The 72,089-nt window shown below is 39.7% G+C and overlaps 2 protein-coding genes and 1 long non-coding RNA gene across 5 annotated transcripts; 2 read left to right on the top strand and 1 right to left on the bottom strand.

The window, feature by feature from the left end:
- Positions 1-24,386: 24,386 nt before the first annotated feature.
- On the top strand, positions 24,387-29,003 carry LOC127350443 (claudin-18-like). 3 transcript variants are annotated; one of them, XM_051377097.1, is made up of 5 exons: positions 24,387-24,705; positions 26,938-27,102; positions 27,669-27,804; positions 27,886-27,999; positions 28,617-29,003. In XM_051377097.1, exons 1-5 carry the CDS (start codon positions 24,486-24,488, stop codon positions 28,753-28,755), a joined length of 774 nt encoding a protein of 257 aa, XP_051233057.1. In that variant the 5' UTR covers positions 24,387-24,485; the 3' UTR covers positions 28,756-29,003. The 3 variants fall into 3 exon arrangements, with proteins under 3 accessions (XP_051233057.1, XP_051233059.1, XP_051233058.1); XM_051377098.1 differs by lacking the exon at positions 24,387-24,705 and adding an exon at positions 25,231-25,509; XM_051377099.1 differs by lacking the exon at positions 28,617-29,003 and having other exon boundaries at positions 27,886-28,018.
- A 3,240-nt stretch (positions 29,004-32,243) lies between these two features.
- LOC127350450 (uncharacterized) lies at positions 32,244-36,228 on the bottom strand. Its single transcript, XR_007880569.1, has 3 exons — positions 36,159-36,228; positions 33,115-33,187; positions 32,244-32,926 (listed from the first exon to the last, which is right to left on the bottom strand). It is a non-coding gene; the product is annotated as an uncharacterized LOC127350450 (long non-coding RNA).
- A 56-nt stretch (positions 36,229-36,284) lies between these two features.
- On the top strand, positions 36,285-46,565 carry hs2st1b (heparan sulfate 2-O-sulfotransferase 1b). Its single transcript, XM_051377096.1, has 7 exons — positions 36,285-36,878; positions 39,499-39,737; positions 42,671-42,756; positions 43,139-43,277; positions 43,387-43,484; positions 45,044-45,201; positions 45,334-46,565. The coding sequence occupies exons 1-7, from the start codon at positions 36,755-36,757 to the stop codon at positions 45,558-45,560; spliced, it is 1,071 nt and encodes a 356-aa protein (XP_051233056.1). The 5' UTR covers positions 36,285-36,754; the 3' UTR covers positions 45,561-46,565.
- Positions 46,566-72,089: the final 25,524 nt, after the last annotated feature.

Consider the following 72,089-nt stretch of genomic DNA (forward strand, 5'->3'; position numbering starts at 1 on the left):
GAAGTAATCAGAAGCACTCTTGAGATGCACCACAGATACGCTTTCTCCACAGGGTCTGCTACACTGCCATATAACAATTAGACTGCCGGATGATTTTATTAATAGTATCATTCCCATTAAAATGTATCCTGTCAAGGAAAAGAATAATTCATGTTGACCTGAATTTGCCTGCTTTCTTCTTATCAAATTCAAAATCATGAAATAAAACATCTACAATACACGTGCACTACACTAAAAAACAATGTAGAAAAACCAGTTTACTTCAACTTAGCAAATTTCACCATCTTTTATCTTGAGGTCTCATGCAGTTGTGGTTTATGTGGGGATATTGGGGCCCAAGGTTAAACACATTACGTCTGTGCTCAGCAGCCAGTTTTCTCAGCTTTACACAATTAAAGAGAATTAAAGTCTGTTTTTTCCCCAAACATAATTACAGGCTATGAAATGAGTCATAGCGGAGTGTTAGAGTCTCAACAATGGTGGAGGAAAAACTTGTTCATCCGATTGTGACTGCCAGAACATTGCCCCGTGGAGACAGCAGGGAAACAAACACACACATGCAGAAAAAATACCAAATTCATATCCTCATTCTTTTATTCTTTTATTTGAATACAGATGTATTCACTCCTGTGTCAGTCACTCTTTAAAAAATGTTCGTCTTTACCTTTTTTTTACAGTAAAGCTGTATTTACTGTTTAGGGGTTGCTGAATGCCAAAGATTTCGTCTTATTGTGACAAAGTGGCAGACTACCTCCCCTCCACCCCCACCTCATAACTCCTTCTTTTCTCTGGTAAAAAGAAACACAAGGACACAAAGTGTGTGTGTGAGTGGGGGTGTGGAGGGGGGCAGCGAGAGGTTGCTCGCCCCGTGGGAGGATTTGCCTATGAAAATATTTTGCAATCAGGAATGAATCAAATAGATAATAAGTTTTTAAGAATCTGTGAACCCTATGGAGCGTGTTCCCTTCCCTTTAATCTGATGCAACTATCGGTTGTCTTGTCTTTATCAGCTTACAGTATGGGATGCCACACAGCAGCAGCAGCAAGAGCACATGTCGGAGGGGGAAAATGCTTGGCTGCAGTGCCCTCTTGTGGCAGCTGGTGGAACTTGTGTTCTGGAAACTTTGGAGAAGTCCTCAAAGAGAGCAGCTCCAAGGAGTGTCTGAAGTTGAGCTCAGCAGGAAGACTAATAAAAGAAATGTCATTATCTCTACTTTTGTGCTCCGCTAAGACACAGAAACGTATATTTTTGTACATCTCTTTTGGAGTATATTAACAGAGCTTCACCGTGATGCTAACATAGGAAGAAGCAGCAGAACTACCAAGAGGGGAGTGTTCTGGTCAAGTTTAAAGTGTTGAAGTCACTCTCTCAGAGCCAAAGCCTTGTTTGGATTCCTTTGTCCACCGCCTGCCCAAATGAGCCTCTCTCCCTGCCATGGGGATGAGAAGACAGGAGATAGGATTATGCGATGACTTGTGTTCGCCGATGATGAACAAGCCCTCGTTAGCGAGCACTTTAATGTGCGGACAGATAGCGCGCTCATTAGCTCTAGTAATGACCACTTCACAGTGTATTGCTGCTCTAATTGCATGTTTTGTTCTCTCCGAGGCTCCGGCACCGCAGAGTGGAAGACATCTCTCTCCTTCCCTTCCAAGAACTGGGGCGCTATCACTCTCTAACTTACTGTCTTTTCTCTTCCTCTGCCTCAGCCATCTATCACAGTTTGGGGACGCAGCATATTTGTGGTCACCGTTCTGTCTGAATGAGGCATGGCAGATTAGGAGCTCCGAAAAGCATGTCGACTAAATGGAACAGATGAGACTGGATGAAAACCCTGGTATTGTCCCTGTAGCTAGGGCAACAGAGGTTCCAACTCAATTGTACTTCTGGCGATTAATTCAGTTATGCGGCAGTAATCATTTTGGAAGATATTGAACGATACCATGGAGCACTAGAAATATGAAAAACTTAAGATCTCACCTTTTGATGCAGAAAAAAATATGAGTAGCTTCCAGCATCAAAAGCCCTAATCACATCATATTTTCTGAACATAAAAGGCACTCTCCTTTCCCCATTTTATTTCCTCTGCTGTAGTGATATGTCATGTCAATCGTTATATTATGCACAAGTGCTGTCTTTTTTATTGTGAATTCCAGATCCGGTGGGACATTTGATATGGAGGCTCAGAGGATTCTGATGCCCTTCTATTTTCCTTGATTTGGTTAGCAGTGGGGACATTTTTGCCTCCATATTCTTTCATGTCCCTCCCTTCTCTGAAAGTAAGTTGTTTATTCTCCATGATGACTATCTCCGGCTCAAAAAATATCTTCTGAAAAGACTTCTGAGCAAATCTGTCCAAGCTTGGTCCCTTTCTAAATCTAAAGCTTGGGTAGAAGCCTACAATGGCTTAGAGTCCTTGGAGGAGGCAGCTTTCTTTTACTCTCTTTCTCCATTCCCAGTCATCTTTGTGATACTTGTGAACACACAGCTTTATGACAAGGAGCTAACTTAAATCAATTTAAAACAGCTTTTGAAATGCCTTTCGATATGCCATTGTGTTTACTTGAAAAAGAATGAAAAGAAAATCTGAATTGTAACATCTGTCATATTGGGTGCCCCCCTCCCATGCAGCTTTCGTCACACACACAATGAGGTATTGATCGATTCAAGTCCATTTAGGTTTTGAAATAAATATAAAAAAAATGTATAATCTATCCGGGCTAGAAAGCAGGGAGAAAGAATCGGAGGGCCTGCAGGCAAACAAACGCATTAAAGACATCCAGAGCACAGAGGCAGCCAAGCTATGCTAAGCCAGCAGGATGATTCATTTAAGCACATCTCTCGTCTCTGTAAGCGCCACAGTCATTGTTGCTCAGCTGTGTACACTGCAGTGAACAGCAGCTTTAAGTGGGAGAGAACTGCGGTGGTCATTCTTTGGAACAACAGTAAAAACTATCAAAGTTTGCTGAATAAAGAGCTGCTCGCTCAGTTCATCTGGTTACTGTATTTCAGACCTAGGCTTGAGTGCTTTTGCTCCCTGAGAGGATCAAGTGCCTCTTGAAATCATAGGAAGTACTGACCATGAAAAAGACCTTAGCCTCATGTTCCACATTATATCTCATAGACCATCAGCCTGGCGCACAATGCAACTCGAGACCCTTCAAGTGACATCTTAGTACGAACAGAGTAGGAGAATTGCGCTGAAATACCTCTTTGCAGAAGCCAACCTGAGCTACAAGCAAATCCTTTTAATCCAGTACAGTATACTTAAGGACTGACCATTGGTAAACCCTAGAGAAGAGAGAAGTATTAATAAGCTGTCACAAGGCTTACTCATTCTGTGATTTCCACAGACACTTAACTGCCATGGTGAGAGGCAGGGGAGGGCTCGGGGATGAGTGCTCACCCCTGATCTTTACCCCTCTTAAAGCAGTAGGGAAAATGGAGGCAGGCAGGGGATTATGGAGTGCAGTAATTGTGGAGAGGTGTTGGAGTCAGGATGCAGCGTTTCTGCTGGATTAAGACAAGAAGACAGGCTAATCTTGGATTGGGAGAGGAGACACAAGGGTCGGAGTTGTTCTGGAGCCCTGAGGCCGTTTGGAAAGCTTAAGTGGCAAAAAAAAAAAAAAGGGGGGGGACTGCTTATCCATACCTCTCTTGTGCTGCAAGACGGCCCTCTTCAGAATCATCTTTTAGCATATGAAATGCTTCCATATGTTGTCATTTAGTATGATAGAAGCAGTCTTGCACTGAAGTCTAATTTCCTTGCCTGTAACGTTGCTAATGCATAGGAAAGAGATTTTGGAGAACGGTCACTTTCTTTTTCCGCGTTTTATGCTACTGCTGACATTCAGCAGCCCTTGATGCTTATTAGCAATAATAATAATGATGGAAAATGCTGGCAAATTGCATTTTTTCCTACTTTATTTCCCCCCTTTGCCTTCCTCTGGATGCCTTTGTGCCGGCACAGTCCCCGGTGCTTCCTCACTCCAGTTTGTTGTTGTGCTCCCATTGTCTCCCTGAGGGGAGGTGACCCCGTGTCTGTTGGTTGTATCAGCAGCCCTGCATTGTACTCAGGGGGGGATTTAGACTCTCAAAGCATCTTCCCGCTGCAGCTTTCCCAGCAAACACCCAAAGTGGTATCTCGCCTTTTCTCTCGCTCAGACATTAATCTTGCTCTACCCTTCTACATCAAAAATGCTTGTATTGTCAGGGAGCGCTAATGTTTGCCTCCTATTCACTATATATACACATATATGTATTTTTGTGTCTGAGGGAATCAGTCGAATGCATTGTTCCCAAATCATTGTAATATCTATTTAGAGTGGCAACAGCACTGGCTGCCGATGCTCAGTATTCATGGAGCATAAACCAGCCTTAAGACTTAGAAAAGCTGAAAGGGCTTATCCCTATATTCTTAAACTCCCCTCTTTTATGTTGGTCTTAGGCATTAAGGATAGGATTGTGAATAGCAATTGTTCAACTGCTGCACTGAGAGTGAGTGTGTATACGTGGGTGGGGGTGTTTTATTCCCTGGCAAAATCCGTTCCTTTTCTCCCATTTTTTTCAACTGTAAATATTAACTGTGTTCTTAACTCTTAACGGTGTATGGGACAGAGTAATGTGCTTTTAAGGATATATTATGTGAAAGATTTTCCACTGCATACACTGCTGCTTGAAATAAGAAAAGGCTATTTTATGGAGCCTGAAAACAAATTTGCTACGGCAGAAGAAAAAGAAGAAGAGGAAAAAAATAGATAAAACTTTGCAGTATCAAGTCGTCAGCAAACAATGAAGGAGAGATCTCAAGGGGGCTGGGCGAATCTTTAAAAAATGATTGCATCCCGCTTTTATTTCTTTCTTTCTCTTTTTTTGTTCTGTCGCTATGTTTCAAATCCATGCTTGGTCTTTCTTCAGAAAGTGTGTAGTGCTAATGCATTTCAAAAGCCCTTTTTTCAGAGCACAATAGAATATCGCCATAGAAGTTTAGTGGTTCCGCTAAAGAAAGTGGCTCAGTCATTGAGAGCTGTACTCCATTGTGCCGGAGCCTAAGACATTCTTGCTGAAAAGTCGCCATCATTTTTCAGTTTTCATAGCTGCCACTGGAGTTAAAAGGTTGTCGAAAAAGCTTACATATTTCCATGTTGCCTTATAACCTGTTATAATAATTACAGTTGTGAATCTAATTGTGTGCAGCATTAGTGTGCAGCAGAATAAGATCTGGTGTATAGAGAAGAAGCAAAGAAGCACAGATTTCAAGTTAGGTTCTGCACAAGGCTGAATCAGTGTCCTGGAGGCTGAACGACACATAACTTGACTTAATTTACCTTAGCATAGCCTGTGTCAACATATATTTCATTTAGGTGTAAGAGAAGGATCGGGGAACCATTACTTGCATTGTAAAGTGCAGTCGACTGTGTATAATCAAAATAGAGAGTGGCACTTAGGGGATTGTGACAGCTGCAGCCACTCCTGTTGATATCAAATAAGACCTTCTGAAACCTTAAGGATGAGTTAGCGTGAAACAAATTGCTCCTAATTGTCAGGAGGATAAATTGTGACTGTGAGCGTTTGTAATTCTGTCAGCTACCATTCACCCCCTCATCTCCATTCATCTGAGCCCAAGTGCTTTAATTGAGAGGGTCTGGACTGGCTGAGTGAATTGGTAATAGAAATAAGGACCCAGTGTGGATATTTTAATCAGCATTGACTTCTGTACCGGGGCAGAAATGAGCCAGCACACCATGGACCGGCGGGCCATCCATCTCCCGAGCCTCAGGTAGAGATGGAGGAGTGGCTTCTCCATTGGATGTGACAGTCACTCAGGGGTGCTAATGGCTCAGCACTCACTACTGATGGTTATTGGGATTTATGCTCCCCATCAAAAACAATAAAGTTCCCTCTCGGATTCAGCACAGGCAGCACTCAGACAGATCCTCACAGAGAGACACAAGAGGCTACTGTTGTGCTAATGCTAGGCAGTGTGTTTTATTTGTATGTAATTGTTTATTTGTATGGGGACAAATATGTAGCATAAACGACTGCCACACAGCACAGAATTTATAGCCTAAGCTCATCTGCAATGCCCGTCCCGATGGGCCTTTAAAATGCATAAAACTCAACAAATACACACGAGACAGTACAAAACACAGAACTCAACAATAAGTATGTACATTAAAAACACAGAACTCAACAATAAGTATGCACATTAAAAACACAGAACTCAACAATAAGTATGTACATTAAAAACACAGAACTCAACAATAAGTATGTACATTAAAAACACAGAACTCAACAATAAGTATGTACATTAAAAACACAGAACTCAACAATAAGTATGTACATTAAAAACACAGAACTCAACAATAAGTATGTACATTAAAAACACAGAACTCAACTACAAATACAGGACACAAACTAATACATTACAATACACTGCATTATGCTCGCACATTAACTCAAGGACTGTACTTAAACACACTTTGGAGACATTTTGAGTATTTCCATTTTCTGCAGTTGTATACTTAGCATACTCCTGTACATTTCATTGGGGAATATTATACTTTTTACTCAACTACATGTATTTAACAGCTATAGTTAGCATTACTTTAAGATTTTACACACACAACCACTTCTGCTGGCAGAAAGTCCGTACCTTTGTATATTGTCTGAGGGGCATACAATTATAGTTGAAATAATTGCCTAAAAATGTGTTTATTTTGATGCTCCGATACATGCCCCCTTCCCAGCAAGTTAAGTGTTTGGACCTTTGTATTTCAGCAGTGTTAAAGGCCAGCATAACTGCATCTCTATGTAAACAGCTAGCCTAACACTAACAGCACTGAAAATGTCCTGGTTAGAAAGGGATTTAGGGTTAGGATTATGTTGTGTTAAGGGGTTAGGGTTTGGCTGAATGCATTGATATAGATTAAGCTACCCAACTGATTATAAAGTAAACTAGTTATATGAACTCATCAGAAAGAATATTCTGATAATATAATATATGATAAAATAATTCTAAGGAACCATTCTGCTGTCTGGTGTTACTTTTGATACTTTAAGGACTTTACTGATACAACCTTTGTATTTTTACTTAAAGTCATTTTTATTTAAAGTAATACAATTAAATGAGAAGATTGATAGCACCCTAATCTGTATGCAAAATATGAAGTTACGGCCAGGAAGCAGTCAGCTTAGCTCAACAAAAATAGTGGAAATGGGGAAATTATTTATTAAATAAACAAGATGTAATGTGTTTATTAGCAAGCTTTCTTTTATGTTTATACAGACACAGGCTATCTGTGTCCTCCTCCCAGTCTTTAGGCTAAGCCTTTAGGCCTTACATTTGATGGACAGACATGAGCGGTATCAGTTTTCTCATCAACAAAGTGAATTTCTAAAAACGTATATTTCAATTATAAAACTATTGTTTGGTTGTGAAAGCAGGACTATCATAAAACTGTGGATTAATATATATAGGATCTGCTAGCTCACTTTTGGTTTAGTGGTGCTGACGACTTGATGTGTAATGATAATCATTCACTCATGTCTACAATATTATTACACATGACAGCTGAAGGGTTTGTCCATATGAAAACACACACTCTGCGTAGTTCATAAATAGGCCGACAGGACTATTTATAAAATTGGACAACGGGGAACAGATCAGAATGGATGTCTATTTATTTAGCTCGGGGATATTTGGTGTGGCCCGCACATGCTAACTTCTACATATTCTAATTTGTCCTTGTCATGTTTATCATTAATCTTTGGCCCTGGTTTGCTTGAGACATGGTGATTTGTTGAGATGTCCCCTGGGAGAACTAAAAACATTCTCCAATATGATAATGGCATTATGCCCGCCTCAGTGAAAATGTGTCATATAAATTAAACATTATCAGTGACTACATGCATCATATGTTGATATGACAGTCCTCATTCTACAGCAAAACACTTGGATCTGTCACTTATAATGCATTTTCACAATCCCTGGGCTCCAGTTAGGTCACCTATCAAAGCTCAAGTGTGGTCTTTGATTATAAATCATATATGCAGTTCATATTTATTCATTTTAGAATGTATAGGACTCTGTATAGCCAAATGACAAAAAACATGAAATAATACACTTCAAGAACGTCATTGACATAGTTGGTTTTTATCGAGCAGAATACAGGATTCCTTTTGCGGTGCAAGTGATGGACAATCATAATTTTTGTATTATGTGGTGGACATATTGACAACAACGATGCATTAAGTTTTGGAGGTTGTTGGTAACTTAAACATGATCCTGTTTGAGGTGATATTAGCTTCCTTTTCATTCATCATTCATTTGACAGATGCATAAACTGTTTTAGGATGTCGCTTGACAAAACTCATCAATCAAATGATACAGTACAGCACACTTGATATTATTGAGCATTATTCACCATTGTCCCTCAGTGACTACACTTTCTGAACATTGTAGGCTCATCTATCAATAACACGCATTGTTAACTATTGATTATTTTAACCAGGCGGACTCACAAGATTAAGAAGGAATGATTAATCATGAGAGTTTTTCTGGTTGCTGTTGTTTCATCAGTCTGGTGCAGATGGTCTGTGATCAATGCTACTTTTGCATAAAAAAAGCCAAGAGGCTGATGACTGGGTGAATCAGTGGACTTATAGGCCTCATTTTGGTGCAGTCGGGAAGAAAAGGAAAGTAGAGACATGCTGCTGGCAGAGATGAATTAGAGCTGTGGAAAAGCACTCTGAGACTAGCAGGTGACATTTTTTGCTCTGCCTCTCTGTTCCCTCTCTCTTCCATTTTCTCTCCACCAAAAAAGGGAACAGAGGGTAAAAAGGGTTGCATTGTGCAAAATGGGACAAAGTATAAAATATATTCAAAGAAAGTATGAAATTCCCCAACTTCAGAAAGCCATTTAGATCATCCATCCGAGTGACGTAAGGGAAAATAATATACTTGACCCTTTTGTCTGTGCACTTTGAGAAGTTTGTTATAATGGCAAGCCCTGTAATAATTCACTGTACCTCATGTATATTAAGTAGAAATTCACTGGCTTTTATGATAAATTGCCAGGGTAACGCCAGGACACCTCTTTTGCATTTCAATGCGAGAGAGTGTCAGATTCTTATTTCATTACCAGGCGACACATTAGCTGATGGATTTTAATTTTCTTTTTTTCTTTTTTTTCCTTCTGCAAGCAAGAATCCACAGAGACCGGGTCGAAACAGAAAGGGTTTGAATATGAGGATAGGTGAGAAATGAAATAAATAAATACAAATCAGTGTCAAAAAGTGTGCTTTATTGCAATTTTGAGGCCATCACTGAAAAAAAAAAATAATAAGAGGAAAGTCAGTTTATGTTCCTTTGCACACCTTTGCGGATTGCCTGTCCACAGCTTGAAACGATGTATCCCCAATATCACCAGTGGAGCTCTCTTGCTGAGTGGACAGAAAATCAAGGTTTAATTCATATTGTGATAAAAATCTGGATGTGGTTGAATCTAAGACATGCTGAGCAGGGGCAATGTGGAGCAGACGTGAGAGCGTAGCCTTTTCAGAGCGTCACACCGCAGGGTGCTGAGCTGCTCCTCAGCCCTCTCTGCCTTCACTGTAAAGCTAAAAACCTCTGCTGAGGGATTCTTTCTGCTCGGCTACAAGGGAGAGGAGCACAAAACACAGGTGCCGAAAGCAATTATCAAATTACCTAAGCCTTTCTTGCTCCTGTTTAATCTGTTTGTAGCAAATCCAGCTAATAATACATTAGGGTATTAAATGTGGCCCTCTATAGAGGTAATAATTACAGTAGCTTGAGTTTTCAATGAAAGGAAAAGAATGAACAAAACTAGGTCAGTGTGAAAACTCTGCTAAAACATAACTTCTCTTTCAGGTCTTGGCCTTTCTGGTGTTGGTGGAATTTTGCTGGCAGAGGAAGGTAAATGAGAACTGCTTACAACTCTATCAACATAAATGTACCCTTAAGCAAGGCACATGACCTTCAATAAGTCTCTTTGCACTACAGTAAATAGTAGTATTCTAGCCTTATAAAGTCGCTCCGAGCTATTACATATATATTATGGTACCTGATTATACCTGTCAGCACATGACTAGCTACAGTATGCATACTGTATGTATATTTATGTTTATCATATATCATCTAAAGGGGTTTTTCCTACAAAGTAAAGGAAGGAAAGTCAAAAAAATGATTTTGGGTTTCACTACAAGGTCCACTTAGTAGCTGTTACTTGCTCATATAATATGATCTTCAAAAGCAGATGAAGCTTTTTCATGGAATTTACTGTTAATGTTTAAAAGTCAGTATTTCTGTTTGTTTGTTTTTCCTGACTTATTTCCCATGTTGCCTTTTAAAGCTGAGGTTCAAATTAAAAGAAAGACAATTAATTAGCAAGGACCACGGCACAACAGTATTTAACTGAAAGGTTTACATTCGGGAGGTTTTGATGTTAAGAATACATGAATTCATGTGGAGGGGAGAAGGTGGAAGAAGTTGTCATCTAATAGGTTGGTCTGGGAGGACGTGTTGAAGGCCAGGCCGGTGGAGACTCAGTATGGGTTTCCAGCTGCTTACAGGCTGTAGACACTACCTACAATGACATGTGGAAGAGGTAGAGATTGAATAGGAAGGGATGAGGGGAAGAAGGGAGAGAGGATGAAGCGATTGGATGAAGAGGAGGTAAAGGGAAGGTGGCTGGAGAAAACTGAGACCAACAGGGCCGGAAGGGGTTGACCAGGTATGAGTAGCTAACATAAGTTAACTAATAAGCTTCATTCATTTGTTTAAAGACAAATGTATAGATAGGAAGAAAGGAAAATAGAAAGTAAGAAATAAATAAATGAAGAATTGGAAAACACGTTCAGATTTTATAATTATATTATAAATTTCACCCCAATATCAAAAAAGGGGAAACAGCTGAAGAAATGGGCATTACTTTGTTTTATGTATGCACACATATGCATGTGTTTCAGAATGAGCAATATTCATTTGGAGTATGTTATTTTTGTGGAATGTAAATAAAAATCTTTACAAAATATTTCCAGTACATTGTAATATTATATAATAATAATACTTGCTCTTTAATCTCATGCACACATTAGCAAGCTAATGCTACTTTTTCATTAAGCTCAATTAGCAACAACTACAGGCTGTTTTGCAAAACCTTGAATTCAGTCCAGCTAGCTTGCTTCATAAATGTTATATATATAATATATATAGTGTACAAATTGTGCAACGGACAAGTAACTTCTTGAATGGTTTAATTATGACGGTTTCAGTTTAGTTAGTGGTTAGTAGTCTGAATGCATATTTTTAGGCTACTTACGCATTAAGTTGGTCTGCTGTCGTCTGCCACGCATTCTCTCTTGTTTCCTCTTTTACATTATATATGCTTTATGCATAAGCTTCCATTAAGTAAAGCATGTTTAATGTATCTTCTCCATTTCAGCTTCAGTAAATCTGTGACTGACCTCATGGTCTGTTGAAGAAAGTCAATTTACTTAACCCTGGCTTCACCTAGCTGCACCTCCTTGGCCTATGTGAAACATATAAAGCGAGGATGCTCTGACTATAGGTCAGGCTTTGCTTTTTCAGTTATCCTCGATCTCTTAATTCTGCTTTTGTGAAATAGCCCCCTGGTAGTTCAGGACATAAATGATCACTAATCTCTGTAATCTATGTAAGAACTAGTCTGTGTGGTGCAACTTCTTTTAATTTAGTGATGTGTGAATTTCCATTTAACTTAAAACTAGGCAAAGTTTGAACTTAAAACCAGCTGGTGGCTCCTGGTGCTCCATGGCCACAGTCATTTTTAACCAAATATGTCCTGTAGGACAGCTGGCCATCATCAGCTCCATGTATTTAGCTCTTGGTGTTTAGCCCAAACCAGTTCTGTATGTTCAATATTTCCATAACCGCACTCAGAGGAGCAGCATTGCAGCCTTTCTGCCTCCCACATCTGACTATATTCGCACTCAATGACAACAAGAACCTCCCTCCTTTCATACCCAGTCCTCGGTCTGTGGAGCGTGTTCCTACCATCCATTGTCACCGCATTAACCGTAGGCTAGCATAAAAGTAATTGGAAACTGATGCAAGCCAAAGCTTCAATTAATGCACCACCAAAGTCCCCGTTCTGTGTAATCGGCAATAATGGTTTCATGTTTGGGAGGGCGTTTGGTCACTCGCATTCAGCACTCACCTCCTGACAGAGACTGTTAAACCCTGCTCAAAATCCCCACTCCACAGTAATCTTCATTTCAGTCATTTTCCTTCTTTTTCCATCTCTGATGACAGCTCCAGTGTCTTCGCATTGCTTGCAGTCAGATCGTGCGCCCGAGTGAACAGGAGGTGTAATTGACTACTGACAACTCCGCGACAGGATTCTTAATTATTACTCTAGGGTATGGTGGCTGGCTGGCCTGGGTTCAGCTCTCTTACTGAGTATGCTAACAGAGTCATTTTCCTCTTCTCTGTGAATATTGAAATGCAGTTTTGTTCGCTGCATTTCCGCGTCAGACCCCGAGACTTTGAATTTAGGGGATGATTGCAAGTGAAATGCATGTGCTGTTAGTTTAATGCTGCACAGTGCACTGCAGGCTACAGAAGTGGGTCTCTGGCACTACAACCATATCAGTACCAACCCTGTCGGTGCTCCTGCAACCCAGTGCATTACAAGATATTACTGTTATCCTTTGTGAGAACGCTTAATCTGATATACGTGTTTGATTAGTGACTTTTACTTTAAAATATATCATTTTTAGGCCCCAAACATGAGACAAAATGGTGCCTTTTGTTTCCTTTCCCTTTGTGTGTCAATACTTCATCTGCCCTTACAGTGATAAGACATTACACTGACACTTCTGCTGCTACTAGTACTACACAAGAACATAATTCCTCTGGTCCTTGCCTGTTTGTGCCTGCACTGGGCCTGCTCAGTGTGATAGAGCAGAGTAAAGCGGGTGAGCATCGCTTTGTGCTGCAGTCTGTATCTTTTGTGCGGGTGGATATGGAAGAGGGCGTGAAACAATTGGACAAAATGGCCCTAATGTGCTTAAAGAATCTTCTGTCTTTAATCAAAGCTCACACACATGCACCACAAAGGCAGACAGAGCAAACCCAATTCTCCGCTGCTTCTGCAGAGTGACTGTTCCTCTCCTGGCTTCAGTGATTCTCCTCTTTGTGCTGGAAATCAGGATCAGGTTGGCTTTGTGGGTTTTTTTCTCAACTGTCATTCTTATAGATTCATTGCCTCATCTCTTAAAGAAGGGACAACAGGGATTTGGCTTTAAGAACAGACAGCAAAGTGTAACTTTGTATATGTGCTGTCATGATTACATTCCATTGTTTGATTCCTTGATCCACTCAGAAGTCATAATTTGCCGGCCACCTATTTCACATATTCATCATGTCCCAAACAGAAGGGAAAGAAGTCATAATTGAAACTAAATTGACCATTAGAACTAGAATTAAAAACCCTCCTTTAAAGAGTAATTGTCCAGTCATTAATTAGCAATCGTAACTCAGCACGGAAGGCGTGTCAAGCTTAGGATTTCTCTAACATGTTCCTTTATTGATCCCTTGTGGTAGAAATTCAAGACAACAACTCAACTCTATGTGTCAAAGCAGAAGTAGGAAGCAGAAAGGCTGAAGTATGAGTGGTACTCTGCAGTATAAGCATATAACACAAGAGCAAAGGTGCCAAGGAGGATTTCTTGCCTAGGTTACAATAGTTTGCACAGTTTACAGTAAACAAAAGCCTCGTTCGTGACAACGTCTAGTATTTCCCACTATGTGGAAGCTATTCCTGGATGTTATCAGAGTTAAGGCTAATGTAAGTGGGTCGGTCCTTCTCCTCATTGGATTTGGGGAGTTTACGCTCAGCCAACTTTACCCAAGATAGCTTAGCTGTTTGCCAGTCATCGTGCATTTTGTCTTGTGACGTTAAAAGTGAAAGCTGTCCAGCAAATAATAAATGGCCAGTGTTATAAACAGTGACATGTAAAAGTACTCTTGCATATTTGTCACTTAACTTCTGCTGCTTGACTTCAGGCAGTGAGGGGCATTATGAAATGAATATCAGCCAATGAAGAGGTGAGATTTTGCATCAATACTGGTCCACAGACGGGTGAGACAACTACATAATTCTGCATTTTGAGTGAAGTATTCCATTATTATTATGCCATCCACTAATGGAAATTGGACAACTATGTCATACCTTCGCCATAATAGGAAAAAAATTCACTACTGAATGATTTGCATCAGAGGGGATTACCCAATGCCAACGGAAAATAAAGTACTCCGTATACCTTAATATACCCTGCACTAAACTGGTAACTTATTAGTAAGTTATTTAATCGACTTTTCCATGGATCATTAACTGGTGAGGAAGGGTGCTGTGTTTTTACCTGAGACTTTAACTTTAGCCCCTTAATCTTTTAGCACATGTCTGTAGCCATCAAGTGTATAATTAAGACCCATGTTGCAAATTACTTGTTTTAAAATGAGTCACTTGGGAATATTGAAAAGTCAGTCGAAGACACCCAGAAACCAATCCAAATCCTGGAGCTAGCCTCATTAGCTAGCCAGCTAGAGATGCAAAAATTTGCCAGCTAGAGATGAGAATCTGCTTTTCCCAACCTCCGTCTGTAATCATTGTTTACAAATGACTAATTAGAGGTAAATCATTATCATTATAAAGTGCATGCTGTGCAGGAACAGAAGCCTTGACAGTTTTAGCAACGGTAACTAAGGGGGGGTGTGTGGGAGTTAGCGAACGGTAAATTGTGACTTTTAAACGTATTCAGGCTTTGTTTATGATCATCGGGCACAGTTCATGTGGTTACAGTGATTACCAGATGGCCCACTGACATCAACTTTCTTTATTCCTGGTACTGCCTATCCGACACAGTTAAGAGATCAAGAGAGCGATCAGAAATGGCAGCTCATCTCATCTGTAATTTGATGATGAAATAGATGGGAATGAAAGGGAAAAAAAGGAGCATACCTGGGAGCGTAAAAAGCATGATGGTTGCTTCATGACCGCTCCTCTTGCCCTTAGTGTAACATTCAGGGGAAGAGTGTCCCTTTGTTATCACCCCCCTCTCCCTGGCAATTATCACAAACTCCACTTCCCCTGCCCTCCGGAGCCCAGAGAACTGAGCGGCCGGAGTGGGAGAATAGCTACATTTATAATTTTTTTCTTCTCTTTCCATAGATTAATTTTCTAGGAAGCCCTGTCACTGCTGTACAGGAAAGCGGAGAGAGAGGAATAGAGTGTAAAAAGGGGGGGAGACAGGGGGGTGGAGAGATTGGGGCTACAGTGCACAAGCCTTCTCGCTTTTTCGTTTTTTTTTTTTTTTTTTTTTTTTTTTCCTTGACAGATCATTTTCCATGCAGTGGTATCAGGGGGTCTGGCCGATAATTGGCATGCAGATTGCAGCTGATGGCGTCCCGCAACAGAAGAAAAGAACTGGCTAGTTAGAATAATGAGCCAGCCTGCCTGATGGATGGGCGAGGGAGGAGGTCATACAAAATGTTTCAGACACAATTCCTAACCCCCCCACCTCCCCTGCTCCCCCTCTCCCTCCCAACCACACTGCTACCTGCACCTCCCATTTTTATTTTTCTATTTTTCACAAAGCCCTGATATTTCATTATTTCCTCCTCTCTCTACCCTTCTAGGGCAATGAAAGCCTACCATCTTCCCCTTTCTTCCCCTCTCCTTTTATTCCCCCCCCACTTCCTCGCCCAGCTGTGGACACTTCCTTTGCGCTGTGCGGAATTGCCTGCGTAGCGCACGGTGACAGTACAGTTTTGGGTACGCGGAGCCTCTAAAATGTCACAACTCATTAGGAGCCCGGCACCCTTAAGAGACTCTAGTGTTTTAATTACAGTAAAGGAGTTAATTACTGGCCTCTCAATGGATTTCTATTTCTCACCCTCTGCTAGCTAGGAGAGTCCAAGTTTCAAATACAGGGAGCAGGCCTAAATATAAGCTCACAAATGTAAGGAATGTACTTTTTTGTTGAAAACTTTTAATAGGATTTGCAGGTGGGATGGGTATGAATCTATACTGCTTTTACTTGATGGTTCTTCTTATTAATGAATACCAGGTTGAAGTAAACTTTCATGCACTGGAAACCTCTCATCAATAAATATATAATATAAATATGATCTCCTATATGTAGATAAACACCACTTATTAAGATTTGAGCCTGACTTTCAATATAGCTCCTTTCTGCTGGTATTAGATGCTTCCCTTTAGAAAGCATGTGTTACCTCTTCGCCACCCTCAGGGTTGCATTTATTGTGAATTCCTCTAATCCTCGCAGCCTTACAGATAATTAACCCAGACTGTCATTTTACCCTGCACGTCACCGCGCTTCTGATCTACCTTCCAGGTCAGGTAGCTAGGTAAACAGAGGAATTACAATAGCCTGTAAGTGTTATTAAGTACCTCGTCGTGCACGAGAGGATCAAGCACTTTTGCTTGTTTCGTTTGTTTTACTGGCACATTCTGCTTTGTTTGACTGATCTTTGCCTCCGCCTTGGTGCCCTACCCAAGAGTGCACTGTGGTGTTTTAGGAAAGTATAAAGTCAAAATCAGGGTACAAATATGAGCAAAAGACCTGCTAGCTGCACACTAAAGCAATATATATGAAAGTGCATGTCAGGCAACTTAAGCTGGAGCTTAATAATGAGTGTTTGTACTGAATGCTGCACTTGGCTTTTATGCTAGTTTTTATATTGCTTTACCATTTGAGAGGTAATTATTGTACTTTTTACATTTTATGTATGTATGTAAAAGGTTTTCTTATAATAACTATTGCAATAAGTGTTCGACATATACCCATTATTTCCATGACTTAATTACTGCACACTAAAAGGAGCAAATAACAGATCTGATATCAGACCACAAATAGGAAAATATGATTTTTGTTAATGTAGCTTTAGGACAATAAGGCAGTCTGCTCCCTGCAGTGTATACAGATGTACTTGCTTTACAGCTTCCCTGTGTGCTGCATCCCTCTATGGTAGCTCTGCCACCCTCCTGACAGTTTGGCTGACCACAAGCATACCACCTGGAATTGGAGTGAGTTTTGGGGTTTCCAGGTTGCAATGAAAAGTTAGAGTTTTGAATGAATATAGTTAAACAAACAAACACACCAGACACCAAAATGTGTCCCAGTTCTATACTACTATATAACTGTATACAGTATATGTACTATATAATATATGTACTATATAGAAATTGTCATAGTACATTGTTGGTACAGTACAGTTGTAAAACTATTAGTACTTATATAGTAGTTACTATCCTAAAAGGAATGGATGTCAGTTCAATTCAATTCAATTTCATTCAATACAACTTTATTTATCCCTGTGAGGGCAACTATGCAGACGCAATATAAATAAAAAACACAAAACTATAAACAGCCCAAACACTGTTGGTGGTATTGGTCATAAATAAATCCCAAAGAGAAAATCTAATATTTTTCTAAAGATTTGATCCTTAATTATTTTGTTTTACATTATATTTATGCAGCTGTTTTACTATCTGCATATTAGCCACCGTAAATGTCTCCTCCATTTCCTTCATGCATTGCATTGTGGGACAATAGTGTCCATCAACAGCACACTCAAAAATCAAATGTTCTATATAAAAATAGACATTTGAGTGTACGTAATTTAGTCACTTTTGCAGTGTGAGTGTATTACTTACACAAAACTGGCTGATAATTAGAATTGGTATATAGCATGGAATTGGGCCACAGCTTCAAATTGGTCCTTTCATATAGATTTTTAACAGTTTTTCAGGCTGGCAAATTCTGTCAGTTTCTTGGGATAAATATGAGCACACCATTGTATCATCTTACAAATCTACAAAAAAAAATACAGTTATGAATCTACAAAAACAGTTCTGAAATGCTTTCACATGACAAGTTAATTCTCTCATCAGCACCCCTGCCACATTGAACATGAGTAGCTCTGTTACTGTTGACTGAAGAAAAAGTTTGATGCTGGAAAGAGCGAAAGAAAATGTGGTCAATGTTTGATCAAGTTCTGTGTCTGCAGCAGCTCTCCCAGCTGCTCTGCAAGCTTAATCTCACTTGCACCCTCATCAACACAACACAGAAGGGAACAAATTTACTGTTTCATCCTCATTCTTCCATGCACGCTAAGGAGCTGTATACAGTACACACCAGATCAAAGCCTTAATTGAAAAATAATTATAGGTACTTAATCATAGAAAGCACTGGGCTAATTGAAGTGAAAACAAGGAGGCAAACGCAGACCCTCAGAATCGTGGCAGAAAGAGGATATTGTAAAAGCTTCTTCTTCAATCCCCATTGTCTTCCAGATTAAATAGGAGAGGGCTATTAGCAGAGTTAATTGGCTCTCTAATTTAGATCTCGCCCCACTGAAAGCATAACGGATGCGAGCCTGTCGACCAATGATGTGTGCACTCTGTCACACTGTCCTGCTGGACTGTGATTGGTTAATTGCTCAGGGATTTTTGAAGTTTTCTCTCATTCTTCAAATGTAACAGATTTGTGTGTGTGTGTGTGTGTGTTTGTGCATTCGCCTCCCTGGCTGCCCAGGTAGTGTTCATTGTTTGGAGATTTTAAGTGGGTGAGAGTGGGAACTCATTCACCACTCTAGATCACTCACTCTGCCTTCTGGCTGTTTTCTCTTTAACCAAATGCTTTTAACAGTGTTAATTCATACGGATGGCTGTCACATGCACCCTTATGCACAGAAGGAAATATGTACTGAAATCCTGATTGTCCTCCTCCTGACCTGCTCATATTTTGTAGAAGTTCCTGATGCCCTCACAGAAAAAGCACATTCACTGCAGGCCTCGTTACGTGAAATGCCTTCTTATCACACTCCCAGCAAGTTTGCTCCCTGCTGCGACGGCCGCCTGTGTTCTCTGCACTCACTCTGCCCTCTAGTGTCCGTCCGGCAGCAGTGCACTGATTACTGAATAAAAATCCATTTAGACACCCAAAAGGTGGAAGAAAGTAAATGGGCCATTTTTCTACCATTTTCCAAGACAGCCTTTCATCATTTCAGCACATCTCTTTCTAGTGTTTTCTTATTGTAGCCTGAGCGGTAATGGAGCTCTTGACTGGAGTTCAAGATAGAAGTTGGTGTGGAAATTTTCTTTCAAGATCTGTCACCCAAACTTTTTTTTTTTTTTTACCAAAGTCAGAGAAAATGACAGCACATTATGTTTCTCTGCTACATGATATACTGTTTGTAGGACTGCATCACTACCACGTTTTAACCCCTTAACATGTTTTAACCACTTTTTGTTTCAACTGAAGTGAAGCTGCTCTTTTTTATTATTAACCGTGCTATGGCTTGGTCGTTTGATCTGTCAGTTGGTTGGTTCAACACTTTGGTCCAGATCAATATATCTCAACAACTACACCTACCTATCTGAGCTTCTACACCCCTATATACCCGTCCGCCCCCTCAGGTCAGATGATCAGCTGCTCCTGAGTGTGCCTGAAACTAAGCGGAAGCTCAGAGGGGACCGTGCCTTTGCTGTGTCTGCTCCTAAATTATGGAATGATCTGCCTCTGCACATTAAACAGGCCTCTTCTCTGTCTGTTTTTAAAACCAGTCTTAAAACCCATCTCTTCCCTGTGGCCTTTGACACCTAGTAAGATGTCAACTTTATTTACTTGATTTATTTTTTTGTATTTGTTATTTTTATTTTTTGATTGCTTGTTATTGCATGGTTATTATTTTTATTTATGTCTTTTCATTTTATTGTTGTATTATATGTTATTTTGCGCCTCATGTGAGCTGTTATGTCTTTTATTTATGATGTCTTATTTATTCTCCTGTACAGCACTTTGGTCAACTTTGGTTGTTTTAAAGTGCTTAACAAATAAAGTTGGATTGGATTGGAACAATACTGGATGGATTGCCATGAAATTTTGCACAGACATACAGGGTTCCCATGCATCCTGATGACTTGATTCCCTGACTTCTCATCTAGCCCCACAAAGCCAATATGGCTATAGACTCTTAGTCTTGTTATAATAAAAATGGATGAAATATATTCTACAAGAGGGGTTGCTTGTAAGGACAAACACAGATAATTATTCCCTCATAGTGAAGCATTTAGCAGCTAAAAAGCTAGATATTTCTGGGAGACCCCTGACAGATTGCAACCAGCAGGTGAGAGCTGGATACAGACAGCCGAAGGCATCAGTAGTAGCTTTGCAAGCTTGTCAACTTGTACTGTACGCAATAAGTGAAAAAGCACATAACATATGATAACATATAATTTATTTTCTTTCTTTAAAAACAAAAGAATAGTATGGTAGAAACAGACTAAAGTGAACTGAAGAGTTCATTTCCAGTTTCTGTATTACAGTTCTATTATCACACAATTTCCCCTGAACTTAGTGTGTGTCTGTCACAGGAGAAAACTTCCACCAGCTCTCATCACAGTGTGTGCTGAAGGAATCAGTGGTCACGGCTCAGTGCCACTGAATAGACAGCAAACGTCATTTTCAACATACGGTTGATGCGTCCATTGCGAGCTAGCTTACAACTAATGCATAGCTGGTGCATTGGCTGTTTCGGATGAATAACTCAAACCATCCTGCAGTCATTGGCTGCTTTTGACTCGTCCGTAGCAGAAAACAATGGCGGCTTGCCTGGTCATACACTTTTATGTATTACATAAAAACAGTAGACTAAAATCTGTCAAATGTGTTGTATGAAAAGATTTTATCTGAGAAATAGTCTGTGAGTCACAAGGTAGCCACGCCCTACAGCACACCCAGCTTTGTTGTGTATTTTACTCTAAATGGGAACATCATTTACACAATGGACATCATGTTGTATGAAAGAGAGCAATGGAAGTTTATGGTCTCCATTGCTTGAAACTAACAATGGAGACCATAAACTCAAAAATGTCAGAAATTGGATCATTTCTCCATAAGACTCAATACTATTAGACTTTTTTTGCAGCCCATGGAGCTCACACACCTGGGTGAAGAAGTTCTGTCCACTATATATACTGTATATATGTAATCTCCTAAAATTCAGCCTTTTTTGGTATCTTTAAAAACTAACAAAAATGTGTTGATTTGAACATTATTTGGCTGCAGAGCTTGACTTTGTACTGACTGGCCGACCGGTAGTCTGCTACCTGTCTAGAGGTACAACACCACTCAGGACTGATTTACTGCTTCTCTGTGTTTAAGAAAGCGTTCTTGTTCACGGCAAAACAAACATCTTTACAATGAACATATCTTATGATCGTAGCTACTTGGCGTATGTATGTGTGAAGTAGCTTCTCTTTTTATGTATATTTGTAAAGCCAGCTCATGATAAGTAAACAGTGGCTCCTACAGATGCTGGAAAAGTTGTTTGCATAAGGTTCAGCCTGCTGGGAGACAAATGGCTTTGCACAGCAGACAGCAAAAAATCATTAATGCATCATGCAGCATGCTAATGTTATTTCTATAGACAGTGATCAAATCTGGTTGTCTGTGTGAGTGTGTGGGAGAGAGAGAGTATATACTTCACTGGGTGGATCATTTGAAGTACTTTCACAATACTTTCATCAGTGATTTACTGTGCAAAGAGTGACCTGAGAGGCCAAGTCTGCCTTTGAACATATTTATTCAACCTTATTCACCACATCTCTTCAGCTCATGTCGATTTTCCTCACAGCAGCAGCAATATTAGTTATTTATTTAGTAAATGCAATGAGGGTAAATACTGAGCTTCTGGTAACATTTTGTGAAATAAATATAAATGAGTCATGTCATAGCATGTTTAAAAGTGAATAATTTGTGTCTGGCAGTGCTTATTTTACCAACAGCAGTCAGAAACATTGTTTAACTTCATTAGGAGGGAATAAAAAAAATAGGTTTATCATACTTAACTATCAAAAGTGTTATTGTTCATGAAGTGGAGAAAATATCTAAACCTATAACACAACTTTTACACACACCCTGAGACACTGAATAACACTGAATCTTGAGTTTAGCAAATGGACAGTCCTGTGTGTTCATTAGACACTCAGCAGCAGGTTGTGTTTTACTCAGCACAAGGCCCCAACCCAGTTTCGATTCAGTCCCGGTGTTGTGCATGTTCTCCTCGACATATCAGCCACAGGCAAATTGGTTTCAGTTCACTACAATCATATCAGTATTTACTTTTGCCCGACTGGCTGCTGGTGGCACAACGATACAGAGCACCCACCCCGACAACTGTGTCATCTAGTATCGCTTAACACAGCCTGGCTGACACATACTGCAGAGCAATATTCAAAGTGCAAATGTTTCAGAAACAAAACAGTTTAGTCTAAGTTACACATTTGTACATGATAACACCAAAATAACTAATAAGAAAACTTTGAAACTTTAAGAAACTTCAGGACTGGCTCTGTTTAATGTAGTGGTTGTCAAACTGTGGGGCGGGCCCCCTTGGAGGGAATACAGCCACTGCGGGGGGGAATGGATGACGAGAGGAAATAATATGGACTGAAACTACGTCGAATGAATGTGATTTATGTCGGGAAAATAAACAAACAAGAGTTTGCTGATGCTATCGTGCTGACCTTTATTTCACTAAAATTCAACTTGGATCCTTTTTTATTAGTTGCTTCCCCTGTCATTGTTAATGATTGATACAAGTTGTGGGGTGTAGACTTTTTTTTGGCTTTTGAAGGGGGGCATGCCAGAAAAAGTTTTAGAACCACTGGATTAATGAATCAGGATGTTGCATTTTAATGGCATGAATGGAAGCTCATATTAAAACCTTTTTTCAGAGTGCTTCTGTACATCTTGTTATCCTGGATAAAAACAGTGCAATGTTGAGTTACCTTGGAATTTTGCTAAGTAGTCAGACTGTAAAGGAAAAAAAACAGCTTTAAATTGGGGAAATATTTCCATGCCTGAGTATCCTGGCTGGTATTGACACATGGCTGCCCATCCCATCATGTTCAGGTTTCCCCCATCATTAGGATGTGACTCAACCAAGATGCTGTAAACAGGATACAGTATGCTTGATATGCATGGTTTTGTCAGCCATAAAGAAATAAGACTGTATGTCTAATGTCAGGAGATAAAGAAACATGAATAACTGTTAAATTTAAGATATTCAGCCAAGAACAGCTTTTTTAAAGCCCCTATGGTAGGCTATTTCTCGAAAACATTACATATTCATGACTAATAAGCAACACTTAAAGATAAATAGAAATGTATTAAAGGTATAGTTTTACATTTTGGGAAACATGCTTTTCCACTTCCTGGTGGAGAGTCAGATGAGAATATAAAGGTCTGCAGCCAGCAGCCGGTTAGCTCGGCCTGGTTCTTTACAAAGGTAACAAAATATGTATTCCAGCACCTGTAAAGTTCACACCTCATTTGTTTAATCTACACAAAAACCGAAGTATGAAAACAACAATTCACCTACAGTGTGCCATTTCTTGGCTTTGAGCAGTTGTCAGACTCAACAAAATAACCAAGCCAGGCTCCGGGAGGTTACTGGTCCCAGACAAGGAGCGGCTGGGCACATAACCCATAAAACTCCTTTCTACCTGTTTTTGTGTTTTTCCTCAACCCAAACGAGCTTTAAGAGGCTGGTAGGAGGATTTGTTACCTTCATACAGAACCATGCTAGCTATTTTCCTTGTTTCCAGTCTTTATGCTAAGCTAATTGGCTGCTGGCTGTAGACTTATATTTGACAGATATAAGAGTGATTACTCTAACTCTCTGCCAGAGAGCAAACATTCCCGGTGTGGTTTGATCAGATTTACCTGACTATGGCAAGGCAACCTAAACACATGACCTACAAGTGTCATCACAATTTGATTAAAATATTCCTTAATCCTGATTGGTGCACAGATGTATGTGACACATCATTTTTCCAGCTAATTAAAAACAATGATGAGAACGCAGAGAATAAAACAAATACACAATTCTTTCATGTGAAATAACCAAAACTGAACTTAAAATTGTGCGTTCATGAGGACCCCCATCGCTCACAGTCACAAGCTGATGAGGAAATAGGTTATCAGGGCCTTTAAGCTGGATGGCTTGAATTCAAAACAGCTCCAACCAGTAACAGTCTGAATTTAACGTTTAGTTTAAGTTCTGCCAACACATCAGCAGCAGCTGTACAGCTGGAGTAGCAGTCATTATAACTGTCCAGAGGTTTTGGACAAACACTATTTCTATAAAAAAAATCATTACAGTGACTCTGTATAATTAGTAGTTAGAGAACTAGTAAGCAACATTAACCCTATTTAACTGATACTAATATGCTCCACCCAACTTCTGTACATAACTGGCTGTGTGCAAACAAGCAGGGTCACTGGTGAAGTCCTTCTCGACTTCACGCCTGCTGATATCATATTCAAACACACAGCCCAGTGCTGAAAAGAGGCCGTTTTTGAATTCAGAGCGTTTGAGAAAGACAGCACCATGGCAGCTACTCTTTGTCAGGTGATGGGCTTCCTGCTGAGTTTGTTAGGGGTGGCGGGAATAATTGCTGCGACCGGGATGGACCAGTGGGCAACGGAAGACCTCTTTGACAACCCTGTGACGGCGGTGTTCTCGTATTCGGGCCTGTGGAGGTCATGTGTCCGCCAGAGCTCTGGCTTCACAGAGTGCCGACCCTATTTCACCATTCTGGGACTGCCAGGTATGATTTTATTCATTACTAGCAACACAGAAGCAACAGCAACGAAAATACCACAGAGAACCACAAAAAATAAAAAAATAAATAAATAAAAAATATTTATCATTTTGTTGGTTGAATGCAGGAAATCACCAAACATTACTATATTGCCACTTCTACAGAATCTAAAGCAAACAGGCCATTATGGCTGCATTTTTATGTTCTATTATACAGTTACTTAATTGGAATATTGGTTCATTATTGGGGGGGAAATAAAATAAGCAGTTATATCATCAAGTTGTCACTGGTAAAAACATTAATGGACTGAGAGGAATGATATATATCAAACCATTTCAGTTCTGCGTTTCCTTAGAATGATGGGAAAATAATGATGGAAGGTCAGACCACACCCTTCCTTACGAAGGGGTGGAAATTCACATTGCAAACGTTTCCCGAAACTGGGACAAAGACTCATGAACATTTTAGGTAAACATCTGATAAGACCTGTTCCTTGTTGAAACATACATAATGATAAGCAGGAGCTCAGACACTGCCATTTTACCTCCATCCCACTGGTTGGTTAACTTTGTTTGAGCGGGACATCTAAAATGGCTGCCTCAATGATTCAGTTAATAGGATTTATGTTGTCTGCATTGGGGGAATTCTTAATAACAGCTGCAACGGCAATGGACATGTGGAGCTTGCAGGACCGATCTTTTACAGTTGTAACAAATTTTTACACATATTCTGGGTTATGGAACTCGTGTGTAGGGACATCGTATGGCACAACACAGTGCAGGCCTTATTTTACCATACTGGGGCTGCCAGGTAAGAGAATTACACTTAGAGAGAAAGAGACATTTATCGAATATTTCTCCACATGTTGGATTAAGGAGAACATTTTCCAAAGGACCTTGGAAGGTACTTTAGAATATTTGGGAGGTTTTAGGGCAGATTTTCTCCATCCTCCCTCCCTGCATAAAAATGCAGTCGACTGCAGAAAAGATGGTGTCTCTCCGGAATCAAATGGAAATTTGATGAGACATCCAAAGCTTAGCTGAGCAAGCACAAGCTTTACCAGAGTGTCACACAATGTAAAGTACATTTCCACACTCTGTACTTAACAGCTGAATGTAGTGTAGAGCATATTGTATATAAGGTCTTAAAGGCTTAAGTCTAGAATAATACAGGTACAATATCTCAGGCCATTGAGAGATGGCATTTAGGTCAATAGGCTTTATTAAATGGTGCCTTGTTTTATATCACTGCTGCTGGAAAAAACATAACTGCAATTTTGTTTGTCTGACTTTACTTTTTTTTAATTTAATTGCAAACGAATGCCATGAGCGTTGAGCTCTCTGAGCCTCTTTTAAAGCATATTCTCACCCTTTATCACTCCCAGAAAGTAATTTATTTGTGCCCTAGCATTGTTGTTCTTATACAGTATGTGTGTATTTGTACTGTTTTGTCTTTCTGATTTATTGTTTTATTGTCCTGTATGACTCGTTGAACTGCTTTTGTATGGAAATAAGATGAAGAACTTAGTAATATGTGATATATCAGAGATGATATATCAGCAACAAGGGAGGATATTTCTTGTGTAAGTCAGAAAATATCATCAGTGGAATATAGAAATAATAACTGTCCTGCCATAGCTGATGAAAGAAAATACTGAGGGTTTATTTTTTTTACCTTCTATGGAAATAGAGAAGCTGCTGCCCGTGCTGTATCTTTAGTTGTTTTTAATTGCTGAAAAAGTTTATTATTATAAATAATTTCTCTGCTCTGATTTATTCCACATTGGAATAAGCACTTAGATCTTTTACTTAGTAAAAGAGGTGATAACAGAGTAATAATACACTTACAATATAAAGTTCTGCATTCAAGTACAGAATTGAAAAGCATTAATTATATATTGTGTTATATTATTACATATTGTATATAAAAGATTGTCTTGATTGACTTGACTTACATCCTTTTGTTTCATGGATGAAAATGCATCATCATTTATTTGTTGATGATTGTATGTTTAGTACAGAAAATCTTAAAACGCAAAGTAACTAGTAGCTGTCAAATAAATGTAGTGGAGTAAAAATATTTTCCTCTGAAAGAGTTGAAGTATAAATCTTACTTACAGAACCTGAGTAAATCTACTTATGTTATTGTCCAACATTCTACATTTACAGGTTGCAAATCAATTTTATGAGCAAATAATGTGATGAGAATGTTTTTAAATGGTGTAACTTTGACTTCCAGCTCTGCTCCAAGCCGTCCGGGCCTTAATGATTGTTGGTATTGTTCTCGGAGCCATCGGCTGCCTGATCGCCATATTTGCACTGAAGTGCTTGAAAATGGGGAACATGGAGGACAACATCAAAGCCACAATGACTCTGACAGCTGGGATCCTGAACCTTCTTGCGGGTGCAGTAATGCTTTGTTCACAAAGTCTAGTTCTGTTATGACAGTGAAACCATTTTGCACGTATCAGTCCCTCCAGGAAGTTGCGATCCTAACAATGAACACATATTCAACCAATCCCTGGGAATGCTGTGTGACCATGTAATTCTGTCCTATCACCGCAACTTCTCTGCATATTTGATGAATCATTGTAGTGTCCGGCGCAAAACATTGAGTCATATGTCACCTGACGCACTTCCTTGTTCCTTGTAGTTGTGAAGATGCAGACCATGCAGACATTTGTGACGCAAACATCTCACATTCATCCTGTCCTAACAGGGCCATTTTATTCTCACTGGAACAAGTTGCCTCAGATTTTAACAGAGCTATACAAAAAAAGTACAATATCATAAGCTATTTTTTGCAATTTTCACTTTCTCAGGCAGTTGTATTGCAAAAAATGTCTTAAAACATTGCAACATGCATCACAAATAAAAAAGCTGCTGTGGAATCTGGCAGATTAGGCCGCAACAATCCCCAAAAAGCCGGCAAATTTCTGGAGTGACTGACTGATGATTCTTCATTTTTAGGAGTCTGTGGCATCGCTGGGGTGTCGGCCTTTGCCAACTTGATTGTGCAAAGTTTTCGGTTCACAACATATGCCGGCAGTGGGTTCGATACGTATGGAGGCGGTGTTGGTGGACTTACCGGATCTCTGACCCCAAGGTAAAGTCAAATCAAGATGATGAGATTAAGGTCTGCCAGAGCGCTCTGTTGTATGTTCCTATAACCACTGTCTTCTTTCAGGTACACTTTTGGCCCTGCTCTTTTCGTGGGCTGGATCGGCGGAGCTATCTTGTTCATCGGAGGTGTCATGATGTGTCTGGCCTGCCGTGGAATGACTCCAGAGAAAAATCAACGGTACGTTCCATATCACTGAAGGACTCAATAACTGTGTAGTATCTGTGACCTTTTCTGACCTTTTAAGAGTACCAGTGGGGGTAGCAGCAACTTTGATAGAGCTTCTCTCCTCCTGTACAGTAAAGTAACAGAGATGAGTAAGCTGCTAAATAGATCCAACAGAAATGTCTAGTAAGCAGGCGATACATGCAAAATACCAGTGCAGATTGTATGTTCACTGCAATTAAAGACAGAAATCTTAGCTTCTGACAAAGCTGAACAACAGTATAAAGCGAAAACCCTGCATATATTTTTGTTATGCTGTGGGCAGTAAAAATCTTCCTTTCAAATTTAAGGACACATACTCAGCAAAATGTAAATGCAGATCCTTTGGTATGTTTTTTTTCCTCTGCATATATAATGCAGAGTGCTTACAAGGCTGCTTGCAAAACGATACACAAAAGTCCCTATATTCTTCTCCTGGTCCACCTATTCCTTGTAATGAGTTTTCAATCATATTGTTTTTGACTATATTAATGTGAATGGTGGACTACACAGAGATAACAGAGTTAGTGAGAGTCTAGAAGTTGGATGATTCACTTTTTATTTAAAGTTGCTTATTTCCTGATATTCTTCAGGTACGATGGGATGGCCTACAAAGCCGCCTCTCAGCACACCATGTACAAGTCTGACACCCGACCCCGTCCGGCCTACAATGACTCCTACAGAGCCCAGAGTATGGACGGAAGGCAGAACCAGAAATTTGACTACGTGTAGAATCATTTTACTTTCATAGATACCTCTTTTTTTATATTCTACAGCTCTGTGATGAGTTTTTCACTTGTTTGCCTGCATTCATGGGAAGAGCGGTTATTTTTTTTATTTCTCTGTACTTTAATTTGGCAGAAATATTTAAGGTCTATTTTTTTTTTTTTTAGCATCATATAATCCTAATTTTGAAATGCCATTTTGTGATTTGTTTTTCTCATTTATTTTTTTTGCCAAATAAAGAAGTGTGACTCTTATTTTGTTGAAGTCAAAATTCACCACCACCATGTTACACAAAAGGAAGATGAATAATTAGAAACCTAAAGGCTGTTCAAAATGGGTGTAGAGTTACACATAACTAAATTAAAAAGGGTTACACAAACTATTTCTCATCTAGAGATTAGTTGTCACTAAACATTTACACCCAGTAACTGCTGTGTAACTGCTGTGTAGCTAACTTCACCGACAACAACAGTAACATTAGCTTGCTAATATAGCCGCAGTTTAAACTGGAGAGAATATATATTCACCGGACACATCAAAATGCTGTTTAATAATTAAGTGAACTTGTTAGAAATTACATTTCACAAAAAAAAAACACAAAAATAACAATGTAGCTTTAATTACAGAACATTGTGCCAATTATGTTAGCTTAAATGACCAAATAACGTTGGTTGTGTTAGCTTAGTCAGATTTGAATGTATTTCACTGTGTATGTACATATAAATAAAACAAAGTCATACCTACTTTAACAAAGGACTGTTTGGTCATTTTAATACACAGTTTACCAACTAAAACTGTTTTTTATCAGTTCTGTTACAGCTTGTGATGCTATAGGTGCGTTTACATAGTACATTGCTATTAACTCTGAGGATGAGTCTTAATTACAGTTTACATATTACTAAAGTCTTTGGTAGCTAAGACACATTGTTAGTTTTAATGGTGTAAGCCAATTTACTGAATCGCTAGTTAGAAACTAGCCAGGTGTTTATACTGAAGCAGAACTGTAATCAGTAACTTGGTAATGCTTCTACAAATAGCACCTGCAACACCATCCTGATGTGTGCCCTCATAATGATGTGTAATATGTAATGTAATGATAACTCTATAGTTACACCTATAAAAAAAACATATGAGTATGTGAAGACAATCACTGTTTCAGAATGCTGTTAAAACATTTACCAGAAAATATTTAATATGAAAGAAATGTAGGAGAAAATTCCAAACCAACCAATGTTCACCAGAAAAAGTTAATTTAATTTGTGCGTATCATAAAAGAGAGAATCAAAACATCTGAAATAAATAACCATATTGATTATTGTGTTGTTGTTTATCCTATTAGTGTTATCAATAGAAAATGCAGTGGTCATCAGTTAATCCGTGGTAGTTACCTGTTATCTCCAGCCCTCCAGCACCATATGATAAAATAATTGCCATGTTGTTTCAGGGTAATAGAATATAGTAAATGGCTCCCCTCAGATAGACACTGCATCTTTGATGTCAGCCCCGTTCATTGGTCAGACACTGCTCTGTATGGATCTGGACTGGTCTTTGATAGGGCAGCACAGTCTCTGGTAGTCCGTTGGGATATGTCTTTATTTCCCAGGGAACAGGCAGAAAAGGGTTTAGATAATTTGCATGAAATCACATTTCTTGATAATACAATTAATTATAATTAATCAATTAGTAATAAGTAGGTGGTAACATTTAATCACACTAACAGTGAGTCATTCATTGTTTGAATTAAATTGTTGCAAAGTAATGGCTCTGCATTCAGACAATGTGACAAACCTTTTAAAGCTCCTTTTCGGCTTCAGAGTTTTATTTTATTGCTTAATATAATTATGCTTTGGAAAGAGATCTAAAAGCATGATATGATTCACTGCACATGTTGAACTGAGCTTTACCAAGACCAACCTTTGGGACCATCACTTCTTAGATTTTGTCAGCAGGAGTTCCAGTTAACATTCGGATGAAAAAAATCACTCTTTCTTGGTAATGTTTCTGGTAAGATTGGACTTTGTAGACCCAGCTAATATATCACCATCCTTGGAGCTCTGGCCCCACCTACTGACTGAGAAATGCATCACTGCTCTGTTAGTGAAGTAAGACGTGTGATTGAGTGATTTACTGTTAGTGGTGCATGTTAAGCATGATCAGATCCCCGATGCCCTTCTTCATCTTTTCACTATCCTCCTTTTTACAGATCACCAAGACTGTGTTGATCTTTTCCACATCCTTTACGTAGGAGTGCAAAATGAAAACATTTTTTGTACTCCAATTAAATTTATGTGGTGTAATTTACTTGTCTTAAACTTGTGAGCCTGACAGTCACCACCACTTATCCCATTAGCCCCAAACAATTATGCAGATTTAATGCTTCTCTTTTGCTTGCACAATTTTTAAAACTGACACGTTTCACATTCTGCATGCAATTTTAAACTGATCATACAACTGCTTCACAGCACATATTGTCTCAGTGATTAGCATTACAGCGTCCTATTTGTGCTGTTGTTACAGTATATGTCAGTTATGCAATGGCTATAATCGAGTCAGATACAACAATAAAGAGCTGAAGGCTGTTGTGCTTTAGTTTTTTATCTTTGCCTCAGTCTCCCTCAGTTCTTACAGTATCTCAGTAGCAAAGTGTCAGCTCTTAGCAGCGGCGAGGGACAAGTTAAGGTGACACAGGTGACACGGTTATAGGTGCTGTTGTCATTGAGTGGAGCTCAGGGAACAGCTGTGCTCCAGCTCAGGCAGAACAGACCCTGAAGGTAAGTAGTGAAACAATGGAGCTGGGCAGTTGTGGGTGGAGGCTAGGACACGCCGCATCAAGCTTAGCCACATTAATCTCTCCAGTAACAATAGAAAACACATTAAAGAGCAGTGGAGGAGGATGAAGTACAGTGCTATCATAGTTCAAAACTGTTAAGCCTTTGTGGTCAAAAAACAAGAGAACTGGTCTGTGTGATACTCGGTAGTATATATTTTCCTCTAAAGTCTGCAGGTTTTGAGGAGAATGAGTCTGACTTCTGCCAGGCAACAGTAGAGATAGACGGTCTCATGTCAAATCCCATTCAACCTGGGACCGAGGGAAAACAGATTAGACAGAAGATCTGCATTGGCAAATAATGATTCCATACAGTTTCAATAGATGTTTCTCAATTAGCATATTAGCATATCCATGTGTGAGAGGGCTTGATTTGTATGAGAGGAAAGAAGAGGGCTTACACATTGCCACACACTGCCTCAGATAAAGAGATGGTTCTGTGGAAAAGCTTTTTTTTTTTTTGGCAACAGAGGAGAATAAATCTAAAACTGGTTGCTAAACAAAACCAACGCTATGCAATAATTCTTCTGAAAAGTCTGGAAGGTTTGCAGACTTCTAGATTAAGCTACCCAGAAACAAAAGTTTTGCTAATTATAATAAATCGGAGATGAGATGGGCCATTCAACATAATGAGTACATATTTTTTGGGCTTTTATTGCCTTTATTATAGTAACAGCTGAAAATAGACAGGGGTTCAGGGTTGGGTCAGATTACTTTGAAGTGTAGTCAGTTAATGAATACATATGACATGGCAATTTTTCTAAGACTCTGGATTTATTGTCAGATCGAGACTTGCAGATCAAAGCCACGGAACATAAATACACCTGCGAAGGACAAAGAAAGGTGGTGCACATGCTGACTCTGCTCTGAGTTTAGAAGACAGATCCCACGGAGGGAAGGTTTTCTAACCCCCAAGGTAAGCCCTGAACACAGCTGAGGACTGGCACTGTGGCCACAACCTGGTCCCTTACTCTCTGTTCCAGCCACTGGTGCTCTCATCACCTCCACTGCCTCTCCTCAGCCCCCAGAGCTTAAACACCACCAGCCTCAGCATGCTGGAATTATACAGTATCAGCAGGCAGGGGAAGGCCACTGCAGTGATGTAGCTGATTAAAAGCCTCTGTGGAAACTGGCTGCACATCCAGTATCTGCAGGTTGTTAACAAAACAAAAATTCAAGTCAAATTTGATTTAGATGGACTCCCAGTTAGCTCAGTGGGTAGAGCTGGCAACCCATATACTGAGGCTGAGTCCTTGCTGCAGCGGCCCAGGGTTTGAATCCGACCTGCGGCCCTTTGCTGCGTGTCATCCTCTCTCTCTGCCTCCCTCTCCTGTCTATCTTCGGCTGTCCCTATCAAATAAAGGCAATAAAAAAAACTTTAAAAATAAAAAAGAAATTTGAGTTAGATCACTTTGAATTCCTACGGGCTTGGTGGCAATGAAAAAAGCAGAGCACAGTCAGACTCACTGTATACATTTGCTAAGTAGTCAAACCTTTCGAGTGGTTTAAAATAAAAACAATGAATCCTGGTTTCTTACATCTGCGCTGTCATCGCTCAGTTGCTATAAACACTTTAAATCCCACAAAGCACTTCAGTCACTGTAGGAAGACCTGCATGGAGATAAGAAAGACACAGAATTTACTTCAACAAGCCCTGACTATGGTTGAATCTGCCTGCATTGGTTGCACAGCTGTGATAATGTGTTTAAAGGTAAGTCTGATGGTAGTCCATATTTTTCATGTTCATGGAGTGCATATTCTTTGGGATTACGGTTTGATTCTGCTGCCCCTAAGTGGCCAAAATATATATTGCAGGTTAAAAGCCTTTAAGATTTCAGTTGATGTTGGTCTTTAGTTGTGCATATGCCCAAACAAATGTACGGGGGAAAAAAGACCAAATGCCAATTGAAACATAACAAATGTAGGCCCTGGTTCCTGCATTGCACAGTTGGTAATCCCCTGTACTTGTGTGCTTGCTACAGCATGAGATACTAATACTAGAACATTACTATGTGAAAACATAAACATGGGACCAGTTTAGATGATCAAAATAACAAGTGCAAACATTTGGGGTTTATCCCAAACCTAGTGGTCTAAAATCACCTTGTGGAGCCAAAATCCTATTTTAGATCTACTTGTTCTCCAACTGTCTTCATCATTCTGAAACCATAAGACAACAAATGTTGAGGATGACTAATTTTCACTCCTGCCGCCTAAAAAGAGGCAAAAATTGTCTGATAATATTTTTCATTTACATAACATAGGAAGGTAAAACAGCATCACTAATAATCTGGAAAACTATGCTAAAGGAGTGTTCACAGAATGAATTAGAGCTCAACCGATATATTGGTTGGCCGATATTGGCCTATTGCAGATGTATCCTATCAGCGTATATGTTATCTGATACGAAAACTTTCTATTATATAACACAGAAAAAATGCTTGTGGTAATATACTGGTATCACTGCAACGTTTCTCCAGCACAGTGTGCTGTGATTTACAATACTGTGGCAAGCAGCAATGTTAAATTACTGAACATGTTAAAGAATATTAAACATTATTTATATGTACATTTGCATAGTCATATCAGTGCACAATCCACATAGAAAAGGTCTATTTTCATTCCAGATCAAAAATTCATTATATCAATTATATAACTATATTGATAATCTGTGAATAAAGCTTGCTGACACATGTCTTCATTTTAGTTAGCCTACTCTTTCTTTCTGTTTGTCGCTGATGGAAGCTGGTGGAGTTTTGGTCTGACAATGTCCACAAAAAAACAATACAGTGCTGTTAGTTTTCCATATGCAAATCACATTGTATTGTTTGCTTCATTCAATGACCCATGGATTTTCTCTGGTTTGTAGTAGATATATATATATATAATAGGAATTTCATTACCAGCAAAGACAATAAAGAGTTGATTATCATCACTTTTCCCAACACATGAAAGCCTTTCTATCACCTATTATTATTACACAGGAGGTCACATCCAGTGACCTCTTGCACTGTTTGACCTAGCTGTGTTCAAAAAGCAGAGACTGACACAATCTCACATCCACAAAACATTTAGAAGAGAACTTATGGTTGCCTGATACATCCCCAATTTTCTGATAATATAGTTAAGTATTTCAACACACTTCCCTCCTCACAGTGGATGAGGAAGTACACTTATTTGAGAATAACATAACTGTAATCAGTGGTTTAGATAGCAGGGTTCATGCTTTTCTTCTTCCTGCTACTGCTCTGTGCTGTCATTGGACATTGAGTTTCAGATCAGCTGCTCTATTATAAGGTGAAATACCACAATGCATTGTCTTCTAATCAGAGATATGTTCCTCTGAAATCACTATCATTCTGTAAAATGTGTGAGGAAACATTCTCATTGCTTGAGCTAAACTTTTACAAATTGCCTTCAATATTACCTGAGCCTGCCTGATTTAGTTTATCATAGGTTGACTATCTAACAGTCACATGTGACCTATAGGTGACTTATGACACATACCAATATAAAAGGCCCGTATGCCAAGGTAAAATCTTCAAGCCAGCAACCCAAAGTGTCTTTATATCTTTCTCGGCTCTGATTGGTTGTTTCCGTAAAGGCCGGTGGAGTCTTGCAGATTCTGATATTTTCACAGACCTGACCTGTCTCATGTACTACTGTCAGATGTCTGTCATTGCCTATGAGAAGGTGGACATATTGACAAATAAGAAATAAATGACAGCAAATTTACATGCAAGCACCATTAAGTAAAGCAGAAGAGTTAAAACAATCATAAAGGATCATATAAGCAAAAGTGTCATGAATACTGGGACTGGAAGACATCTTCACAATGTACAAAAACATGTAGACATTGGTGGATTACAGAGCAGGAGCCCAAAGGAAGAAATGTCCTAGGACACACAGGAAAAAATCATACACCCCATATCAAAGGCAAGCATCCTAGTGGACTATGCACTAACTTCACTTCTTCCCCGGAGTTCTTGTGCTTTTCTCTCTCTCTCTCTCTCTCTCTCTCTCTCTCTCTCTCTCTTTCACCCCAACTGGTCGAGGCAGACGACCACCCACCTAGAGCCGAAGGATCTGTCCTAGGTTTCTGCCTTTTAACAGGCAGTTTTTCCTTGCCCCTGTCACCAAGGTCTTGCTCATGGTGGTACTGTTGGGTCTCTGTAATTAATGTTATAAAGAGTTCGGTCTAGACCTGCTCTATTTGAAAAGTGTCCTGAGATAACTTCTGTTATGAATTGGCGCTATACAAATAAAACTGAATTGAAAAAAATTGAATTGAATTGTAATAAACCGAAAACTGTCAAACATGTATTATTAGACCGCAGCAAATATGATCAAAGGTACAAAATAATGAAGAGTACATAATCCTTTAATTACGACGGAGTAGGGCCATACTGAGAGAAAAAAAAATTGGGAGGGGGAAATAACGAGAATAAAGTCATAATATTAAGTCTACGAGAATAAAGTCGTAACATTACAAGAATAAAGTCATAATTTTATGAGAACTGTCAGCCTGTTGGCTCAGCCAGCAAACCTGTTAAAAGACGAACTCATCAATACTTTAGCTTACCTGTTGACTGTACGGTGCGACCAGCGAATAATAGAGAATTGAGTTAATTGTTTTTTTCCAGTCCAGCAGGTGGCGGTAATGCACCTACAAGACCGTTTGCCAACCGCCATTAAAATCAGAAGAATCAGAAGAAGAAGATGATGAAGCTGATGATGGTTCTTGCTGCAACAAGCGTATGAAGCACTGTGTACATTACAGTAATGTAGTTTGGGGTCGCCAGCTTTTAAATGGACGCAGCTAACGTTAGCTCGACCCTGCAGGCTGTCGCTGGAGTTGAAAGAATACAAACCGAGATGATGACGTTAGCATGAGCTTTACGTGGCTTTATAATGATAGTTAGCGGAGAGGCTAGCTAATGTTAGGTTGTTAACGTTGAGTTAATCCTGTTGGACGGCTGTTATGTATCAACTAACGTTAGTTAATGGCGCCGGACAGCTAACATGAGCGACATTTATTTCCATGTAGCTGAGGTGAATCGACTCAGATGAGTTGGTCGGCAGTGTAAACTTCTTCTCTGGGTTAGTCATTAGCAGCGGACCTGAGGCATTTCACCGTTTAGCTGCTGCTATCCGCGGCATGCTTCCTCTGGTTGTTTGATGGGGCTTTTAAGGACCACGATGCCGCCCAAGTTCCAGCTTTTGGCTCTTTTGGCATTCGGAGTGGCGATGCTGTTTATTGAGAACCAGATCCAGAGACTGGAGGAGTCAAGAGCCAGACTCGGTAAGACCAAAACACAGCTGCTGAACTGTAAGAACAGGTTACTGCATGGATGTTGTGTTCATGCAAAGTGCTGCTTGAGTCTTTAAAATGATATTCCAGTCGGAAATGTTGTTGGCAAAAGGTTGGAGTAGTATATATATACACTATATATTATAGTGTTAGTGCTTGGAGCATATGAAGGAAACAGTTTACACTCACCACACTGAGTTCAGTCTGTTGAGGGAGGCCTGGGACATTAATACAAAGCGCTTGAACTAATGTTTACCTGGTTTTATATGCTTATACATCATTTATCTGACTTTATATGACTCCTGAGTTGGTTTCTTCTCTCCAACTAGTTTTGACTAACAACTATTTAAAATAGCAGTTGTTAAAAAAGACTAAAGCACATTTTAAAAACACCCAGTTACAAAGTGCTTCACAGATAAAGATAAATAAAGATAAAAACACATGTGAAATGCAAGTACATACACACATATGTACATACAAGCAGAAATAGATATACACATATGCATAACACACAACAAGGTAAAGGCAAACAGCATTTATAAAAAGGCTAACCTATAAAAGTGAGTTTTTAGCAATCCCTTTAAATAAATCATTAAATCAGCACATCTGATGGGAAGGGGGGAGGCTATTCCAAAGGTTAGGAGCTGCAACTGAAACAGCTCACCTCTGGATTTAAAATGTGTACGGGGACAGATAGAAGGTATTGCTTGGAAGATCGGGGCGGCCGGGAGCAGGAATAGGGGAAAAAATATATACATAATAACATAAAAGTAAATGTGTTTTATCCATTAATCACTTAATTTACAATACAGCCAGTCAATGAATTGAGATGAGTCGTGTTCATGTGATCATGCAGCAAAGCTTTACAGAGCAAACACAAAGATATGTCAGAGGTATACATGTTTTGACCCAAAAAATAATCACACTACACAATATGTTTGAGCTGCAATGAGTAGTTGACTAATCAATTATTCAATTCAATCAATAGAAAAATGATTGCCAACTAGTCATTTTTCATGAAACAATGAGAGAAAATGCTGTTTTCAGCATCTCAAATATGGAGATTGAAAGACATCACTTGGATGGACATTTTTCACTATTTTCTACCAAATGATTTAATAGATAAATCTATAAAGTTATTGATTTGATTGATTATAAAAATAACCATTAGTTGCAGCCCTACCAATGCAAAAACTGTGTTCACTCAAGTTCAAACAGGCACATCCAACCAGCTGCATTACACATGCCTGTACCTGCATTGAGTTCCTGTGACTCACATCAAACCAAAAACAAAAAAATGTTCTCACCTGTAGCTTTTCTTCTTCATTTTGGATCCTAAAAGTGGACATCTACTGTATAGCAGACCTGTAGTGTTTAGGAAATACTGTATGTATCAAACAGAAACTAACTCATTCACACACCGATGCACAGAATAGGGAGCAATTTGGTGTTCAGTATCTTGCTCAAGGATACTTCGACACATGGCGGGAGGAGCCGGGGATCGAACCAACAACCTTCCGATTAGTGGACGACCCACTCTGCCTTTGAGCCACAGCCGGCAGCCTTACTAGAATGGTCACTAGTGGGCCCTTTCACTTCAAATCTGTGATACAAACGCAGGTTTAATAGACTAAAGCAGACACTTGTGTAAACCAAGGTTAGTCTAGACATGAGAGTACTGGTTCTGAACTCCACTCTACTAATTTAATCCTTGTAGAAACTGTACAGTAAATAAAGCTGAATGTTGCCTGGTATGAGGTGTGCCAATGCATATATATTACTGTGTGGTGCATGGCATGTGTCAAAACAAGAAGCTTAATGCTCCAATATAATGGAACCCAAGATAATCCACAGACCTTGTTGCAAGAGGAAAAATAAGAAAAATAGAAATGTATTTTAGATTTGGAGTAGACTGTCCCTTCAACCATAAGATAGTGAGTAACTAACCACCTGCACATTTACTGTATTATGTCTTAAAGAAGAGGGAAATTAAAAAGGCAGAGAGACCATCCATCTGCCTTCAAATGCAGCCTAACAATCCCCCTGCATGGCTTCTGTCTCCTCATGGTGTCAGACACTGAAGAGCTGCCACGGCAGCAGGAGGCCTGCATCACATTGAGTGACACACAGCCGGTCCAAGGCCATTCCTGTAATTGGTTTTAATTAACATTGTGTTGGAGAAAAGAAGTGGGAGAAAACACTTTTAATTATGCCTCCTGTCAATATTATCATCAAAAGCTTAATTACTTGTTTCGATGTTTTGAAGGTCTATGTTGTTTTCTTTAATTAAGGCATGCTAACACAAGTCTCGCTGGCTTCACATTCTAAACTACTTGTTCATTTATACAACTGATGCACCTTTGTCTTCATTGTTGTGTTTGTGGCCTCACACCTGCTGTGCGTGCTGCCAAATGAGAATAACAAGCGCCAACTAACTTGTGTCTCATTAAAATCCAGCCAGCAGGTTCAACATCATATAAACTGAAGATTGTATTGATTCACTAAAGAAAAGGATGGCACAAACAACCAAACAATCAAAATGAGCTATATTTCTTTTCAAAGGCATACGTGTCTGATTGTTAATGGTAAATGTAATCTTCTGCCCGTACAGAGCGTACCATTGCCAGACACGAGGTGGCTGAAGTAGAGCAGCGTCACAGGAAAGATGCCGGGCGGGAATTGTCACCACCAGCAGACAAAGACGACATGGTCATCATCTACAACCGAGTGCCCAAGACGGCCAGCACGTCCTTCACGAACATCGCCTACGACCTGTGTGGGAAGAACCGCTTCCACGTCCTGCACATCAATACGACCAAAAACAACCCTGTCATGTCTCTGCAAGACCAGGTGAGACCATCAGCCATTGCTGTATGTAGATGCAATGTGCATGTGGTGCAAATTAAAACAAGATCATTCAAAAGATGAAGGGTCAGAATTGAACTGAAAATACCAGCCAATAAAAGCTGCTAGACAGAAACTTGTTCCACCTCTCACATGAGCACATTTCTGCCATAATGCTAATAATACTGTACTTAATACAACAAAGAAGAAGAGTGCTCTGCTGGCACAACAGGTGCTGTTCTTATGACAGGCTTGTGGGCACTTTGATCATCACAACTGAAAATCTGGAGTTAAAAATAGACCTTTGCTGTGGACAGAGTGCTGCGAGTTGCACTGGTTGTAACATGAAACATTGGGATGTATCTGCCTTTAATACAAAGAGCGAAGGACAGTAAAAGAAGAGATCTGTGGCTTTAGGCCATCAGTCAGTCAGTCAGCATGTGTCCATCTGTGGCTAACTTCACAGGTTAGTTAATACTGTTACTGAGTAAATGACGTGCTGATTCTAACTGCAGATTGAAGAGAATCAGAAAGAAGTCTTAGTGATGGTGTAAAGTTTTTATTGTGAAAATATATGGCCCAACAATTAAACTCCTGCTTTTAAAGTTTTGAGTTTGATTTGACAGCGTGGAGCTAAGGGTATTTTAACCTTAATAATCACATAAACTGAGCTGACCTATCTTCTAATAACGAACCTTCTAAAACAGCGTAAAGTAATGTAGGAAAGGTCGGCTCGTAGTAAAAAGTCGATTAATAAACAGAAACGGCACTTCCGCTTCGGCACAACGATATGATTAGTTTACAGTAACGTCACAATGGAGGGAAGACCAAAACAGAAAGATGAAGTGTCTTAATGACAAACAGTGTCAGATGTCAGAAATATGAGATTCATCCGCCCACTTTGATGGAGACAGACTGAAAGGACACTCATCGACTTTCTTTATTTCGTCTTTATAACGACTTTGCTGGCCATAGGAATGTGATAGGATAACTAAAAACCCATACCATATTCTTGTTTTATGTTATTATATTGGCAAAAACCTCGGAATTTGCATTTGCCACCAGTCACCTAAACGGGGGCGGGGGCCTTGCACTAAGGCCAGGCCAAGTGCCCGGGTGGGCTGCTCTCGTCTATTAGCAGTGATTTAACATTTTTCCATCTCAGCATGCTCGTTTTCCCAATTAACGTAATGGCAAAGAATAAATTGGGTTAGATCCCAGGAATGAAAGTTGGTTGAGTGAGTTATTAGCAGTGTGGGAGTAGCGTAGTGTTATGAAGTAACGTTAACATAATTCCTCTAATATTTCAGAAGACGGTATAAAAGCACAGCGCGTTTGAACACATCCCCTTCATTTTCTGATCTAAAGTCACCTGACAGTTCAGGAAATGTGTGCCTGCCTTCTGTTCATATAATTATTTAATAATTATAATCGTATTATAATAATAATGTCCTCTGATTATTTAACTCACTACTGTTGCAAAGCTCTGTATGTATAATGTAATGTAATATGTGTCTTCTACTGAAGACAGTAAGTGTAGCTCACGGGTAGAAACGGTGTTGCTGCCCTCTGATGGTTGGGAGTAGTAGTAACGAGATACATTGTCCTTGTCCCACAGTTACATTAAAATAATAGACAGCTGTGTGCATTAATAAGAGAGTTTGAGCAGACATTTGAAATGAATGCTTAAGTTAGTCTCCTCACTAATTAATTACTTTTACAAGCAGTAATTAATAAAGTACTTTTGAGAGAAGTAACTAGAAACTGATTACTCTTTTTCAGTAACTTGCCCAACACTGAGTACAAGCTCACCCCTGCCTTTTGATTAACTGGATAAACTAATTCAGTTTGAAGAAGCCACACACTAGGGAACCACAGCAGGAGAACAAAGTTTGAGTCGGGGTGCATGTTTTATAAGCTCCAGAAAAAATGTGAGGCATCAGCACATATTGCAGCCTGTTACACTGGTTGCATTTATATTGCTGCCAGTACATTGTAGGACACAGTGTAAATGCCTCAAAGCTATGCTCGTGTTATTTTTGGCTGCTGGAGCCAAGGTAATATCCTGTCTGCCATCTCACAACAGGCTGCCCCCCCTCCATCTCACAAACAGTCTGTTTCCTCTGCACAGGATAAAACAGAGACGACGGGAACGAATCAATGCGCTGGCACATCAGAGCCCAACTCATTTTACTACAGGAACATTCACATGTGTGTCCAATAATAGCATTGAGCTTAGCCAAAACTGGTCAGTGTGTTTGACTTTGTCTTATTTTTACTCTGTCGGACCGCAGAGTGTGTGTCAAAGATAACAGTAATAAATGGAGGTGGTGTGCGGGTCTGTAAGAAGGCTATTCACAACCAAAGGGCAGTGGCTGGAAATTGGTTCTGTTTGATGTTAACTGATGAAATGTGTTCTTTTTCTAGTCACACGTATATGAGACATCACACAGCTGTTGAAACATGGCCACTCATATTACATAAACCTAGGTGTGTGTTTTGTCTGAAACCCGACTGTTGGTAGGATAAGCTGCGTGTTATGATAATTCAAAGACCTCTTTTTTAAGCCCAATAACACATTTTATCATAGTTTGTCATTTGCTACATTGGTATGAATAAACACAGGGCATAGCATTCACATGTCTATGTTTTGGTTGAAGCAAAAGTTAACTGTTGAGAGCCTCTGCTTTGCGATCCAATGTGATTTCCATACAATACATTCTCACTTAACCTCTCCTACGATGTCCACTGCACAGACTCACTACAGCCTTTTAGACCGTGTGAAGATGGGAAGAGTCAGTGTCTCCTGAGCACATACATACAATTGTATCAGTGAAGCGATCCATTTTCACTTCTTGTCCGTGTGTTTTCTGTTGTTGCTGTGTTTTTCCATTTGCATCTGCTGCTCCATAATTAGTTTCCATTATCTTTGGCTACAGGTGCGCTTTGTCAGGAATGTCACCTCATGGAGAGAGATGAAGCCCGGCTTCTACCACGGCCATGTAGCTTATCTGGACTTCTCAAAGTAAAGCCCTTCATTTCCTGTAACACCATTAATAACCAGATTAGTTACAAACAGTTAGCAGAGCAGATAAAGGGAGGTCATGTATTGATTGCTAACGTGTGCTTTAGTGTTGATTAATTGCATTGTTGTCCTTATCTCCCCTGACACTATCATTTCACTGATCACAGGTAATTATCCTAATGGTGTAAGTGTTCCTCTGTGAGAGAGACCCTGTTAACTCCCTGATGCTGCCACACATTCACTGATGGAAAGGCTGATTCTTTACTGCAATAAACACTGTTAATTAGGCGGAGAAGCGTGGCAGATTCCTGCTGTGTTGGATGTGTCTGCTCAATGCAAACAAAATCTTTAAAGATATGTCAACCCATTTCTTTTTGTCTAGATATGGGGCGAAGGGTAAGCCGATGTACATAAATGTGGTGCGGGACCCCATTGAGCGCCTGGTGTCATACTACTACTTCTTACGTTTTGGAGACGACTACAGACCAGGTCTTCGACGAAGGAAACAAGGGGACAAAAAGGTCTTTTATTTAGAGCTCATCAGTCTTACTCAAAGAAAGCTTTTGTTTGAAGGCCCATTGTCTGTCTGCACATAAATGTATGATAGCAAGTGGCTCTGTTGTCTTTCAGACCTTTGATGAGTGTGTGTCATCCGGGGGGTCTGACTGTGCTCCTGAGAAGCTCTGGCTGCAGATCCCCTTCTTCTGCGGCCACCATTCAGAGTGCTGGTGAGTGGGCTGCACCTGCCTCATCACACGCTGAACACAATCACAGTAAACGTTTGTTATTAATTGTTTGCAATTTTCAGATCGGAAGAGCCACAGTTCTAATAATAACTCGCACAATTAACAGCGACTCAACAGGCAGCAGCAAGTCAAAGTTTAAGCAGGTGGCTGATTTCATTTACATTAGCAAAGATAGTTGTGTGGAGGAAGAAACGCTGTGTGTTTTCGCTATTCGTAAGAGATCTTTATCTTCATAAACAACATCTCTTAGTTAACTTATGCGAGCATCATATAATGCTTTTAAGTTTCTCAGTTTAGAAGAATACTCTACTGATTTAGCACTGCACTCGAGAGCTGCATCGGGTTAGGATCCCGCGGGACCCAGCGCAAATCTCATGGGAGTGGGGTTTTTTTTTTTTTTTCTTTCACTGCTGGGGGCAGGAGGGGGCAGCCAAAAGTAAATCCTGGTGGCTCCCAGGATTTATCTTGCGCCACTTTAGAAGGATGGAGACAGTCAACAAATGAAGTTCAGATTAAGATTAAAGCAGCAATAGCAAAGGAGTCATTTGGAGTCATTTCTTACTGATGCAGTAAAATAACCTTTTCACCTGCGACACAGGAGAAGGTCCCGATTGGGAGCTGTTAAAAAGGAACTCCTGTTGCTCTGTGAGGCTAGCTTTAAGGTGCAGAACAGACGGCTGTATCATCGGTTTGTCGGTCAGATAACTAAAACATCGTCAACTGCAAAATATTACATCACTTTTGAATGCCATGATTATATCTCAGTTTATCGGATTCACTGAGTGTGATGTTAGGATTTAGTTGTATCTACCGGTCTAGTTGCAGATTGCAACAAAGCATGAAACTACCGTGGAAACATGGCTGTTCAACATGGCACCCTCCTCGTCTGTAGGGAGAAACGTGGATAGAAAGGTAATAAAAACAGCAGTTCTTATTTTAAGGTGATTCTACACTAATGAAAACATACCTCAACCCTCAAACCCAATAATGTGAAGTTTTAGCCCTTAAATATGATTTTGACAGGTCTTAAAAAATGGATTGGATTAATGAAGTTAACTTTGCTGTTTTTGGGAAAAAGATTCTTTTGATCATGCTGTAAAAACTATAAAACGAAACTCAGATGGAACCAAGACCGATTTTCTTTCATATTGTTCATACTTTTTTGCTAGTATGGATGTAAAATAGATCTTAAATTTAATTCATATTGGTCTTAAAAAGGTCTTTATCCAACCAGTCATCAATGAGCAACTGCAGAAACAAGATAATATTGTGATTATGCTTGGTGCAATCTTGTTAAATGTAGTCCCCTAACACAAAAACTCAAACTAATTGCAACAGAAAATAATTACAGTTTAACTCGCCATATTGATATTCCCCAAATAGGTCAGCACTACAGCACATAGTGAAACTTGGGACATGTAACATCAGAAGCAAATCATTGAATGTGTTCTGCACAGAGTCTACATTAGGGCCGACACAGCAGAAACAGCAACCGATTGATCTCAGATTTACTGATATTTTATGTGCTGGTTTGTGTGCAGGAATGCGGGCAGCAGATGGGCCCTGGAACAGGCCAAATACAACCTGGTGAATGAATACCTGCTAGTTGGAGTGACTGAAGAGCTGGAGGACTTCATCATGATCCTGGAGGCAGCACTGCCACGCTTCTTCAAGGGGGCCACAGAGCTCTACAAAACAGGTACCAACACAACACACATCACCCCACTGTCAACTTTCTGTCCTCTCTGTTGGTTGTGAGGTTGCTTTGTACTGTCGTAACGCTGCCTTGTCTAGACTGACAGACTCATTAAATCTTCTTATGTTCCTCCAGGAAAGAAGTCCCATCTGCGAAAGACCACCGAAAAGAAGCCCCCCACCAAAGAGACAATAGCCAAGCTGCAGCAGTCCGACATCTGGAAAATTGAAAATGAGTTTTATGAGTTTGCACTCGAACAGTTTCAGTTTGTGCGTGCCCACGCTGTCAGGGAAAAGGATGGAGAACTTTATATCCTGGCTCAGAGCTTCTTCTATGAAAAGATCTATCCCAAAGTGAACTAAAAGGGAAGCCAGGAAAGGGACACGGGCTGCACAGGGACTTAGAAGTCATTTACACTGGCAGGAAAAGACACAGGTTCACCGAGTGATGCTGGTGAACGCTTGAATGCTTTTTCTGAGAATTTTGACCTCTACAGTTCAGAAAATCCCTTTCAGATGGAATTTCTACGAAGAATGTGTCTAATTTTTTTTATTGCTGGTGCAGCTGTTGAGAAAAGGAGCGTTGGTCTGAACTGTGAGACAGAAGTCCAGCCCAGAGCAGGGTGAAATAGTGATACATCTCACAGCCCAAACACAAGCAGCCTGTGATTTTACAACATTCTGTTTTTGGCTCAGTTTGAAAGCATATTTAAAATGTGTTTTTCTGTGCCCCTGACAGGTTAGAGAAAGGGAATCAGCTGAGAAAGATATCCAGCTTGTATTATACATACACTAGGTTATTGGTGCACAAATTCTTGTTTACATAGTTACAGAAGATAAAACTGTTACAGAACAAAAAGATCAGAGCTGCATTTATGAGCATGCAGTGAACATGTTTTTGGACCAAATGGTAGCAGAAGAAAATAGATTGGACCATAGCATCCTTTGGTGCGTGACTAGTAATTTTTTACCCCGCTGAGATGTTTTTTTTTTTTAGACGTTTAACACATTGCATCAGTATTTTATGACAGGGATAGTGCTGTGCATCTTCGGTCCAACTGATAGCCGCTGTTTCAGCCAGTGAAAGGACCACAGCTGGAGAAAAGTACCAATCAAAAATGAATCGAATGTTTTGAGTACAGGGTTTACCAGAGCTGTGACTTGTTCATGCTTTCATGTTCAGCAGAAAAAGATGGAGCCGGAGGTCGAACTGATAGTGCCTTTATTACAACGTTTAGGACTCGTTTCCAACGATCCCACAATCATGTTTCTCTTTTTTGTGTGTATTCTGATGAACTGCAGTTCCCTTTTCTCTTCTGTTTCACACTTACCCCATTAACAACCTAAACATAAATACATGACTGCAAATTTCTTGGCTCATTTTATTCTCACTGTATTCTCTACCAAGAGTTGTTGCCTGTGTCGAGTGTGTGTTTGTGTCTTGTTACTCATGGTGACACTGACAAGCAGGAAGCAGCTTGGAACACTGTCACTTGCATTAGTTATCACTGTGAGGCAGTTTTTAATGGCACCACTGTTGGATTCTGAATTAGCTGGTTTTTAAAGCTTTTGAAATTGTGCTTCCATAAGGGGGAAGGACCTGGGAGAGGACCTGCTTGTTTACTGAGACACAAATTGGTCCAAACTGTGGCAGGGAGACTGTAGTCCTGTGTATGGATCAAACACGTAGACTGTATATGAAGATGATCAAGCTCCAAAATGCCTGGTTCCTACATTTCCCATAGTGCAACTTGATAGCATCTTTTGTTAGATCTGTGCCTGGAAGTTTGATGTTTGTTCAGCATGAATATTATTATTCATGTCCAAGCACTGCACAGTTATAGCTTCACAGATTGCTATCACTTAATTATAGAAAAATCCCCGATGACACAGATAAGAATTTGACATTAATATTAAACATCGTATGTTCTTTTATCAGAGACATATGTTCCTCAAACGTTTATGAGACAAAAACCTTTCAAAATAATCTCATGTCTCTTATGTGCAGTTGGCCCACGTGCTTCCAGATAACTCAGTTTAATGTATTCATTAAATGCGACAGTAACATGCCCACAATGTCAATGCTAACATGCTGGTGCAAAGCATATACTGTATAATGTTAACCATATCAATTTAGCATCTTAGCATTTAGTTATTTAGCATTAAACACAAAGTTCAGCTGATGGTTTCAGATGAAAACTTAAGCCATCATCAAGGTCATTACAGTTCATCCTCGGGGGAACAGGAATGTGTGTAGGGAATTTTATGGCAATCCATCCAACAGTTGGAGAAACATTTCACTCAAAACCAAAATGTCCAGAGTCATGGTGGCGCTAGAAGAAAAGTCGGGCTCACCAAAGTCAATAAGATTCATCATCTGGGCGCCAGAGCGTTCATCAATTTCAACCAACAAATATTGGATGGACTGTTGGATGGAGGGATTGATATTTCAGTCTGGTCAGGGCAAAACATTCTGACTTTTAGTCCTTAAAATGGGTCAACATCCAGCACACTAGATCCTAGATTTCCCACAATTCACCTCAATTGCATAATTTTTCAATGAATGGAATGGTCCATAAAATGTCTGGAAATAGTAAAAAAAAAAAATAAATAAATAAAACACTGGTCACAGTTTCCTTAAGCCCAGTGTGACATCTTCAAATATCATCAGTCTAAAACTCAAACATACTCAGTTTACAATTCTATGAAAAGAAAAGCAAAAACAATCTCTCAGTTAAGCAATAAATTGAGGATCTAAATAGTTGCCAATTCATTTTCTGTATATTGACTGAACGATTAATCGAATGTTCATGCTATATAATACATACAGTTTCTATTAGACTGTACTTTTTGGATTAGGGATGTGTCGGTGCTGGCTGAATATTTTAAGCCTTTCTTGGCTGGTTTTTCAAATTGATTGTCTGAATAGGAGATTTTATTCCATACAGTACATGAGTGCAATGACTACTCCCATATGTGGACAATCAGGCTTGTTTTTTTCACCCTTTTTGGGTCTCTTACAGTGATTTCCATGAGCCCACTCACTCTTGACTCCATTTCTCGTCGTTTGGCTCCATAATTACAGAATAATTGCCTCGCTATATCTTACTCAACAGGGAGTACTTAACCACTGAAACCGTGAAATAACAGACTGGGACGGGATGATCTGCTGAAGTCAGCGGTATTACCAACTCCTGCCTCCTCTCTGACGGGAGAATAGACAGGAGGGAGGGAGAGTGTCTGCAGGGAGAAGCACTAGCACGCTCCACCAGTCCACAGCCTGTTCTTGTGTCTACACAGAGACGGGCACAAAGGCCCCAACCCATATTTGACGCTTTGTGGCCATGGACACAAGGAGAGGCTGCCCGTCTCAGAAAATAGAACTCAATTAACAGTTTAGCTGCAGGCATATTGGAACATTGTTTCATTAACGAGATGAATACAGTCTGATAATTACTTCATCTCAATTAGAAAAAAAAAGGCTACACTCTATATTGATTGTGGCTGATGAGCTTGAAGGTTAATTAGGAACACGATATTTCAAAAGTCTATCCTGCTTTGTTGTTGTACTGTTTATTGGTGGCTTTTTTTGCTTTTGTGCAGTTTTGAATGTGACTGTGCAGACTCTGACTTCCTGCTTGATTCTATCTATTCACCAAAAGGTTTGTCTTTTGTTTCTGCAAAGTATCCCACCTCTGTCCTAACCTTGACTCCACTCTGTTTGAAGTGCACAGTTTTGGCATCAGTTTCTGTCTCGCTGTTCTCCTGTCGGCCACTAGAGGGAGCCGTGGTCCTTCTGAAAGCCCTCTCAGAGCAGCATGGGAGCTTGGACTGACTGAAACGGTTCACCAGGCCCCCATTAATGCACCTGTGCAAAGCCAAATGGAACAAACTAATAGTGCATTACCATTAACAATACAAATTACACCATTAGGCACACTTGGCTCTCATGTGATAGCTATAAATAGTTTCACTTGGTCTTGGACAATTTGTGCTGTACTTGCATAATGACAGCACTCAAATTAATTCAGGGTGTGCAAATGGAGGACCCATATTGCTGCATGTTGTGAAAGGGGACATTTTGGGCTTTTTTAATGATGTGCCTCTTCCTGCAGAGCCACCTTTGCAAGAGGAATTGATCAGTGGGGCCAGCAGCCCTAACATAAGTAAAATGTCTCCATTACAAGCCATCTAGAGCATTTGATCCTGTTATTGCTGAAGCTGTGCAGAGTAATGACCTCTTTTTGTCAATGAAAGTTGGCTGGGCTACTAGAAATGGCCCTCTGGATTGGTTTTGGACCCTTTTTCAGCGGACCATAGGAGACCCAGCACAGTTTTTGCAGCTAGCTGACCTCAAAGTGGTTTCACTACTGCTCCATAAAACAAACAGAGCAGAGCAGAGGCAGCTTGACTGCCCCTCACTGGGACTGTGGACAGGACCTTAAAGCGCTTAGCCAAAGGGTACCATTATGTGGACTACTTTTCGCTGTGTTTTATGTAAATGCACCACGATGAAATGGAAGGTAAAATTAAGCCAGCATGTCAAAGGCACTGGGCCAAGAAAACTTTAAGTGTTCCTGATATTCCTATTTTAGTGGAGCCTGGTGCAGATGATGGATTGTAGTTGATGGGGGGAGAAAACGATGGAAGCCATCACCATCATAAAGCATTGCCAGATTCATCCATTGATGGTTTCTTGCCTTGTAGCCTGTTACACATTGATATTTGACGATGTCAAAGGGATAGTTAAACAAGACTAAGCCATGCTAGGAGCCCTGTGAAGCTGTACTGAGGCACAATATATAGCCTCTCATGTATTAGTGTTGCAATCGAGTCACAGAGCTAAGCATCCATCTCCCTAAAAGACAAATACCCTGTCATGTTTGATAAACCCAGAAGGTTGTTTAACAAGACTGGTGATTTTTTTCCATCCATTGCATGATATCTGATCCAAAGACTGGTAGCCTGTAGTTACCTGAATAGCTGTGGAGAAGTTTTTTATTGTGTTGCGGGCTGGTTTCTTTTTTTTTTTTATCCAGATGATCAAACATTACCAGTTATTTATCTTACAGAGAAAAGGATGCTTAGGCCTGTGACTCCAATGTAAAACTCACATGATACACAAGCTTTAAGCTAAATGCTAACATCAGTATGTTAGCATTATATATATATATATATATAATATGGTATTTACCATTGTGGCGCTAGATTAAAAACCGAGCTGAAGACCACCGAAATCATAACAATTCATGCTGAGAGCCACAGGAATGTCTGCACCAAACCTCATGGCAATCCATTCAATAGTTTCACTCAAAACCACAAATGTGAGAGTTAGAGGATTGCCCAAGCCAACAGGATTCATCATCTGGGAGCTATGAATTTCTGTGCAAACGTTTATCCCAATCCATCTGGTAGATGTAGATGTTTCACTGGATAAGAAGGAACTGTGAGCCGGTGGCACTTGAGGAAAAGGGGATCCCAGTCAGTAGGATTGATCTTCTGAGGACCATGAACGCCTGACCACATTTTCATGGCAATCCATTCAATAACTGTCGACATTTCACTAAAAACCAAAAATGTTAGATGCTAGATGAAAAGTCAGGACATCATCAAAGTTATTACAATGCATCCTCTGGGGACCATAAACACCCATCAAGTGGCTTTTGAAATGATTCCGTTTGGACCGACTGACAGACAGATCACGAACACAGCAACCCAACAAATCACAGACACTTTACCTGAGCAGTAATCCATGCATACGTTCTGTTAGACTGTAGTGCTCTGACTCCTTTTATAGATACACTCTTGTCAATTAAAAGGAACATGGACAGGAAGATCACAGCATCACATCCATCATTTACATGTAAGAGTACATGATGTAATCCATAATGGACAACATGAGCCTGTGAGCACAACAGGGAGGTTGACCCTGTACAGGAAACTCTCTGATACTCTTAATTAGATTGCTGTATTGTAGTTTGACCTTGGTGGAAGACACTCTACACTACTCTGTCTCTCCCTCTCTCTCTGTCTTTCTCTTGCTCTTGGTTGTGCTGGCAGGCTGAGAGCACATAGTGGTGCATGGGCATTTTCTCCTGGAGGGTAGGAGAGAAATGCAATCAGCAATTCAATCGTGGCCATTGTGTAGCAGTGCTGATGAGCTTTGCAGAGTAGATAATGGATTAAATTATTTATCCCCCCCCTCCTCCTCCTCAGTGCTTATTGTTGCCTCCTCTTTGTGCTGCTACAGCGGTACACAGACGTAGGTTGAAGGCCTAGATCACTTGCTGCCTTTCATAGATCTAATTTTTCTAATTAGCGCTTGAATGTAGAATGTCCTCTCCCCCTTTACCCCCTGCCTCCGCCGCAGCACTCATTGTCAGATACGTTCCATGAGGTGAGCATGTGAACCTATCAGCGTCCAATTCAATGACAGAGAATACCACTGAACCACCACATCGCCAGCACTCCTCCCCGTACTTCTCTTATTGAAACGCTAAATGATCTTGATAATAACCTAATCAAGGACAGTTTCTTCAAATGAATGCTATTAGACTGCAGCAGCTGTGCAGAGGACTGGCTGATCGGGGATCAGGAACACTTTGACCAAAATGTCACTCCTCTAAGTGTTTCAATTACGCTGTGACCATATGGAGGATATAGGAAAGTTGCTGGATCCAGATTATCTGCAAATTGAAACATGGAAAATCCATATTTGATATTGATTTTGGAGGCCATCAGCCTGGAGCTCAATATATAGTACAACTGAGATCTTTCATGCACTGCATTCATGTTGCGACAGCAGCTGTCACCATCATTATCAGCAGATCATCAGCAGTCCTTTAAACACTGTAATGTGCTACTGATTGTTTCAGGTGAATAAACAGTGAAGTGTCTCAGCAGCAAAGAGGAATTAGAAAACAGATAATTAATTTAAAGTATGAGCATCTATTATATGCAATATAAGGGATGAAAAGAAACTTGGCCACAGCAGGTCGCTGAGGTTTAAGTTATTTGACTAAAATATGTTGTAATCCTAGATTTTGTAACATCAAATTAGTTTGTTTTTTGGGTAAAACTTAAAAATGTTGGACAATATTATTATTATTGGCAATTCCACAGCATTCAATCCCATTGGTTGCTGCTGAAGAGGTAAAATCTAGAAAAACAGGTCACAAACATATTTTTATCTTTAAAAAAGGCTCAGCAATTTACTAAACAGCTGGGCACATTACTCAAACAGAAGTAAAGAGTGCATTTGGTGGGGACTATTTTCAACAGCGGATTGATACACATGTAGTGAGCTAGAGAATATTCACTCTGCAGCAGGATGGGGTCTATGGCACAGATAAATAAGATACATCAGCTGATGGATGCACATACAATAGTTGTTAGTAGGATCAAGTAGCCCGTTGAATCGGCAGACGAGGCCATCGGTCAGAAAAATCACTCCGATTGGCTCTTCAACTTAAGCGAATCAGTACACAAGAAGAGAAACGCAAGTGAACAAGTCAAGCATTATGAAAAGGATCATCTCATTTTTCAACCTCAGCTGATCTGATCATTCTCAACTTCTTATCAGACATTCTAACGATTAGAAGCTGTTGTTTTACAAAACCGTCTGAGCGAGAGCGAGTAAACCTACATCCATAGGGCTGCTGTTGTTTATATCTGCAGGCCTAGGTCTACCAGTGGTCTTTTTTGAATGACGAATGCAGACTACCGCCACCTGTATGGGGAGTTATCACCTGTTGTGCAGGTGCAGTGCTAGTTGACTGTTTGTTGTAGTGCAGTGTGTTCTAGTGTCACTTTTTGGTCAAAACAATGCAACACAACAGTTCTAGCTAGTTCTTTGATGTTGGTTTGGTGTGTTAGGGCCTTAAGTAAAACAGTTGGAGACTATATATTACTATTAGTAATAATCCAAGTAGTCGAAGTAGTCAAAAATCTGCCGATGCGGTATGTATCACAATACAGCGGTTATGATTAGGGATGTCCGATCAGGTTTTTTCAGCCCCTGATCCGATTTGATCTGCCGATACTGATGCTTTTTTGTTGTTTTGAGATATTACAGTGTGCAATGAACACTTCAGGTACATTAAAGTTATGAAAATCAAGCGAAAAAAACAAACATAACATAACAAACCCTATGTATTCTTTTCGCTTGTGTTAACTGAATGAACTGTCTGTATTCTGCCCACTGGTCATTTCCTGTTGTCTCTACATCTTTTGCGCGGATTACATTCATTAATTACTCTTATTGACTTTTTACACTTGCACTGGCATGTTGGAGTGTGGTTGTGTCGGATCTCTACCGCTGTCTCTGCTCCGAGCAGATCATTGAGTTTGGATAAGGGCTTCCTTTGTTACGATTCAATATATTGCGAGGTGATTTTTACAAAAAAATCAAACAAAACTGTCAAAGTATGGGTTAAAAAAAACCCCATTTTTTTGTAACCAGTGGATTCTGTACTTGTGTCTATCACAGTCCCTGTAGCATCCAACATCACAGTCCTCAGTTTATATTTACAACACTGCTATCTAGGATTTGGGTGGATTGGGAGATTTGGGTGGATTGGGGGTATACAAACAAAAAAATCAATAGTGCTATTGAGAATCTATACTTTGATAATAATTTTCTTACCCACCTAACAAGTGGTAGTACAGTCACTTATATACATGAGCATTTGTCTCATGCAAACAAGCGAATTCATCTTCCCACTGTTGATACCAGGCCTGTGTGGCAGGGCTCGTTCCTCTTCCCTAACAGCTAATACAGGCCCATTTTAGAATGTTGACAGATGATGTGACTGTTGTGGTCACATCCAGAAAAAAAGTGCCACCAGTGTCTCACAGACGTGAGTGATGCAGACTCTGTGTCTACAAGCGCTCCCTATTATTCTTGTTGTGGCCGGTGGAGGCTTGCATGTACTGTAAGTTCCAGAGCAATGTGGCCTGCTTGTGTTACATACTTTTGTGGGCCGCCTCCCTGACAACTGGCAACAAAGGATCCATTGAGCAGAGGCAGCGACGAGGGGCTTTGATGGGTAATCTGCATGCGTTTGTAGAGGGAAACTGGAGCTGGGTTAAAGGAAACAGGTGCAACTAATTACAATATCCCCAGTCCTCTTTCCTCTGGATTTCCTCCTGCTTTCTCTCCTTCTTTCATTTTCTTTATCATCCTTGTTTTCCTTATTGCGAAATCTTCGCTGGGGTAAAATTCCCTAATGAGACTCAACTATATACACACAGACACCCATGCTGCAATAACACAGAGCATGCAGCTTCATTCGCTTCTTCCTCACAGGTCAGACATCAAAGTGGAGAGGTGAAATCTACGAGGGAAGTAACAGGAAGACATTTTAATTTAATACTTCACACCGCACGTGTTGTGGCTTTGTTCTTTGCACGTCATCATCTTGCTTTCCAACCTTTGATAAACTGAAAGCAGGGTGACATACTCCTCAGTACAATATGGTCTCTCTTTGTCAAAGTGCACGTATTCTGTGTGAACAACTGTGTGCTTGCAGGCACATTGTACACTGCAAAATAATGGAAATTTGAGAGGTTTCTAAAGCACCTGGCAGTAAGTGTTACCTCTACAGCGAATGTGATTTCCAATATTTCAAGTATCAGGGTCTATTTCTGAGTCTAGCACAGTGCTCTAATATGTGAAAGGCCATTCTGTGTAGACACACAAGATATAAATTTAAAACATGATCCATAGTCAGACCTTTTGCTTCCTAATGTCTCCTTTTCCTCCATTTTCCTCAGAGCTTGATTTGAGCACAGGCCATTGGCCAAATCCATACAGATAAATCATAAAAATAAGCTGCTCAATACATAATACATTATGTGTTGGCATCCTCTGTGGTATTTTAAAATCATAAGCAGATTTTTTTGAGTTATAGGCTGATCTTAAATTTGGCAGCATCTACAGTGGGAGGGATTTCTCTGTTGAGCGTGACATGAAATTGACATAAATTGACCATTCACTAGATAGCTTAGCAACTGTAACCTGGCAAGGGAAGTCTGTCAAGTTTTGGATTTCTCCACATGCCAAAGTGGTGGGCATAGGGCTGTAGCAACAATTGACGTATAAAGACTTTGCTGATCTATAAGCTGCAAATGCTAACTTAATATCTACAACAGCTACACTAACGCAGTGTTATGTCCAAAGCCAAGAGGCATATCATTAGTTAACTACATTATTCTGGGGTGTTAAAGATTAACATGGAAAACAACCATTCAGGACTGTTCATCCACTGTGTAGTTTTGACCCTCTGTCTGGAACTTCAAGGTAACGTTAGCAGGTTTATCCTGATTTTGTGAAATTTACTCTAAACTCTCCCAATCCAAGATCGCGTTTTGTTTGCCAAACACGTGGGTTAGCTCTAATCCTCAAAGCTCCTGAAACAATCTGAAGATATGAGCTCTAAAGTCATAGCGGTGGCCAGATTGGCCCTCATTGGGGAGGGCTAGAGACTTATTTTCTTTCACATGAACAAATATGATATATATAAATATATATTATTGATTTAAATAGATCGTACCTAACGTAAAACATCAGATATAAGCATATTATGCATATGGGACTCACAAGGGGGGACCAGCGATTACGTCAGGGTGGCTGTGGCCCCCCTTGGTGGCGCTACTGTTTTTATGCATAAATCTTATATTGTTTTTAATATTTTTTTTCTGTAAGCTAAACATGCTAAGCATTCAAACTGATTTATGTCAGAAGAAAATAAGTCTGATCTCAAATGTTTCCCTATCATGCTAGTTTTACCTAATTTATTATGTAAAGGCCACATATGTAAAACTAGGGCTAACTCGCTGTATCCTACAGTACAAAAACAATGCTATTTATTTATTTCCATGTCTTCTAGCTGACTTGTTCCATGGCAGTTGTGTGCTTTTTCATACTTTAAGCACAAATATAATCTATATAGCCATCATGTGCATATTTAAGACCTTATAATAGCTAGTTAGCCAGCTAGCCACAAAAAATATGGTAGTTACAGCTGTTGTTTCAGGCAGCAAAATCAACAATTGCTGACTAAATGAGAAGCCTGTTTTGGATTGGGTGAAATGAAGGACTCGTTGTTTTTTTGTCTTGTAAATCTGTCACTGTTATCATTTTAAATCACATACCGGTATGTGCCATGTGAGAACATAAAGCTGGATAGACAAAGCAACAGTAACTCAGGAGCAAACAGTTGATTTAGTTAAATGTTTGTTACTTTTGGTGTGGAACAAAGCAGAATATGCTGTGATGTACTTAGTAATACTAGATACACAATATAAAGTAAATGCATTCATAACTTTAATTAGTCACATCTCTTGAGATATTATAATTAATAGCAGTGAATATAATGTAAAAGTGAGACTTTACTCTGTGTCAGTGCAGCTGGAAAATGACTCAGAGATGTTTTTTACACCTCAGTCTATTTGACATTAAATTTGGATCAGGCTGTTAATTGATGCCCTTACATCTTAGTCTTTTGTTCTACCTTATCTCGTATGTCTAGTCCTTCAGTTCTCCTTTATATCAAGGCCCGATCAAAATATGGAGTCATTAATTTGCAGTACTGTGTCATGTGGTTTCATTTGCCTCAATACAGTCAAAGACATTCAATAAAACAAGGTGCTGAACTTATGCAGTTTCTCTTGTGTACGTTGGAGAGCTCATACTTTCTTTCTCACTCTACAATCAGTCTTTATGATCTTGGCGGATACAGAAAGGTGACTCCCCAAAGAAAAAAGCTGTTTTAACGATACAGATCCATTCAATTCATGATGAGTGAGTCACATTAAGACAATTCAAAGCCTGCTATCTTGCAACAACACATTCCAAAGTCTATGTTTCATGCAGGGTGCAATATCTTCTCCTGCACTGCCACACCTCCAGGACAGATTAGCTCCATCTATGTGTGTGCGGGGGAGGAAAGGAAAACAATCTTGCACTAACAAAACCATTATTAGTTCATTATGAATTAGAGAGCCACATCTGCAACTAATACGTGGCCAGGTGGGATTTGTAAAGAGAGTACAGTGTAGAGTTTGTTCCACTAATGCATTATAAACACTGCGAGAACATGTGGCCTTTGAGGTTATAGTTACACTGAATATGGAGCTCGATGTTGCTCAGATATAATGTTTCTCACATGGGTCAACATTTTTCAATTAAACAATCTGGGATGAAACGAAGCGCTGCCCTTGTTTTTGCTCACAGGCAGCTTTTATTCCAGTGCTTTAGTTGCACTTCCTGCACTTTTTATGGAATTTCAGGGCTTGAATTCTCCCTTTTTCTGTGTGCTTTTTGTGGCAGACTCTGTCCATTTGTGAATGAATAGCGGATTAATCGAAATCCAGCGATAAAGACAAAAGAATGACCGCAGCTAAAAGGCTCCTGATGAATGTTTTATCCTGTATAACAAGATGAAAAATATATCTATAAAGCAATCAGGAGCCTTTTCATTGCAGCTAGAATTAAGACACGAGACTTTTATTTAGTCTCAACATTCATCTAAATTCCATTTAGCTCTTAGTTGTCCTGTCAGCTCTGTGTCTGGAAGGTGGGTAAAAGGCCATTTTCCCAGGCTGCTCAACCAGATTTTGGCTTGAAAGAGAAGCGCCGCAATGAGAGAAAAGGGACATCAAAATTGGCCTCTTGTCATCAGGCCCCGGTATGATCCCCATTTGCCTTTCTCCGGGCGATCCGTCAGCAAGCCGTGATCAAAAAGGGATACGTCTTCGAGCATTCCCCCTTTCCAAGAGATGAGTGTCCCTCACTGTCCCAGTGCAATCACTTCCTGTGAGCCAGGAAGCCCCAAACAAAGGCCTGCCTCTCTCTCCCAACCAGTGCGAGTGCAGAAAAAGAAATACAACACATATTTATGAGATTATCTGGCATCTCATGTTTCATTATAATGAAAGAAAGAATTGTTTCTGCCTTGCAGAGTTGAAAATGTGACACCAGGAAATGGTTTGGTGCTGTTACTCTCTTGTCTGAGAGGAGGAGTGTATTTTTTTGGCAAGAGGGATACGTGATGATGCTATTCAGAAACTGGTTGGACAGTTTGGAATCAGCAGGGGAGAGAGGCCACATGCTGTTTGGAGAACTATAAAGATGAAATGTAGAGGTATTTTATATCCCACAAAAGAAGATCAAACATGTTTTTAATCTTATTGCACTTATTCGCTAAAATTTTAAAACAGACAATATTGGATGAGTAAAGGGAACTTTTACTCAGGCAGCAGCAGCAGCCTTAAAGTGAGAGAAGTAGGTTTGTATCTGTTGGACTCTCCACACCAGCTGGGAAACTCTCAGTGCTGAAAAGGAATGAGTAATGTTTTCGCCTCCAAAAACAACCACTTTGCTCCCATTTATTCCGCTAATGCTGCTCAAAGGCCAGAAACTAGATGTCTGCGGTTACAAGAGTAAGAAAAGAACATGCATGCTTAGCAAAACCTCTCCCATAATAAATAAAGGTAAAACACCAGCAGCCACAGGGACAGTGCTCTGGGTGCCCAAGTGACACAGGACTCAGTTTCAGTGGGATCATCTGAGGCTAAAACCTGGAGGTACAGGGGAAATGAAATGGCTGGTCTAAAGGAAATGTCCTTATTTTGACTTTGCTCTAAAGTTCACATTTGGAGATGACTAGCATCCACAATATGTGCTGCTGCTATAAGAGACGGAGGACTATCTTTGGCACTTAATTGTTGAACTATATATATGTACATTTCCTGCTTGCATATCCTGTTTACCTGTATGAGTAATACAAAGCAATAGCAGCTCCATATTTCCACACTTGTACACAGAAATGGAATATAATGTATAGAGGTATGTTTTCATTAGTGTATAATTGCCTTCCACGGAATCCGCCATGTTGAACCACCATGTTTCTACAGTAGCCCAAAATGGACAAACCAAACACTGGCTCTAGATAGGGCCTTTCACGTTTTCATGAGTTTTGCGGAGACCATGGTTTCTTCTACACTTTTCACAGTTCGTTTTCATTCCCAGGTCATGAAATACAGCAGTCTTCAGTTAGGTGCAATCTGCAACGTCACTAAATCCTACACACTGGCCATTTGAAGAAAAAAAACAAAAAAAAACATCACATGGCAATTTAGTAATTATCTTTTAGTAGTAATCGTTTGTCATTAACTTAATGTAAATATAGGCTATGTGTTATATTCATTTCAAGCTGATTTTCTGGCAAATTTTAGATTTGAATGAATATAATCTTTCATGAAACACATTTAATTTGGTTTCTAAAAAACAATTTTAACATACTTCGCAGTATGCATTGTTTGGAGACTAAAACTTCAGTTCTATCAGTTATGAAAACACTGGACCCACAACAGTAATTGCTTAGATTTTACAACTTACGTGGCATTGCTAACAGATCCAAGAGGGCAATTATAAACCTCCACCTACTCAAAATTCATGATATAAAAGTTTAGAAACTGACCCATGCATCAGAGGGGAGCAAGTTGATTGTTGCTTTTGAGCAACATGTGGCATTAAGAGGAAAAACACTAAAAAAATAAAGAAATAGAACTGAACCAAAATAAATAATAATACATTTGTGACAAATTCACAGGTATTTTTAGTGTTAATGATGAACATTCATCCATTCACTTTACACAGCAAATATAGCCAGCTGCAGGCTAGGAAGTTGCTTTATGACTAGCTGAGCTGCATGCTAGCAGCATGCTAGTGTCCAGGGTCACCAACAGCACTATAAATGCCCAATCATTTCAACAAGAAAATGTATGACTAGGAAAAAGCATGCATGGAGAGGATTATCAATCAACCAACATGTCATGCCAGGTATTGACTGGGTCCTTTTGTTCCTGTAGAGGGGTAAATTCGACAATGTGCAATGAAGTAAAGCTGCAGCATGGGAGGAGAAGTGGGCTGACCTATGGGGTGGCTCCATTTAGTGTGTTGAGGTAAGATGTTTATTTTCTATAATCAAAAGCTTTCACTCAGTGCTATTCATTAAGTCTCATAGTAGAATTCCTTTTGTGACTCAGACGTGGCAGACATGAGGTCTCCTTATGTCCAATGAACACACAGAAGGGGTTACTGAGCTCAGAGAAAATGATCTTGAGTGCATACAGTACATACAGGTCTGTGTTTTAAAATAGAGTTCAGAATGAAGCTGGCACTGTAGCGCTGAGAACATACATGCAACCTCTGCAGCTCTACACAGAGAAGGGTGTTATCAGTAAGCATAAGTCACAGATACACTCAAAAAATAGCACTTTTTACTTTCCTGAATGTATTTAAAACAGAAGAGTTAGGCTGACTAGTTAGTCTGCAGGTTAAGATTCAGAGTCCAATGTTTTGGGAAATACATTTAATGACTTGACATTTATCTTTTTGAGAAAGATTGATGTCATGTTTTAATCTAATTTATTATTGTTATTATTATTATTCTATCTTTATTGGGTTTATAATACACATCATACACACATCTCAAAGTACGACATGTCACCCAGTTTTAAATCGTTAAACACACAGGAACACAGTATTCAAACCGACAAGATGGAACATTTTAATTAGTGAGCTTTAGAGGGGCTGGTAGGTGGATCTTGTTACGTTTGGCCAGGACCAGGCTAGCTCCTTCCCCCAATTTTCAGTCTTTGTGTCTTTCATTCTGCTATATTCATTCTGCTATATCTATCTGTATATTACTGTACAGACATGAAAGTGTCTTCTCATCTAACACTTGACAAGAAAGTGAATTAGCATAATTCCCATTATGTCAGTTTGTGTCCTTTAACGTACAAAACATATGAACATCTTAGAAAAATATGCATTTTTTTATTTAATTAAACTTGATAACAGGAAATGAAGTAGTTATAGTTAGCACCACTTCAACCAGCTACAGCTTGCAGGCGCCCGGTTAGCTCAGTTGGTAGAGCTGGCGACCCATGTACGGAGTTGCTGCAGCGGCCCTCTCTCTCTCCCCCCCTTTCCTGTCTATCTTCGGCTGTCACTATCAATAAAGGCAATAAAAGGCCAAAAAAATAACTTTGCCGCTTGCATGTTCATACATGGCCTATAATAATACGATACACATAACACTCCAAAAGGGGCCATTGTGCATCACAAGGACCTTTACGTTTGATAATTAAAGGGCCAGTGTGTAGAGTCTAGTGGCATCTAGCAGTGAAGTTGCAGATAACAACTAACTAAAAACCGCTGACGACCTGGGAATGGGAACAGGGTGTGAAGTGTGTAGGATAAATGGCCCTATCTAGAGCCAGTGTCTGCTTTGTCCATTCTGGGCTACTGTAGAAACACTGCGGTTCAACATAGTGGATAAAAATGGCCTATATTAGGGTAACAATTAACAAAATATATTCAGGTGATAATACACTAATAAAAACATACCTATGAATATTATATTCCATTTCTGCCAATAGACCCTCCTAAATGTTACACACTGGACCTTTAGTAGCCTATTATGAAGAGTCACACAGGCTCTGAGAAGAGCCAACACCCACACTGACCAAACCACCGGTCAAAGCTTCTCAGAAATGCCTTCATATGTAACACATGAATGACATTCCCTTTTTTGGGCAGTTGTTGAACAATGTTATTTCAAGCCTGCCTGTTCCGCAGTGCGGAGGTGGGGTTATTGTTTTCTTGCTTTACATCTATTTCTGTGTGTGCCAAGCTCAAACATCTTGGGTGCAAATTCACAACACAAAAGAGCATGTTTTTCTTCCACTTATTGATTTTTCTTAAAAGCATTGATCTTGCCTCACTTATGCCCATCAGAAATCACACAGAAAATAGAATACTCTTTCAGCGACTAATTGCACTTTCTGACACGTCGTCTTATTTTCCTACAAATCTGATGGAGCATTCAGTTTTGATGTGACACAAAAAATAATAGTCCAAGGTCCCCTGAGGATGTTTTCCCTCCATCTGAGGAAAGAGGTGGAAGGGTGAATGTACACTTTTATCGGCTTTTCATCACAAGCATCCTAAGCGGCTATAAATGAGGGAGGGCAGTAGAGCTTTGCAATGGTAAATAGGGTGTCTGATTGAAAGATTGGCCCACCTGGCCGTGACTGTCAGGAGGCCTCATCCAAACGCATGCAACCACAGAGCTCAGCCGGCGTCCTCCAGCACCCGCTTCCCACTCTGTGTCGCCCAAATAGCCTGGGACGGGACCCGTGTCTGAGTAGATTGCTTTCGGAGCGCTGTGACTGGACCCTGATAGAGGAACACTTATCTCTGGGTAATTACTCTTTGTGCACAATGAATAAAATGAGAGACAGCTCCATAATCTAAGGTCTGGCAAGCTCGAAGATTACACAGCCACTCATATTATTCGCCAAGACTAATATGCAAAGATGATAAGCAAGTGAGGTTATCTCTGGCTTGTCTTGATATAGAGTGGGAGTTGTTCAGATTTATTTTACACTGAAATATATTTCATTTTAATTAGTGGAACACACATATTTTGAAAAGCACTCTATTACTGGATCTGTAGTGTTCCCTTGGAAACATAAAAGGACTTTGGCGTGTACACCACAGGGAATTGAACCTGCAAGCTTGTTTTAAGTCCACTGTCCACCAATTTGGGCCAGATGAGCACAAAAAAATAATGCATATTTGATTTCACTTCTTGGGAAGGTGAGAGTGTTTTCACAAAGTCACTCCATGCTTATGGATATGTGGAGCTCTCTCCATAGTCTCTCGTCTTTGTGGAGGGTATAAGACTTCACCACTCTATTGTTGAGCTTTGTAATTGGCTGTGTGTTCATGACAAAAGAGGCTCATGGAGGGACCCTGATGAGAAACTGCCTCAATCCAGTTCCTCTGTTTCTGTATGGGCTTAATTAGAATTGCTGCAAAGACCCTAAGGGCCAGAGAGAGGGGCCTATTTCATTTTGCTGTTGTCTTTTGTCATCCTCACATCGTCTTCCCTAATTATTTCAGAGCCAAGAAAATCTGCTCGAAGGATTGGGTAAGTGTCTGAAGAGGTCAGTCTCTTAGATTACCCAGAAATGTATCATTACAACTAGGAGAGAAGCTAAGTTTTGGCACAAATTCCAAGAAAGCACTGCACAGAATAAATATATGTCATGCATAATCACACAACACGTGTATGGATTGATCTATGATACACGCCACAGTCCAACCAGTTTCAGTGACATCAACTGTCTCATCTAACTCTCAACAAGAGAACAAATTCATAAATGTCAAACTATTCCTTTAAGGCCATCATTGTGGCATTCAGGGTTTCAGGTGTTATATTTATTATTTATTTACTGAAGTTCAAACACAAGCCAGTGAAGACCTTTGGTATTATTATTCAAATTCCTACTTCTGGCAGTTAAGTTTTAATTTAAATGATTGTCCCCTAAAACTGTGATTTTTAGCAGTTATTCTTGTGACTTTCTGTTTACATAATTGATTGATTTGAGCCACTACAGCTGTTTTATAGCACGTTAGTCTAACAAAAATTGAGACTTTTTAATTAACTTAAGTTTTAAACTATATACTAATTACTAAGAACTTTGGAGGGAATCAAAACATAACCTCACAGATTTAAAAATAGCTGCTGTTACTCAATTGCTGTATTAACATGATTCTGGCATTCTACTGTGCATACTGTATGGCTTACATTATTTAGGTGAAACTGTATACACCATCACCCAAGGTGAAAAGAAGACAGATACCAGTCAGCACAAATCCACTCACATACATGCTACATCTGCATACATGGAGTGAAAATGCATCCTGACATAATAGTCTCTGACTGTGCAATCTGGATCGCAGAATTTCACATATAATGAAAAGTGTGAAAGAGGCCACAGCGCCATTACTGTACACAATGTGACTCATTCTGTGAGACTGCTAGTTGGAGCAGTTAATCACTTGACATAAATAGCCTTAAGAGTAACAATTTACCTGTCGAATTTTACATGTAAAGTCACATTCGTTCCTACTGAACATACTGCCTGTACTGTAGTAGAAAGCTATTTAGCGGGGATGTTGCGCAGTATGAGGGTGATAGGAGTAATCAAGAAGGGGAGGGGGCTTCTCCATAGGAAGTTCCTGCAAACAGAGTGCACCCACTTTTTAAACCCCATTTGTCTTGTTAATGCTCCCCTCTGATTACCTGATTGCACTGGATGACTGTGGAGAAATCTGATTGCGTAAAATTATATAGAGCAAACTTTTGATTGGGGAGGGATCTGGCGAGCTTGCTGCCACCATTGACAGGCTTTGTGAAATTTGGCCTCGCTGATTTGAAATCAGCTAAGTGTCACGTCCCGTAATTGTAATCAGAACTTAATTTTTTATCCTTGTTCTCTTTCACAGCACAACTTTTCTCACGCAAACTTTTGAAGCTTGAATACAATACTGCAGCTATGTTCTATATACAATAACGAAAAAATACACTCATCCATTTTCAAAGTGATCTTTCAATGAGACATACTTTGCTTCATGGGTCAATGACAGTGGATACCCATTATGTTTAGTGTGTGCATAGCTCTATGTTAAACATAGCACAAAATGAATTCATTAGCTTCTCCACTGTTTAAACATATTGCTTTAACCATATATACTGTACATGTTCCATTCTCACTTCATTTTGCACTATGCAGCGTTTATCAAAAACCAGAACCTCTTGGTCCTTCTATCTTCTGGATCAAAGCTGTTTAAATGTCAGGACTGAAAATTAATGTTAAATAAAGGAGACAGCATCTTTACTCATGGCTAGCAGTTGAATCATATCTTTTAATAGAATTTATAGAATTTTGTAAATAAAAGTATTAAAAACTTCAAATGAGACAGGCTGAAAATGATGTCTTTGGGAACACATTTTAGTCATGACACGTTGCAACTTCATTTCCCTTACTGACAAGTGAACTCTGGAGTCCACAGAAAAAAGTATATTCAGTGTGAGTGGTTGGTTGTAGGCGAAGCTAAATATTTTCCTTATTAGATTAGAAATTCAAGGTAAATTAAAGGTATGTTGATTTTCTTTCAGATGTAATGCTGGTGACATTTCAATGATTGGAGCACAATCATAGGCAATCGGAAATCCATACTTCACAACATTGCATACTCTTCATTAATTAACTTCCTATTGATCGCTGACCTCGCTACTTCAACTTATTTCCATTTCACACTTCAGCTTACAATTCAGTCAACTTGTGTTCTGGTGAAATACAGTGAACGAGAAAAAAGAAGTGGTGAGGGCAGGTGGAAGTGAATATAACATCATTATGTGCAGAATAATGTTTGAAGTTTAATTCTCTTGGTCAGTCCTATACTCCCATTTGGAGATTTCAAATTATTGCTTTCATTAAGACAGCCAGTAAGTTCATCCTGTTGATAATGGATTTTTATTTTTTTGACATTTAAAGTGCAGGCTTTAGACTTAAGCTCAAGGACCCACCCAACAGCAGACTCAAGAGGCTGGAGGTTGTTATAAATTCTTTGCAGGGCTGACACTGTCTGTGTTTTTCACTCATGATCAGAGCTCCATTTTCAAGCTAAAATGTTGAATTCTATTAAAGCAAAATAACTCTGATCTGAGAATTTCAGGTAACGTTACATGAATACAGCATGCTGGAAATCTCACACTAAGGTATTACCTGCAACACTATAAAATGTATTGATTATTCAAACAAACCAAAAATGGGAAATTAAAATCTAATCATTCTCAAAGAAAAATGTTAAACATACAGTAATGGGACTCTCCACTTTCCACATACCAACATCATGATAATAAACTGTAAGAGATCACAAGAGCCCTTAAAGTTATAAAAACAAAGATTTTAAATCTATCAAACCCCATTTTAATACAATTTGTGGCTGGTGTTTTCAAATAACAATCATTGTGTTTTTGTTACCTTAGAATGAGACATTTTTATCTACAGAGGGAGCTGGTCCTCTTCTACACAGGCCGCCTTGTTGAACATGTTTCTACAGTAGCATGGACAAACCCAACACTGGCTCAAAACTGTGCTCAGTTTACAAAAAAAGTGAACAAACTACATAGTCAGTGGCTATAAATCTTTGAACTGAATTAAACCAAACAATTGACACCTTTATTAGCCATTAAGGCTGTTACCATTCATTAATTGCCTCTCTACATAGCAATTTTCCTTGTAATTGGTGGAGTACGCCCCTCCCATATGGCGGTCAAATTGGAAATTCACAGGAAATGGTACAAGCTCATATAGGACATGACGCAGAGGGCAAAAGCTGGTGCATGCTGACAGAGTTGCCACTGTAGCCAGCAGTCATTTTGAACGCTGGTATCTGAATGATTCAAACACACTTTCTGTTATCACCAGTAACTGCATATCAACCAGGACTAAAGTCCAACTGAAATCACTTTTAGGCGTCCATTTTTGTAGTAAAAAATATGTTTTTGTTTTTTTTTCAAATATACTCATCATAGTTTTTTATTATTAAAAGAAAGAAAAAAATCTTGGGCAAATGTCACAAATACTCCTTTTCATCTCTGCTGGCTGGAGGGGCGTGTCCCTGTCTGTGTGTTTGATTGACAGCAGATGGCAGTCTGCCAGAGTGCCAGTGTTACACTGTAGGGAACAAGAGACAAAGTAAACACACTCGCACTGTAGCCTGCATGTCATGGACAGACAGCGTGTTGTTGTTAGCATTGAATGAATGAATACTGCAGTGTTTGTTTGTATCTCTCGTTCAACAAGCTAAGGTGCCGAACAAGACGTGTTTGTAAGTTAGATAAAAAGGAGACTTTAACAGGAAAGCTGGGTTGTTGTTCGAAGACTTCTGTTGTGTTGCTGCTGTCTGCCTCAGAGTGATCGTCTGCAAGATTTGACTGGCTCCTGTATTGATTCCACGTAGAAGCATACTTCTGTTTAATTGATGCAAAACTTTCTCCTTTTCGGTTTTTGATATTTTCTCAAAGGAGAACACAGGAACAGAGGTTTACAGAGCAGATGTGTATGATCTAGCAGAGGTATTCATGGCTGCATTGGGAAACAGCGAGCACTTTAATATTACACATATTAAAGGTTGGGAAAGCAATTCTAGGTAATGCGATTCTAATCCAGTACATGGGCATTCAGCTTACTTTCTGTTGTGATGTTAGCTATAGTAACAGAGTTATGAGTATCGCTGTCTGGAGCTGGTGTGCTGGCTCTGGGAAACCATCTCGTCCTTAAGCAACATCTTGCAAACCCACAACACAACTTACATTAGTTACATTACATGCTGTGTTGTTGTTCACACTCTATCATGGTATTTGTCATGATACGGGATTTCTCCAGAATGGCCCACCTTTTACTTTGATCCTTTATAACTAAAAATATATTGACCTGTGAAGCTTTAACATTAAAAGTGAACAACACCTGTAGGCTACCATAAGCCTTGAACGTTAGTCTTTAAAGTAAGTGGGGGGGCACATTTCTAGCACATTTCACAATAAGGGCCACATGTAGATGTTTTGCAGAAATCCTTGGAACGTCAAAAAAGTTGATAAAGTTGCTTGCTTTGAGTCCCAACTACACTGTGGAAACTGTGGCAGCATGTGCAATTTCCTGTCTTTACGATGGAGTTAGTTAAGGCTTACACAAAGTCGTAGCCTCAGAGCCTTTAATCTGGGTTTGTTCACACCTTAAAGTCAAACCTCTTCTTGAGTAGACTCTGTATACTGCAGAAGGATAAAAACTCGTTTTGTCCGGTGTGCCTTTTCAGGTATTGATAGTATGGCAGTTGAGAGTGTCCTAAGTATAGTGATAACCATAGTGCGCAGAGGAATTACCATTATAAACTCAACAACTCCTCAACATTTTGGACCATCTCCATGCGGCATTCTTTTTGGCTCCTGAGCCTCCAGCCACCTGCACAACTTGTAATAAAACTGTCACAAATGAATGAAAGTCGGGAGGAGGGGAGAGGTGGGGGGAAGGGGGTTAACACAGATGTCCAAATAAAGTGTGAATGATTCATTTTGCCAAGATTAGTGGCATTCTCCAGCAGAAACTTTCCCATGGCAAAGGAACTCTGCTGCTTTCATTACTGCCCTGTGGATTGTCATCATAAATTGATTTTCTCTCTGAAAGACAAATTAAATTGCATATGAAAATACAACAGAAAGAACAAGAAAGTGTCTGTTTCTCCATTTTCTTCCACAGCTCCCATTCCCTCCCTTCTCTTTGTTGTCCCCTTTTTGTCAATTTCCCATGTCTCTCACATCTAAGTGATCCAGAGTGTTCAAACTTAAATTAAGATCTCTGGCAAGATAAACAGTTAAAACCAGTTCCCATAGTTACGGCTCACACAGCGTGGTGATTGCATTATAATCCGACAGCAATCAACTCTAAATGAAACAGGGATGATAAGGGTGCTATTTTCTGTGTGTGTGTGCGTGCTTGAATGTAGCTTATTTCTTTCCTTTGTTCGACTTAGATTTTTATTACCTTCCAATCAGGTCAGCTACACAGCGGAGGCTCTTTGGACAAACATGGCCATGATGTGGGCAGAATGAGATTAAGACACTACAGCAAGGCCTTAGTGAAGGGCCTACTGCTGTTGTGGAAAATTCAGAATATGCTTCAACTGACACTAAGTATGAAAGGGAGTTTGCCCTTCAAGTTTGAGCATTCTCTCATCCTCCAATCCATTTACTTAAAAAATGGACAATATACCCACATGACAATGACCTGGACCTGCTAACACTACTGTTTCACAAAGGCACAATAACTAGGTTTGCAAAAACACTAATCAAAATGTATGAGTTTAGCCATTCATCAGTACAGTTTTATCACAATTCTCCTGTGTGGTTAGTCCTTGGTAGTAGGTGTGCACATATAACATATAAAAGGAAATGTGCGACTAACTGTTTATGAGAGCTTTAAGGCCATATTAGGACAGACAGAAAAATGCAGCCTCCTCATTCATGGAATGAGACCACTGAGGCAGCAGCGGTACCAGCAGCCTATGCAAAAAAAACCTTATTATTATTATTGCAACAAAAGGTAAAGTATGGCAGCTACTTTTCTTTTTGTTGCGATGATTGTAATAATAACTTTTAGGAGTTGTAAAATCCTGTCTCATGATATTATAAATAGGTGTGCAGTGTTTTAGCAACTGATAAGCTTTCAGACTTGTGGATCTATGATATTTAAAGCTCCAGTGTGGAGGATTTAATGTCATCTAGCGTTGTAGTTGCAGATCACAACTCCATCGTTTCACCCTCCCCCTCCAAGTGAGTAGGAGAAACTATGGTGGCCATGAAATGTGTGAAAAACGCGAACACAACTAATAGTAAATAAATATGGATCGTAATAAGCTGCTTGCACAGACAGCCAATAAGACCATATTTTTGGAGGATGGTGTGTCATAAACGCAACATCAGCTGCACCACTCCAACCAAACAGGTACAAATACAGCCATGAAAATACCAATCAAGTGTAAGCGCAACAAATAGGCTACTGCCTGAGGAAGGTTACACTGCAACAGCATTTGAGCTACTGCCAATGTGCCAGCACGCAAATACCAACAAATCACTAAATAAATCATTAACTAAACTGACCAAAGTTAACTTGCAGGTAACTGCTTACCAAGGAGAATTAAAAACCTTTTAGGTTGAAACATTACACCTGTGAAAACTACTTACAAGATTTATGTGCTTTATTGACTCAACCATCCATACTGACCCAGCGAGGCTTTGCTGTGCTTTAACACGAGAGATCACAGACATAATTCAAACAGATATAAAAGGTCCTTGAACAAAGGTCCTTGATTGTTTTTAAATTTTAAAAACAAACAACCAGTGCTGTCATTTTTTATAATCTCATTTCTCACTCAACTTCAAAAAGAGAAGAATCATGGTGCTAAAATTGTTTTGAAATGCTCATGCATGCAGAAGAGTCAGAAGCCATTTCTTGCAAATCAATGCAAGTTCGCTATCGTTTTTGTTCTTGGTCCCTAATCTTAACCAACTCCTGAACCACCATCGAGTGCCACTCTCCACCATCAGTTTCCCATGGCCTCGATACTAAACAGACTGGCCTTCCTGTTCATTCTTCCATATCTGAGACTTGGTGTCTCTGTGGGAAGAATGCCGCTCATCTGAGATGTCTGCAGGTTGTCAGAGCAAGAGGGAGAGGAGCGAGGGTAAGGCAAACCCCGAGGCAGCCCCAAGACAAACAAGAGAGGCATCTGTGAGTGGAAGCCATCATCAGTCATCCTAAAGAAATTATCCCCTCCGCCGTGTACCACTGATCAACAGGGAGCTGCGTGCTCAGACCATGGCCTCCACGCAAAAAGACAAAACCCTCTTTCATTATTGGCTTGTTTTAATCTACATTAAAGGGAGCAGATATCACTGCTTCTTAACACTTCTGTCATTTCAAGTTTTAGATGAATCAATAAAAGATGGACCAGGTAGATTTGGCACGGTGCCTCATTGAAAGAAAAATGAGCAAATTCAGAGAAAGCAAAGTAATGCCTTTCTGAAATACACTGCCTGGTTTAAACAAAGGAACAACATCATCTCCCACGCTGTATAGCAGTGACTGTATGCAGTACAGAAGATGTTGCTTAAATAAAAAAGGAAAAGAGCAGTCATTCAGTAAAGTGGGGTTAGAGCCAAATGAAATATGCTCCCAATTATGGCAATGGGTGTAAGGAGCTAATAAAGTGAATGTCCCTACAAGACACTGAACCCTAATGGATCCCAACTAATTTGCTTTGACTGATGAATTTCCCACTCCAGTTGTGTGGGGTTGAATAATTATGAAATTTATCACAAGACATTGAGACTCATTAAGGATTCACGACATTTCATTAAAGCAATGTTGTTAGAGGCAGCACATGGTGTTCTGTTTGTGTTTGTACGTGTACGCATGCAGAGAGTCTGAAATAGTGTGTAGAAGCAATTATCCAACGATTAAAGCACTTAAAGGAAGGGCTGTTTTTCCTTCTCAGTCATTTAGTTTCTGAATTCCATCATTCCAAATCTCTTTTTTTCCCCTCCCATTGCTGAGATGTTTTCTGGCTCTCTTGTGCACATTCATTAGTGTCAAGGGCTTCTGGTGTGTTTGAAAATGTGCACCCTGATCCATCGGAAACCTAAAAAAAATCCAGTAGAAAATGTCATGACAAACTAGATGGGTTTATTATATAGCTTTACAGGAAAGGATTGCTTCTGAAGGCCAAATCCTGTATAGACACGAGCTTTAAAAAGTCACGTCTTGTTTAGAATGGTGTCAAATGAGAAAAACTTTGTGGAATTAAATTCACATATTTAAATATAGTGTAAGGCTGTAAAAGTAACAAACCATCTAAAGATTCCATGAAATATGGAAAAAGAAACTATAGACAGCAATCCTGATCCGCTCTGATGATTACCATGTGAGGTTTAGAATGACCAGTCTTGTCGAGTAAATTATAACTCTGCCTATCGGACACTTTTCCCCTTTATTTTATTTGACCCTTTCCGCTCTGTCCTGTTGCACAAATGGACTCCTCAGAAAATCCAGCAAGCTGAAAACCTACATTACATTATTATTATAAACCAGCTGTAAATACAACACTGACACATTATCGCCTTTTAAGTTGAGATTGAGAATGTGTTAGCAAGCAGTTGCCTATTTACTCATCCGCAGGCTTTAGCTTTATTTCAGTTTCCACCAACTCCTGAAGGAAATGCCTGGCTCTTAAGGTGCACAATGCTCCACTATGTTCACCTGCTAGTTGCTAACTTTGTCTGTCAGATGTTTGGTGTTGAGCAGTTGTGCGGTGGATTTAACAGAGATTTGTTTTAGGGTTTTTTTGGTTGAAAACAGCCTTAAAAACGAAACAATGAGCTGAAAGATGCTAGAACGCTCCACAGAGCTGAG

This window comes from Dicentrarchus labrax, unplaced genomic scaffold (genome assembly GCF_905237075.1).
Source record: "Dicentrarchus labrax unplaced genomic scaffold, dlabrax2021, whole genome shotgun sequence".
Lineage (NCBI taxonomy): Eukaryota > Metazoa > Chordata > Actinopteri > Moronidae > Dicentrarchus > Dicentrarchus labrax.

Coding starts and splice junctions, on each gene's coding strand:
- hs2st1b (XM_051377096.1), top strand. CDS start 36,755: ATGGGGCTTTTAAGGACCACGATGCCGCCCAAGTTCCAGCTTTTGGCT. Junction 42,757..43,138: donor GCTTATCTGGACTTCTCAAA/GTAAAGCCCTTC, acceptor CTTTTTGTCTAG/ATATGGGGCGAAGGGTAAGC. Junction 43,278..43,386: donor GGAAACAAGGGGACAAAAAG/GTCTTTTATTTA, acceptor GTTGTCTTTCAG/ACCTTTGATGAGTGTGTGTC.
- LOC127350443 (XM_051377097.1), top strand. CDS start 24,486: ATGGCAGCTACTCTTTGTCAGGTGATGGGCTTCCTGCTGAGTTTGTTA. Junction 27,103..27,668: donor GATCCTGAACCTTCTTGCGG/GTGCAGTAATGC, acceptor CTTCATTTTTAG/GAGTCTGTGGCATCGCTGGG. Junction 28,000..28,616: donor ACTCCAGAGAAAAATCAACG/GTACGTTCCATA, acceptor GATATTCTTCAG/GTACGATGGGATGGCCTACA.